Source organism: Momordica charantia (assembly GCF_013281855.1).
Source record: "Momordica charantia cultivar OHB3-1 chromosome 7 unlocalized genomic scaffold, Mcharantia_2.0 BLBB01000007.1, whole genome shotgun sequence".
NCBI lineage: Eukaryota > Viridiplantae > Streptophyta > Magnoliopsida > Cucurbitales > Cucurbitaceae > Momordica > Momordica charantia.
Window position 1 is genome coordinate 14,484,782 of NW_028275165.1, and position 72,089 is coordinate 14,556,870.

At 35.3% G+C, this 72,089-nt stretch overlaps 3 protein-coding genes, 2 long non-coding RNA genes and 1 other non-coding gene across 6 annotated transcripts; 3 read left to right on the plus strand and 3 right to left on the minus strand.

Annotated features, from left to right (window-relative positions):
* Positions 1 to 1,442: 1,442 nt before the first annotated feature.
* LOC148210423 (small nucleolar RNA R71) lies at positions 1,443 to 1,549 on the minus strand. Its single transcript, XR_015792466.1, has one exon. It is a non-coding gene; the product is annotated as a small nucleolar RNA R71 (small nucleolar RNA).
* A 799-nt stretch (positions 1,550 to 2,348) lies between these two features.
* On the plus strand, positions 2,349 to 3,667 carry LOC111024147 (uncharacterized). The gene is made up of 3 exons (XM_022301760.1): positions 2,349 to 3,006; positions 3,121 to 3,209; positions 3,341 to 3,667. The coding sequence occupies exons 1-3, from the start codon at positions 2,349 to 2,351 to the stop codon at positions 3,665 to 3,667; spliced, it is 1,074 nt and encodes a 357-aa protein (XP_022157452.1).
* Positions 3,668 to 17,344: 13,677 nt separating this feature from the next.
* LOC148210424 (uncharacterized) lies at positions 17,345 to 32,190 on the plus strand. The gene is made up of 3 exons (XR_015792390.1): positions 17,345 to 17,511; positions 31,000 to 31,110; positions 31,208 to 32,190. It is a non-coding gene; the product is annotated as an uncharacterized LOC148210424 (long non-coding RNA).
* Positions 32,191 to 40,760: 8,570 nt separating this feature from the next.
* Positions 40,761 to 41,839, minus strand: LOC111024155 (small ribosomal subunit protein uS4m). The gene is given in 4 exon segments (XM_022301769.2): positions 40,761 to 40,954; positions 40,957 to 41,760; positions 41,763 to 41,806; positions 41,808 to 41,839. Coding segments are annotated over 4 exon segments (1,074 nt in total).
* Positions 41,840 to 49,795: 7,956 nt separating this feature from the next.
* On the plus strand, positions 49,796 to 50,383 carry LOC111024153 (Bifunctional inhibitor/lipid-transfer protein/seed storage 2S albumin superfamily protein). Its single transcript, XM_022301767.2, has one exon. It carries the CDS (start codon positions 49,895 to 49,897, stop codon positions 50,300 to 50,302), a length of 408 nt encoding a protein of 135 aa, XP_022157459.1. The 5' UTR covers positions 49,796 to 49,894; the 3' UTR covers positions 50,303 to 50,383.
* A 259-nt stretch (positions 50,384 to 50,642) lies between these two features.
* Positions 50,643 to 54,021, minus strand: LOC148210425 (uncharacterized). Its single transcript, XR_015792338.1, has 2 exons — positions 53,042 to 54,021; positions 50,643 to 52,964 (listed from the first exon to the last, which is right to left on the minus strand). It is a non-coding gene; the product is annotated as an uncharacterized LOC148210425 (long non-coding RNA).
* Positions 54,022 to 72,089: the final 18,068 nt, after the last annotated feature.

Sequence of the window (72,089 nt, forward strand, 5' to 3'; positions counted from 1 at the left end):
TAATTTCTTTTTGGTAGCTCAAAGCAATTAACCATTTTCTGTATGCATGAATTCCCTGTAGAGACGACCTTGTTTGTAGTACAATTGACAAAATTAGTGTATACTTGCGCTATAATTCACACATTGTTAGAAAATACAACAAGTTTTTGGCGCTGTTGATGGGGAATTTTTGGAAAACTATATATTGTGGTTAGTTATGTTGAGGTACGGTACTTAAAGACCTTGTTGCTATTTCTCAAGAGTGTGGGAGCTGTGAATGAACGATTTTCCTGCATTTGAATTTGCTTTTTACCTAGAATCGGAAAGAACTTTTTGAAGAAGACTGGTTGAACATCTGAGGCGAAGAGAGGAGGAAGAAATGAATCGCAACGAGCAAAACCCACGTGAGAACGAAGTAGTAAGAATACCAGGGGAAGGAGTTGTAAATATAGTTGTTCACACGAAATTTCTGGAGAAATTATCTTTCGTGGAGTTGAACTTTTATATTGTTTGTATGGATTGTATAGTGGATTCAATCTCTAATCTTTATCTTCTGATTCTTTCTCTCGAACTTGATGTGAAGATCGAAATGCTTGTTCTTGAATTTGGATCGAAGTTATATGTTCTTCGAAAGTTTTCAAGTCTTCAAGTTGGTCTTCGAATCTTCAAGTCTTCAGAGAGTCTTCAATTTGGTGTGAATTCTCTCAATTCTGAAATTCTGAACCTCCAAAATGAATGAGGTCTCCTCTATTTATAGAGGTTCCATAGGTTTTGGTGGGCCATTGGGCTTGGGTAATTTTAGGCCAAGCCCAATTTTTTAAATGGATTTATTTAAATTTAAATATTAATCCATTTTATTTCATGGTAAATTGGGTTTTGGGCCAAGATTGTGAACCAAATCGATTCCAAGCCCAATACTCATATGACCCAATTACATATTTTAATTGTCAAATTATCTTTAATTTTAATTTAGGGTTAATATATAATTAATCCCTAAATAAAATAGATAATGACGTGGCCGTTTATGATTGACCCAAATTTTTTGGTTCTACAAGAGTACCTCCCCTAAACATTGTTCTGCTTGCCGATGACACAGAGCAGGAAATTAGAGCATATGCAGCTCCAGCGTTCTATGACTTTAACCCTGTCATTTCTGATCCAATCATTGAAGCAGGGAGATTTGAGCTGAAGCCTGCAACGTTTTAAATGTTGCAAACAGTGGGACCATTTTATAGACTGGCATCAAAAGCCCGCACAGACACTTAAGATATTTTATGCAAGTAGCTGATTCGTTTAAGGAAGCTGGAGTTAGTAAGGGAGTGATGATATTGAAGCTATTCCCTTACTTGTTGAGGGACTCTACTGGAGCATGGCTGGAATCCTTGCCCGCCGAATCAATTACTTCATGGAATGACTTAGCAAAATAATTTTTGATGCAGTATTTCCCACCTTCGAAGAATGCTGAACTCAGGAACAAGATTAACAACTTTTAGCAGTTGCCAGGAGAATCCTTAAGTGATTCTTGGAAAAGATTCAAAGGGTTGTTACAAAAATGCCCCCATCATGGAATACCCTGCTGCATTCATATTGAGACTTATTATAATGGGCTAAACGAGGCGACAGAATTGGTAATTGATGTCTCAGCCAATGGAGCTTTGTTGTCAAGACCGTATGCAGAAGCTTTTGACATATTGGAAATAATTCCAAGGAATAAGCATCAATGGTCGAAATCACGAGCTGCACAACAGCAAGTCCCACAGGGTTAGTAATAGAGGATGTAGTGGCGGACCTCAATTCCAAAACTTCGTGCTTGGCTGATATTTTCATGAAGAATGTCACTACAAATGAGGCCGTAAGGTCTAAGGCGAAGGTGGCAGCTGTACAGAACAGCCTGTGCCCATACTGTGAAGGGGAACATCATTTTGAAAACTGTCCAGGCAATCCCGCATCAGTATATTACTTGGGCAATCAGCAGCAAAATAGAAATAATGTGTATGGTAACACATATAACTCAAGTTAGAGGAACCACCCAAACTTCAGTTGGGGAGGGAACCAAGTAGGCAATAACGTCGGTTCAAGTAACACCCAAGGGTATACTAAAAACCACAGTATCCACCAGGTTTTTCCGAACAAAATCAGCAGAACACACAAAAGCAACTAGAATGAATAAGCTTAAAGGAGATGTTTAAAATCTACATGACTAAGAATGATGCCAACGTGCAAAGTCAAGCAGCTCTCTTGTAGAGTCAAGCAACATCATTGTGAAACATGGAATTCCAAATAATACAACTGGCGACAGAACTAAAGAAAAGACCAAAAGGTGTGCTGCCAAGTGATACAGAGCAACCTAGGTGAGATGGTAAAGAGCAATGCAAAGCATTGACACTACGAGTGACAAAGCTTTAACACCAATACCACAGCAAGAAAAAGATCACGAAGAAGCAGTTGCAGAGCCGAAGGCCAATGCAGAGGAGTTGACAGAACCAACTAAAGCACAAGCCCCAGAGACTGGTACACACTCAGAAGTTGAAAAGAAGAGGCATAGTGGAACGCAAACAATAAACATAGAGAGAGCTGAAGACTCCAAAAAGTCAAAACAGTCTAAGGTTCCAGCACCAATAGCTGACTACGTTCCAGCACTATCTTTTCCTAAGCGTTTACAGAAAAAGAATCAAGAGAGACAATTCAAAAGATTTCTTGAGGTGCTTAAACAAATACACATAAACATACCTCTAATGGAAGCCTTGGAGCATATGCCTACATATGTGAAATTTAAGGATGTCCTGACTAAGGAACGACGGTTAGGAGAATTTGAAACGGTCTGCTTAACGAAAGAGTGTAGAACCATTCTGACCAGCAAAATACCACAAAAAATGAAAGATTCGGGAAGCTTTACAATCCCCGTATCAATTGGTGGTCATAAGATTGGACAAGCACTTTGCGATCTCGGAGCAAGCATCAACTTAGTGCCCTTGACAGTATATCAGAAGTTGGGGATGGGAGCAGTTAAGCCAATGACGGTCACCCGCTAGCTAGCTGATAGATCCATTGCTAATTCAGAAGGAAAAATAGAGGATGTTTTGGTACAAGTGGGTAAATTTATATTCCCTGCTGACTTTATTGTTCTTGATTTTGATGCAGATGAGGAAGTACCTATCATTCTGGGAAGACCATTTCTGGCGAAAGGAAATGCTCTAGTGGATGTGCATAAGGGAGTAGTCACTATGAGGGTACAAGACCAAGAGATAATTTTTTGGTGTATGAATCTATGAAATATCCTGCAGAAGCTAAGGAGTGTTTTGCGCTCAGAGTGTTGGATGAAGTTGAGAGAAAGAATGGAAGTTCATAATTTCTGCTTTAGAACAAAAATTTGGAATTGGAAGCCATGTTGCAAAAAGCTGAAGATTTCTATTATGAAGTGTTTTCTATAGATGGAGGAAAAGAAATCACAAATTCATGGTCAAGGACGCACGAAGACTTAAAGCTAGAAGAAGTCAATCAGAAGCAATTGAAACCGTCAGTAGAAGAGCCACCAAAACTGGAATTGAAGGCTTTACCGCAACATCTTAAGTATGCGTACTTAGGAGTAGCCAACACCTTGCCAATAATTATTGCAGCCAATTTGCTTAAGAACAAAGAGGAGGAATTACTCGCAGTACTAAAGGAGCATCGAAGAGCTATAGGCTAGACCATAGCGGATATCAAAGGAATTAGTCCCAACTACTGCATGCACAAGATTGTCTTGGAGGAGAATTGCAAGAATTCTGGTGAGCATCAGAGAGTGTTAAACCCAGCGATGAAGAACAGTGGGTTAGCCCGATACAATGTGTACCAAAGAAAGGGGGAATGACAGTGGTAGAGAACGCAAAGAACGAGCTCATTCCTACAAAGACAGTGACTGGTTGGAGGATTTGCATGGACTACAGAAAGCTCAATAAGGCCACGAAGAAAGACCATTTCCCCTACCTTTTATTGACCAAATGTTGGACAGACTGACTGGTTAAGACTACTACTATTTCCTTGACGGTTATAGTGGGTATAATCAAATAACCCTTGCACCGCAAGATCAACACAAAATGACATTCACTTGTATGTACGAAATGTTCTCTTTCAGGAGGATGTTGTTCGGACTGTGCAATGCCCCAGCCATCTTCCAAAGATTCATGAAGGCTCTATTCTCTGACCTGGTTGAATCTATAGTGGAAGTCTTTATGGATGACTTTTCAGTATTCGGGGAAAATTTCACCGCTTGTTTAGGAAATCTGCAGAGAGTACTGAAACGTTGCGAGGAGACCAATTTGGTATTAAATTGGAAAAAATGTCATTTCATGGTACAAGAGGGGATTGTGCTAGGGCATCGAGTATTAAGAAACGGATTAGGAGTTGATCAAGCAAAAGTGGAAGTGATTGAACAATTACCACAGCCTACGAGTCAGAAGCTTCCTAGACCATGCTGGATTCTATAGACGGTTCATATTTCTAAATTGCTAAACCCCTTTATGCATTATTAGAGATTGATAGGGTGTTTAACTTTTTTCCTGAATGTGTGCAGGCTTTCTCGATGCTGAAACATGCTTTAAGTCATGCACCCATAATTCAAGCTCCTGACTGGAAGTTGTCGTTCGAACTGATGTGTGATGCAAGTAACTTCGCGGTTGGTGCCGTGTTAGTCTAGAGAAAGAATACGATGCTTCATCCGATCTATTATGCTAGCAAGACACTGGTGGAAGCGCAAATTAACTACGCAACCACGGAAAAGGGATTATTCGTAGTAGTCTTTGCGTTTGAAAAGTTCAGATCTTATTTAATGGGTGCCAAGGTCATAGTACACATGGACCACGCTGCGCTAAAGTACTTGCTTACAAAAAAGGATGCCAATCCAAGACTGATCAGATGGATAGTTCTTTTGCAAAAGTTTGATCTAGAAATTAGAGACAAGAAGGGATCTAAAAACCTTGTAGCATACCATTTATCTCGGATTGTGGAAACTGATAAGAAGTTGGATGCTGTGGAAATCAGAGATAGTTTTCCAGATGAGCAGCTCATGAAAGTCACTCACAAGAAAGCAAAGGAAGAAGAACCCTGGTTCGCAGACATAGTGAATTTTCTAGCTTGTGGAATCAAACCAGAGGGATGGCCGAGATAGCAAATGAAAGGTTTTTCCATAAATGCAACTTCTACTTTTAGGATGATCCTTACTTATATAGGGTGGGACATGACAACATAATTAGAAGATGCGTCACTGAAGTCGAAGCATCCCAAGTCTTGCAAGATTGTCACTCAGCCTCTTATAGAGGACACTTTGGTAGGCAGAGGACAGCAGCTAAGGTGCTACAAAGTGGATATTTTTGGCCATCAATTTTCAAGGATGCCCACAACTTAGTCAAAAGTTGTAATGAGTGCCAGAGCGTAGGAAATATTTCCAAGAAGTCTGAAATGCCGCTGACCTATATTTTGGAAATAGAACTATTTGATGTGTGGGCCATTGATTTCATGGGGCTGTTTCCACCATCCAAGCACTTGTTTATTTTGGTAGTTGTAGACTACGTATCCAAGTGGGTGGAAGCCATCTCATGCCCAACAAGTGACGCAAAAGTGGTCACTAAGTTCCTTTTGAAGAACATCTTCACTCATTTTGATACTCCAAGAGCCATTATCAGTGATAAAGGTACATATTTTGTGAATAAAGCTATAGCCACTCGTCTAGCAAAGTATAATGTGAAGCACAAGATTGCCACGACGTACCACCCACAAGCAAATGGTTAGGCTGAAATATCTAATAGGGAGCTGAGGAATATTCTAGAAAAGGTAGTGGGGGTCAGTCAGAAAGATTGGTCATCTAAGCTAGATGAAGCAATTTGGGCCTAAGGACAACTTTTAAAACACCCCTTGGAACATCCCCTACAAGTTGGTCTACGGAAAAGCTTGCCATCTGCCCCTGGAATTAGAGCATAAAGCATATTGGGCGTTGAAGAAATTGAGCTTCGATTACACAGCAGTAGCAGGAGTGAGGAGGTTGTAACTCCATGAACTCGAAGAATTTAGAAGGGATGCATATGAGAACGTGAAAATTTATAAAGAGAAGATGAAGAAATGGCACGATGCCCGGATCCACCCAAGAAAATTTGAAGAAGGTCAGCAAGTTCTTTCGTACAACTCTCGGCTGAAGTTATTTGCACGGAAATTAAAATCCAAATGGTCAGGGTCATTCTAGATAGTTAAAGTTTCTCCCCATGGTGCAGTCACAGTAAAGGAATTGAATTCAAAGAGGGAATTCATGGTGAATGGGCAACGCCTGAAGCACTATTGGGGCGAGATCATAAATAGGGATGTTGGGACATGCCAGCTTGCCCCGGAATAATAGAGAGAACAATGAATCACGAATAAAGGAGCATTGGATAAATCTGTTTTAATTTTATGAGTTCCAGTTTTAATCTGCTTTATTTATTTATTTATTTATTTTGCAATTGGTTTTCCTTAAATGCATCTAAAATTAATAAAATGATCTTGATTATGATGGTAGGTGCAGTCACCCAATAAGATTTTAAACTGCTGAGAATTTAAGTTAAAATACGGCAGCATGCAGGCGGGATTTAATGAAAGAATGGATTACAAAGGACAGCTGGCGCTTCAGGGACCTAAGCACGATATCAAGTGTGAAAGGAAGCTGAATTTGAAATGTTGGAGGGAGGTACACTTTTGAAATTCGATTTTGAAATCTCATTTTAAATGATGAGCATTAAAGGGGAGATCGTGGGAGATCCTGCTGGTTAATGGTTATTTAACCTCCCACCACTCGTCTTTATCCCACTATCACCTTCATTCTCACTTTGAAGCCCTAGAAATTCCTGTCTGCTTCATCTATGAAATTAGTCCCCAAGCTCTGCTTGCTTCCCATCCAAAAATGTCGAGGATCAAATCAAAGGCGATATAAAAGCTTCGCATGGACCTTGCCCTTTCAGAATCTTCATCTGAGAGCCTCACGGACGACGCCGAGCATTCGACGAAGGTTGAAGCTGATCTATCGCCGCGCTCCCTGAACCCGACTGTCGCGCCTCAGACATCTGGTTCTGAGAAAGTGGTTGAGCAGAAGGAGGTCGTTCTGCCACCCACCAGTACCTCACCTCCACCCGTCGCCGTTGAAGCTGACCTACCACTACCTAAAACCTCCAAGTCTTCCCAGAAACCGCTTTCTCCGACTGGACCTGTATCAAGGACGAGAAATACAAAGCGGCCCGCTGCATCAGTTACTGTACTACCGCCGGCGAAGAAGTCCAAAGCCACCCACTCACCTACTGTGACGAAATCCTTGCATGTGTCATCTGCCACTACTGCGCCCAAAATCACTTCTCCCAAGCCTTCTGCTATCTCCAAAGGGAAGCGCTCGACATTCACTTCCTCCTGGCCGTTGAAAGCCTAAGCTGGTCGTCCCTCAAGACGACACATTCAAGCGCTTCCAGTCTCATTCAACGATGGATGCATACAAGAAGCTGAGGAAGAAGGACTTCTTCTTAGAAAAGGGTTTCGAATTAAACCCCATGCCTACCTTCATCCAAGATGTGATTCAACGGAACCACTCGGAGTATTTTTGTGTATCTCTAGGTCTCATCATCCCACGACTAGTCAAGGAGTTTTATGCCAACCTCATTCCAGGCAATCTGGGCCACATGACTGTGAGAGAAGTAAAGGTTCTTTGACCCCAGAGCGCATCAACAAAGCACTTCACCTCCCGTCCATTCCCAACGATGGGGGGAACAAGATGTTGGAACAACTGTCATCCGCGCAGCTAGACCACGCTCCGTCTGTCGTGGTGCACCCTAGCGCATCCTGGAGCGTTGTTCCTCACGGAGCCAATTCCCTCTTCTCCAACTTCATCACCCCTTAGGCCAATGTCTGGTTATACTTCCTGAAGAGCCGCATCTTGCCAACAACGCACGATTCATCCGTCACAAAGGACAAGGTGCTTGTTTTGGCTTGTATAATGGAGGGCAAACCACTGGATTTGGGGCAACTTATTTTCCACGAGATAGCGCAGTGTGCCACAAAACGTCTAAGCAAACTCTTTTTCCCTAACTTGATCTAAAAGTTATGTATGCAAGCAAACGTCCCGATGGTACAGGATGAAGAGGTCGTAACAGAGAAAAGAGTGTTGGATAAGCCATTGATGGAGAGGCTAATGACTAACGAGACCAGGACCAAAAGTGGTGTGCCTATAGAAGCCATCAATGAAATGATGGCTTACCAAGCTCCCATCTCCAATGAGATTGGAGAATTGAAGGACATGGTTGCCAGTTTAACGCTGCAACTCGCTACCAGAGATGCGGAGCTGAAAGGTTTCCTTGACAAGCTTGCCCACACGAATGTTTCAGACCCATCCACACAAAATCGCACACTAGAATCATTGTTGGAGCATAGCTCCAATAAGACTGCCGAGGATGCTGGCTAGTCGGAGAGCTCTCAAGGGAATGGAAGCGGCAGCTACTCCTTCTGACTTGCTGAGAACTCAACTATCTTATTCTCGGAAACCATTTGACACCAACCACTCTTCGCAAATTAAGACTTTACCTTCTGCTTTTACATTCCGCTTTCACATTCTGTTTTTATTGTCATAGTTAATCTGTCATTTCCTATCTACAGTTTTATTTCATGCTTATTGTTATTATTTTATTTTGTTCTAGGATAGATTGTTAGTTTCAATTCCCGGTCCTTTGTTCTGAGAGAAAAATGAATCGAATTATGTTGTGTAATCTCTGTTGTGTCATGCTTCTTACTCTAGCTATGACTTCTTAAATAGTGTTGATATCTCGGCATAGGCGGTTTTGTGTCTGTTCTGAGCTAGCAGCTTCCGTTTGCGAGTGCCTTACTTAAGCTCTAACTTAGCCTAGTTTTTAATACGAAGGCCCTAGCAGCATCCTCTGAGTACTAATCTTAAATAGAGACTGCCATGATGTTGTGTTTCAGTAGCTTCCTATCCAATTTTGCTCGTTACCCTAGTATCACCTTAGCGTCAATCCTTTTATTTCACACCCTCTTTGATGTCCCTTTACACCATCTATTTATAACTTGCGAAAAATGCCCCTCCTGTAACTTCATTTTTCTTAGTTGTTAGTTTGGGGGTATGCGGGAGCATCCTATATCCTGCTGTCAGCTGCATTAGAGACAATGCTACATCTAGGTTTGGGGGTGTTGTGCGCGCTTGCTTTTTTTTAGGATAAGCTTGTAAGGTATAACTATGAATCTTTCTGACCTTGTAATTCAGCCAAAAAGAAAAAAAAAAATCTTCAAAGAGGCTGCAAGGTTAGGAAGGGCTAATAGCCCATAGTTGAAAAGCTAGATTGGTAATAAAAAAGCAGTGTCGTAGGTTAGTGAAAGGAAGTTGAGAAGTGCAACTCTAGGCGAGTCAATGGTTTTTAGGAGGAAATTAGAATGATGCTGGAGCTGGAGGAAGAAACTTTGCTAGGGCGAAGCTTGAGCTAGAAATTCTCTTCCGAACGCTGTTAGCTGAAGCTAGATCCTAAGCTTAGTATGTGCGAGCAATTAGTGCGAAAGCAGAGGTCAGCCCTTGTAGTAAGAAGCAGGTATGACAGAGGAATGCATCACCATAATTCTGGGGCGCTAGTGTAATCTTTCTTGAGGACAATCAAGGTTTCAAGTTTGGGAGTGTGATAGCTCTCAAATAGAGAGTGAATTATGGGCCAAGCTAAGGGTAATTGTGTGCCAAGAATGTGTGATACAAGCTAATTAAGCCACAAGAATGTGTGATACAAGCTAATTAAGCCACAAGAATGTGAGAAATTCCAGAGGGAACCTTCAATGCATAGATTCTTGTAGATTCAGTAAATTTTTGAGTGAATACTAAATTGTGGATGTTTAGTGCAGAGAGAAAAGTATGATGCATTCAGAGTAGGTGAAGCATTAGTGGAATAGATTGGTGCTGCTGAAGGCTAAGGGCAACTGGTTGAAGTCGGAAGCAGGATAGCGCTTTGGAAGCTATAAAGCAGAGGTTGGAGCAGTAACTTGATTTCACCCACACCGTTACCGTGTACGTACAGTGTCCATACATTGTCCAGACAGCATCCACGTGAGGTTCTTTGGTGCCTTAAGCTAAAGGCCTAGTACTTAAGGAAAAAAAAGCGACCCCAACCGGAGGAGAGAAAAAGGTGTACCTAACTTAGAAGCATCAATTGGAGGAAAACATTCTCTGAAAAGCGTGGGGTCTCCATTGACAACGGAAGAGAGAGAAACACTAATTTGGCTCAAGATCTTCACTAATCATCCGGGGAAGCTTCTGGGTTTTCTCTCTATGCCTTCTGAAATGGATTCTTCTTCCACCTTTGCATCTTCTGATTTCTGTTTCGTCATGAACTAATACCCCCTTCTTCGGGGAGGGGTTGAAACTTGCTGTAATAGACGTTGAGCTACTATTGAATGCATTTGAACTCTAATTTAATAGCAGTGAGTTTTATTTTTCCATCGTTCTAAACATGTTTGGCTAACAGGTTTAGTGTGCAAGCTCATAGGAAGCTTGGGCAAGCTCTTGTGTGTGGATTCGTTGCTGTTAGCCGTAGTTTCTGTGTTCTTTCTGAAACAGAGTAGTGAGTACCTAGGAATGGGTTCACTCTGCGGCGCCTATAGATTGATTTCGTGCTTGTTGTAACTACAACGGGAGTTGGGTTAGAACATTTGCTGGGTAACTCGGAAGAGAGCCGTGAGGGTCTGGGCTTTAAGAGTTTCATGTGTTTTTCTTCAGTAGGTGATGCTTGAAATCAGTAGGTGGATTTCCCCTCCCCGAATTCCTAAAAATCGATCTAAACCCTCTTATGTTCAATCCTTCGGTCGAAGCATTCTGGAAAAGTTTATTTGTCTTCTTATTCACTGCTTTATTTACATGTTATTTTTACAAGTTACTAGCAACATTGATAAACCAACTTCATTTTCTTTTATTAATTTTTTTTGGTAGCTCAAAGCAATTAACCATTTTCTGTATGCATGAATTCTGTGTGGAGACGACCTTGTTTGTACTACAATTGACAAAATTAGTGTATACTTGCGCTATAATTCACCAATTGCTAGAAAATACAAAAACCACATAGGAAATCATGAGGAGCTTGCTCCTGAATATTTAGGAGAGAAGTTTTGTCGTTGAAAATTTTAATTGCAAAATATGTTTTTTGGTTTTCGTGACGCTAATGAATAGTAAATAAATCTTTTGTGATGTTTTTTAATTGCAAAACATGTTTTTGTGATGTTTTTAAACGTCACAAAATTTATAGCCGTCACGAATTCTCTTTTTTTATGACGTTTTTTAAATGTCAGGGAATCCATTTTTCATGACGTTTTTTAACAATCACGAAATTTAAAACCATCACGGATTCGCTTTTTTTGTGACGTTTTTTAAACGTCGTGGAATCCATTTTCATGACAGTTTTTAATTGTCATGAAATCTTTTTAAGTGACGTTTTATAATCATGACCAAAACCTCTTTTTTCGTGACGTTTTTAAACTGTCATGAATTCTACTTTTCGTGACGTTTGAAATAAATGTCACGAATACCCTTTGTGATGGGATACAGGTGACGTCCGAAAGGGTTTCATTCTAAGTACATCATGTGTTATGTGTACTTTTGATACCAAAATTATACAAAATCGATAGCGAACAACACCACACATATTGACTTTCTGGTCTTAGTTTGTTCAACAAATAGTACCATATTAATCACATTGATTCATTTTATCTTGCAGGTTATTTAATATCACACACAGATTTTTCACATGTACACTAATAACAATATTCTAACCTACAACTTGGCTTTTTATTTTATTTTATTTTTCGAAAATTTCAACCTACAACTAGTTATTTCTAGACTTTTACACCACCACCCTCTTTTTTTTTTTTTTTTTTTTATCAGGTCACTAAGGAAAGTTTATAGGAATGTAGTGTGGATATTACTATTTTAATTGGAACCCTTTTTGAAAGCATCAATTTTTTTACTAATCAGTACATAAAATATAACTTTATGGCACCGTAACAAATCCAAATTTACTTTTAGCCGCAAGCTAGCTAGCTAGAATTATAGCAGACAACTAATAGAAAACATTATTATTTTTTTGTTAATTCATTAAAAGAAGTGCAGTAAATATTAGATAATACGATTTACTTGTAACATTCAATATGCAGTTGCTAAGACCAATATCAAGAGTATGACCTAGAAATATATTGGAAGGAAAAATACAACATGACACGTGGATAAACCAAGTCAACTCGGTATGACCAGATTCATCGAGTAAACTTAGCAGAGAAGGCTGACCTACTCTTGGGATTGAGCTGAAGACCATAAACTAATAAGAGAATCAACCAAGTTTTCCTTAACTAACCTGAGAGCTTCGACCTCATGCCCTACAATTGGTGCAGAGGTGTAGTACTAGACACGAGATAGTCTGTAACTGCCGGTTGGAGCGATTCCAACGACCTCGTCCCCCCCCCCCCCCCCCCCCCCCCCCCCCCGCCCCCCGCCCCCGCCTATATAGGGGACATTCCACCACTCATTTAGTTACCCAATTCTGGTTCGAGAATGACCTAACTAAGCTCGTGCCTATACTATTTGAGCATCAGAGTGTTTTCTTAATCTTTTTTGCAGGTTTTCGTACATGAGCTTGCATCTCATTAGCTAGACCAGTTGTCACGACCTCGATAGCTCGACAGAATCGTGGATGACAAAATATTTATAGTTTTTATGTACAAATATCCTATAGGTAATTAAAATATACAACTTTAAATTTTGTTTTAGTTCCGAAATTTTAAAAATTATTTTGTTGGAAATTTTGAACTTTCAAAATTTCTATTTCTTTTTTATTAAGATACTAAAAATGTCTATTTTAATTAATAAATTGTTAAGTTGGTTCAATTTTGGAATTTGAACTTTTTAAATTTTTATTTTAGTCTTTTAACTTTCAAGCTTATTTCCATGAGTTTTTAGAAGGTCTATATTAGTTTTTAAATTTTAAAAATTACTTATATTTGTTCTTACTATTTGGGCTTGGGTGTGGTTGATTGTTTAAACTACTTGATAAGTCGCTTCAACTGTGTATCAGATAAGTATTAAATGAATAAATATCAGAGGATGAAATAATGAAATAATAGCAATACCAAAATAGTTATTTTTGAAGTTCAAAAATGGATATTTTACAAGTCGAGGCCTCCAAATGGAAATATGCTTGAAGAAGGGTTGGCTCAATTTGAATGTTTTTTGTGTTAAAAACTTTCAGAAAAATAATCGACAACGATATCTTCAATCCCCTCCCTATACTGTACCCATGAACCAGTACCATCCTCAAGGCCAACCCTTTGTATTTTTGACCCCAGCCAAGCTAACTTCGTTTCCAATAAATCTCCTCCTCTAGAAGTAACTTTTTGAGATCAGATTCAACTGAAACACCGCTTCCTGTGAAACAGACATATCAGTAATCGATGTCTGTATCGCTCCATTCGATTTCGATCGTCCCCCACACTTTTTCCCGAGGAGAAAAGTTCGTTAAAATCTCCACCAATCAACCACAGAACATCGTCACTACCACATAGATGTTTTAGCATAGTCCAAGTATGAAGAGCGTAAATGATCAACCTGGTTCTCATAAAAACTAGAATAGTCCAATATTGTTAAGGATCACACATTGAGAAAAGAAGACATGGACTATTCCTCTCATTGTCAATTGGTTTTGAGATGGAACCCATGAATATTAATATAGTATTAATGCCCAAAAACGCTCAAATGAGCAACCAATCCAAAAATGGGATCCGGCCAAGATCGATGAGTCAAAAATAGTCACGATCTTGAGGAGCATGTTAAGGATCCCACATTGATAAAATAAGACATGAGCTACTCCACATTTTATCTTGCCTAGTTTAATAATTATATTTTACTCGAATGTGTTTTCTTTGATTGGGTTGGTTTTAAATTTAAGCATGTGAAATATATGTTTTCAAATTTAAATATTTTCAATTTTGTAGTCTTGAAAATTCCTCCAATGTCATTAGTAGTTTTTAGATGGAAAGTATTAGTTTCCATTCCTATGGGTGTTGATGTTGGGCCATCTCCCGAGCTCCATTGGATTTTTAAAACAAAGTTCCCAGCACAGTGACATGGAAACGCTCTGCTCCTGAGCTGCACTGTTCCATCTGAAACTAAGGCATTGGTTAAGCAGTGAATTCGGTTCTGTCCCTTACTACATGTAAAAAATCTCGGACTGGGGAGTTGGTAATTCGTGCACCTTTAATAGATCATAATACAGATGATAACTTTTTAGTAGCACCGCTCATTATGATCGACTTATTTTGAAATGTTCGTCGGGTGGGATCCCCTCGAGCATTCTGTAAGTTGTACAGGATATGGTACAGTTGAAAAAATTCCAGTTTGTGTTCCTCTTTGAAAACTCGAAGGAAAGAATTGTACAGCATTCTGTAAACGGCAGCTTGATTTCTATAGCTGTTTTTCTGTTGACTGTGAAGGAAAGAGTGGTGTCCTATTGTACAACTCACTAACAAACAATACAGAATATTAACCAACTTACTAGAATGTTCACTAACTATTAAAAATCTAACTAATCTCAATAGGTCCCCTCAAGATCGACGGTGAATATCCATAACGCCCATCTTAGATAATAAGGAGAACATTAGAATAGCTGGGAAAGGCTTCGTGAAAATATTAGCTAGCTGAAAAGTGGAATGAACGGGCAAAAGCTAAGCTTGATAGTACAATCAAGGAGTTTATCTTGAACAAAATGACAATCCAAGTCAATATACTTGTTCATTCATGAAAACAGGATTAGAGGCAATATGAACTGCAGACAGCTGATTATCAAAAAAATAACAGAGCATGAAGATAAAATACAACTTTTATATCCTGCAATACACTAGTCAACCAAACAATCTTACAAGTTGCCACATCAATAGCCTATACTCAGCCTCTGCTGAAGAACGATTGTTTCTTGGATTTCTAAGATACCAAGGACTCGCCAAGAAATACACAGAATCCAGAGACAGAACGTCAGGTATCCAAGCACAGACCTTGATCAGCATCAACAAAAGCACGCATTTGAAAATTCTTGAGAATTGGAAGAAAAATACCCTGACCAGGAGAATACTTCAAATAGCGTAATAAGTCATAAAGTGCTACAAGATGCATTTTACTAGGCTTCAACATGGCTAGCTCAGTTTATGGACAGCAAAAGTGATATCAAATGGTCAAATATGAAAGACAACCAACAAGACGATGATAAAGAGAAGGATCATCTAACAAATCATCATCAAAGGAAGATATAAACACAAACGTAGATCCATAGGAATAGAAGAAGACCGACAACTAAGAAAACCAGTATCTTCCAATTATTGTAGAGTATATAATGTCATTGAGAAAGAAAAATGCTAGAAGAAAATCGAGCTAGTTCAAGACGAAGAAAATACTTAAAGAACCAAGGTCTTTTCGCTTGAAACAATCATTAAGATCAAGCTTCAAGTTTTGAATAGCAGAAATAGAGCTATCAGTGATTATAATGTCGTCAACGTAGACAAGAAAAGCAATAAAAGAGTCTTCATTACTTTTAATGAACAAAGAATAACGTGCTTTAGATTGACAAAAACTAAGAGAAAGAAGAAATGTTAAGAACTTAGCGAACCATTGCGGAGAAGCCTGATTAAGACCATAAATGGATTTATTTAACTTGCAAACCAAGTGCTCCCCTTGATTTTGAACAAGTTTTATATCCGAGAGGCAAATCCATATAGACTTCTTCAAATAAATCCTCATGTAAAAAGAAGTTATTAACATCTAACTGAGCCAAAAGGCCAATTTTTAGAAACATCAACGATATGGAGGGTTTTAACAGTGACTTGATGAGATTTTAATCCCGAGCGGAAGCGGTAGAACGTGTTTATGAATTTTTCTTTGAAATTTGAAACACAGAACAATAAAAACAAGGGAAAAGACTTTTTACCTTTGAAGCTTTTCTTTTCATATGTAACACCAAAGAATACCTCCACGTGATCTTCCTTGCTATGCTCCGACGAGTACTCCGATTTGTGGGAACCAAATAGGATGTAGGGAAAATGAGAGTGGTAGAGAGATTAACTTTGTTCTGTTTTCTTTTTGTAGGGAGGAAGAAGAAGAAAACAATGCAGAACCCTTATGCATTTTAACAAAGAATTACATGGGGGCATTACTCGAAATGTGAGCTTCTATGACAATTATGAACATTAAAAAAGTTTGGAAAGAAAAAAAACTGTCACAAATTGTGGGGCACATATTTTGCGGGAAAAAACCCAACTTTTTGGAGTTTTCAAATTTTATGACAATTTACGAAAAGATGATATATATTTTTTTATTCAATGACAGTGAAAAATTGTCACGAAATGGTAGAGGCGCGATTTTGGTAGGAAAAAACGGACATTTATGAACTTTGTCATATTTTATGACATTTTATAAGTGTCACGAAAAATTAAATAAAATACAGTATTCTATGACAATTAGTTTGATCATCCTGAGAATTAATGACAAGAAAAAATGTCACAAATGGTTGCGGATGAATGTTTTAAATGTCAATGTCTCAATTCATGAAAATGTTGATAAAATGTCGATATCGATGGTTACTTAAAATTGTTAGGAAAGGTATACATCTCCGAACTATTTTAAAAAACTGTCGGACAATATTGTTCTTTAATATTTTTTTAAATGATATAATCCCTGACTATCTTTAAAAATAGCCGGGAGAAGTTACTCTTACCGACGCTTATAAATAATATTCGGGTAAAATTGACTTTGCCCGAGTATTCTTTCAAACCGTTGGTCTATATTGCGCTTTTTGTTTTTATATATAACAACTTCTTGTTTAGAAATAATCGGAAGAGGTTAATCTTCTATACTATTGTAATATACAGTCAAACAATATTGTTTTTAATTTGGTTTTAAATATTACAACTCCCGACTACTTTTATAAATAGTCGAGAGAATTTAATATGCCCGATGTTTTTTAATAAGAGTGGGGAAAAGTGAACTTTACCCGATTATATTAATAAATTGTCGGACAATATTGTTTTTTTTTAAATATTACTAACTCCCAACTATTTTGAGCAATAATCGAGACTTCTCCAGACATAATAAATAAGAGTCGGGAGATATATTATTTAAAAAATATTAAAAATGTTTTGTAGCTTTATTTGGGATAAATTATGTTTTGGTGAGGAAAATTTTTTATTTTTTTAAATAATAACTAAACTAAAGGATCCTAAATTATTTTTTAAAATAATAACTAAACTACATCCCCCTTTGTTTTTAAATTAAAACAGTGGTGGGAGATGAGATTTTAAAATCCCTGATTCCCTTTTCTTCTCCCGCGTTCCAACTCTCTTCCTCTCTCTCTTTCTCTCTCTCTTTCGAAGCAGTGCCACCGCGGTGCCCACCTCGCCTCCTACCCAACCAAATCGAACCTCTAAACCGAGTCCCACTGACCATCGTCCAGGCTCCTCCTTTCCGATTTTGAGGTATTTTCTTACTCAATAGTTTTTTTTTTTAAATTTATTGAATCCATATAGTTTAGAGATGAAATTAAATGGTTGTTCGATATGGTTTCTTCATATCTGTGTTTGGTAGACTACTTTGAATAATCAATTTTGTTTGCTCGTTCTATGTTCTATGTGGATTACAATTGAACTGTCAATTTTGATTTTGCCCCAACGCTTGAAGGAGTTTGGGAGTCGGAGTTGTATTTTGGGGGAAAATAGTGAGAAAATCAATTATAGTCTTGTGTCATCACTGAACTGTTGATGATTTTTCAGAGGAGAGAGGCCATTAAACACTGATCTGGAAAAAAATAGAAAAAGGTACACACTTCACCGTGGGAGAGAAAGTATAATTGGTACACACTTCGCAGTGTTGGATCGGTATGACAACCCTAGAGGGGGGGTGAATAGGGTTTAATAATGAAACTGTAAACTTTTTACCATGGTGGACCCAAATTAAACAAATAAGTAAACTTTTTACAAACACAAAATTAATCAATAAATTAAAGATAACATTTCAAGCACCCAAATTAATTTCAATGTAAATAATGCACATAAACATGAATAACAAATTATAGCAATTAATTTCGTGCAATTTATAATAAAGAAAATTAATTGCAAAAATTAAATAGAGAAGGGTTAGAGAAAATAACACCGGAAATTTATAGTGGTTCGGCAACAATTGACCTACTCCACTTCCCAAGCTCCTCTTAGGTGTTCAATTGAAGAACTTGACTCTTTCCACGGCTTAGAGTCCAACTGGTACAAAGTTTTTTTTACAGGAGCAAGAACAAACTCGATCCTTTCCACGGTTCAGGATCAAACCATTACAAATGCTCTTTTTCGAGCTCAAGAACAACCCTTACAAAGAATTGGAAATTTGAAGAACAAACTTACGAACTCTCTTAAAGAGTAGATATACAAATTTTTGCTCACAAATTTTGTAAGAAAAATTCTTACAAAATAAAGCCCTCAAATTGGCTAAAAGAAAATAAAATTATAAGCTAAAGATCTCTCAAATAAAATCTCTCACAACAAATTTAAAGGAACATTGAAGTTTTTGGAGAGATGAACAATGGATGAATTGGAGAGAAAATTGAAGAGAAAGTGTTGTTGAAATTTAAGAGAATGAGAGGTTTAAATAGATGAGAAAAAGTTGGGAAGAAATTTGAAATCCGAATTAAATTTGAACCATTGGATTTGAAATGATTAAAAATCAAATGTTGTTATTTAATTGAATAAATAATAATAATAATAAAATATTATATATGGATGTGTCAAACGACTATATATATAATATAATATAATTTTTTTAAAATAAATATACATTTAATGTGATGTGACATATATATATTTATTTTTTTCCTTTCTTTTAAATTACTTTGTTTTTTTTTATTTTTTTAACACCATGCCACATGTCAACATTTCGTTGATCCGCTTAGTTGATTCAGCCGCCACGTTATTCCACTTTGGGTAATTTTTCTTCCAATTTCTTTTGATCATAATTTCTTCATTTAAACTTCGATTTGGGTAATTCAAAATTTGTTGGAATCATCGTATCGAGCTCTACGTTGTGGACACTTTAAAACACTAAAATTATCAATAAACAAAATATTTATTATCAATAAATCATATAATATTATTGAAGCTCATAATAAATTTATGTTTTATAACAATAATTCTTACACACTAAAAACAATTAATACTAAGTGTGTTTATTATCATCAAAACATTACTTAATTAAATTAATTAACCGAGATTAAGGGTCAAAAAAGTCAACAATCTCCCCCTTTTTGATGATGACAAACCACTTAAGAAAAATGTAATCAAAGTGGTGTGTGAGATAACATGAAGCACAATTAAGACAAGCATAAATTTAATTGTAACACAATTTCTCATAAAATTATTCATTTTTCTTAATACCTCTCCCCCTTTTGGAAACAATAAAAAATGACAACTAAGACAAAATAAATAAGAAAGCTCCATTTTTTTAAGCAATTTAACACTCCCTCGTAATAAGGGACAAAAAGACATTTAACAAGTTTTTATAAAACTCCCCCTATCAAGATGCTTTATAAATAAATTAGCAAGAAAAATAAGAGACATCAATTATAAGCAATTCTAAATAATGTTACTTCGAAAAGAATTGCTCCCTTTAAATAGATAAACAATATACATAAGAGAAGTAAAGTTTCAACGTACCTTAATAAGATTTAACATCAATACATTTAGTGTTTAATCCTTGTCAAAACTTAGTAGAGGTTTGCTCATGGGAGTTTTTGCAAATTTAGCTTTAATAAACTTGAACATTTTCAGCAAATTCTCCCAACATACTCAATATTAAAATTACTATAAATACTCTTAAAAAAAATCACATAAACAATAAAAAGCAATATATAGAAACAATTTCACCAAATTCATAAATGAAATATTATAACTCCCCCTAAAGATATGCATTCTCCTCTTAAAAAGACATATCAATAAATATCAAGGAGATAAAAGTAATACAAGAAAAACCATGTCAATAAATTTCATAAGATAACTATATATAAAAAAAATTCATGGTAGATCAATCTATCTCAAACAAATATTTAATATTCCACAAAATTTTCATTGAAGAAAATATGGCATAAGACAAGTATAATTCCAATAAAGCAATTTTAATTCTCATGGTTATGCACAAAAACAAATTTTCAAAACAAATGATAGTCTAAGCAAATTAATCTCAAGGAATGAATTTATCAAATCCATGCAAGCTATAAAACACTATCATAATACCAAAATATTAAATGTTAGAGAATAAATATCAATTGATAAACAAAAACCAAAATTGATATCAATTTGTCAAAATAACAATATCACCATTTATGCCACCAAAACAAATTAAATATAAGTAAATGACATCATAAAAATATTAATCAAACAAACACTGATACCAAATGTAATTGATCATAGGTCTAATTTGACTTATATAACCACAAAAGAATTTGATCAAAGATAGACAAAGAAAACCACAAAAATCAGTTACTTTTGAGCAACATGCTAATGAAATTTTAAAATTAAATCCATTCTTAGTAACTATCCCTATAAAAAAAATTTAACAACTCTTTTCAAACAAAATTTCAAAACAAACAATTTTCAACAATGAGCAAAATTTTGAAATTAATTTTCATAGAGAAACTCATAGTTTATGGCCAAAAAGCATTTAAACAATTTGTTCTAATAGAACAAATATCAACCATCAACAATAATAGTTCTCAAAACACAATCTTGATAATATCATAATTTAATATTTAACGAATCACAAATCAATCAATTAGATAAACATCAATATTAAAAAAACCAATAATCCAATATTCAAGCAATATTAGACAAGTGCCAAAAAAAATATTCAATAATTTCTCAAGGCTTATAACTTGATATTTCAAATAATAAACAATAAAGATTATGGCCAATTCAAAAAAAAATCTAGGACAATATTCCGAAGAGCATTAATCCACTAATCCATAAATAATCAAGCAATAAAATTAATGTCATAAATATTCTCAATATACTCAAAGAAAATTAATCTAATAAACAATAAAATTCAAGAGACCAATTCAAACTTCTCTAACCTACTAAGAAAATATAATTTTCATAAAATATCAATAGAACAAATTAATCTATAAAAAAAATTAAAGATACCGAATGTCAATTTTTTTTATTGGATTCAAGCAAGTCATAATAGTTTCTCCATTTGAATTAATTTCTCATTTGAAGTCCAAACAACCATTAACTTCTTGAAACATACCTATAAAAAGAAAGCTCAACCAAAAGATCTTGGTACTCATTTATTGGGTCCTTCGTTGTTAGGAAGCATATATTTCGGAACCCATCTCAAATGAGTTCCAATATCGTTAGCATCCATTTTTGGCAACGAAGTATCCAATTTATAACTAATTTTGCCATATGACACAACATTAGACAAGAATTTCTTTTTAACAAAATTATTTTGCACACTATTTTTCTTTAAGAAATTCTTCATAGGATAATTTTTCAATTTAAAACAATTAGGTCTAGAATGACTTTTAACTCCACAAAAATGACATATAGGCACAAATTTTGATTTTACAAGCATATCTATAGTCTTTTCATGTCTAGGTATAAATTTAGTACTATGCATACATTTATATTTGGCTTGAACATGCTTAGACACAAATTTAGCATTAGACATATAACTCTACTTCTACCACAAGCATGATTAGGCACAAAGTTTGATTTTGTATGCATATTTCTATCATTTTTATGTTTATGCATAAATTTAACATTTGTATTGACATTTAAGGCATTGGATTTAAACAAGTAACAGGAATTAAGCATTATGTCCATACTTGCCACATGAGGAACAAATAATATTATGCAAAGATTTATTCCTTTTAACAAATTTATGCACTCTGCTTTTCTTTGAAAAAATTTTTTTAAGAGCCTTGTGAAACTTTGCTTTTTGAGAAACATTTATTCTTGAAGAAGTAGTAGGAGCATATTTCAATTTAAAGCACTTAGGTATAATATGACCTTCAACACCACAATGATGACATATAGGTATAAAGCTAGTTTTAGAATTCTTAGACACAACCTTAGGTATATTAAGCTTAGGCACAATAGGAGATGCTTTAATAAAGATAGTTTTAGAACTTGAAGGATTAGAGCATTCATCAACATAGCCTAAACCTCTTTTATCACCATAAGGTTTGTTACTTCAATTATTTTATCTAACCTTTGAGCACTTATTGTCAACTTTTTAATGAACTCTTTTGCAATTTCAAGCTCTTTAATAGCAAGCATTTCTTTTTCTTTAAGGACATGCAAAAGATCATTTTTCTCACAAACATCAAGCTCAAGAAATTTAATTTTGTCAATACAAGAAACTTTCTCTTTTTCTAAAGATATATTGCTAGTTTCCAAAATAAAAATTTCACATTTCAAACTAGCAATTTTATCTTTTAATTCCAAAGAAAAAGATTCAATTTTCTCACTTTTATTTCTCAAATCATTTAATTCAATTTTTAATTCACATTCTAAAGATTTGAGATCTCCATTTTCTTTTTCGAGAAATTTAATCCTCTCACTGTTCAAAGCATGTTTTTCATCACAACAATCATCATGCAACATATTATTAGTAGCTCTATTTTTCAAGTAATTATTTTCATCTATCAAAGATGTATTTTCACTAGTTAAGGCATGATATTTCTTTCTAAGCACAACATATTTGGAACCAAGTTTTTCTAAGTCATTTTGCATATTTTCAAATGCTTCAAACAATTCATCATAAGAAGGAGGTGTATGATTTACCTCATCTTCATCACTTTCAACATCGTTCCCATCATTTGAATGAGCCATCAAGCACAATGAGGATCCATCACGTTTTTCTTTTTCCACTTCATGAAATTTTTCTTGATTTTGAGAATTATAATTCTCCTTCACATCAAATAAATCATTAGTAGTAAAAGGAGAATTTTCAATACTATAAGCATCATCAAAAAAATTTCAAATATCATATGCATATGTAAAATGTGAAATTTTATCATATATATTTTTATCTAAAGCACAACATATGATATTTATGGCTTTGGCATTAAAAGAAAGCATTTCATTACTCAAATCTAATTTTGACAAATTATTTTCACAAACATACAAAATATCAAAATCAATAGATAGCAAAAAAGTTTTCATTCGATGTCTCCAAATATCATATTTTCTACCATCAAATAAAGGAGGTCTATCAATGCAATCACTTACAAGAAAATCTAAAGTTGTCGTAACTCTACAATTAAGCTTTTCAAATAATTTTTCAAAAATTAACAAAACACTTAGTATCGAGATAAAATTTGAAATAGTTTATGTAGAAGAGCGCAATCTCGCTCTGATACCAATTGTTGGATCGGTATGACAACCCTAGAGGGGGTGAATAGGGTTTAATAATGAAACTTTTTAAACTTTTTACCACGGTGGACCCAAATTAAACAAATAAGTAAACTTTTTATCAACAAATAATTTTAATCAATAAATTAAAGATAATATTTCAAGCACCCAAATTAATTTCAATGTAAATATTGCACATAAACATGAATAACAAATTATAGCAATTAATTTCGGGTAATTTATAATAAAGAAAATTAATTGCAAAAATTAAATAGAGAAGGGTTAGAGAAAATGGCATATAGTGGTTTGGCAACAATCGGCCTACTCCACTTCCCAATGTCCTCTTGGGTATTCAATTGAAGAACTTGACTCTTTCCACGGCTTAGAGTCCAACCGGTACAAAGTTCTTTTTAGAGGAGCAAGAACGAACCCGATCCTTTCCACAGTTTAGGATCAAACTGTTACAAATGCTCTTTTTCAGGCTCAATAGCAACCCTTACAAAGAATTGGAAATTTGAAGAACAAACTTACGAACTCTCTTAAAGAGTGGATATACAAATTTTTTCTCACAAATTTTGTAAGAAAAATTCTTACAAAATAGAACCCTCAAATTGGCTAAAAGAAAATAAAAATTATAAGCTCAAGATCTCTCAAATAAAATCTCTCGCAACAGAGATGAACAATGGATAAATTGGAGAGAAAATTGAAGAGAAAGTGTTGTTGAAATTTGAGAGAATGAGAGGTTTAAATAGAAGAGAAAAAATTGGGAATAAATTTGAAATCCAAATTAAATTTGAACAATTGGATTTGAAATGATTAAAAATCAAATGTTGTTATTTAATTGAATAAAATAATAATAATAATAATAAAATATTATATATGGATGTGTCAAACGGCTATATATATATAATATAATATAATTTTATTTGAAACAAATATACGTGATATATATATATATTTTTTTTTTTCTTTCTTTTAAGTTACCTTCAACGGTAACTTTGTTTTTTTTTTCTTTTTTTTTTCTTTTTTTAACACCATGCCACATGTCAACATTTCGTTGGTTCGCATAGTTGATTCAGCCGCCACGTCATTCCACCTCGGGTAATTTTTCTTCCAACTTCTTTCGATCATAATTTCTTCGTTTGAACTTCGATTTGGGTAGTTCAAAATTTGTTGGAATCATCGTATCGAGCTCTACGCTGTGGACACTTTAAAACACTAAAATTATCAATAAACAAAATATGTATTATCAGTAAATCATATAATATTATTGAAGCTCATAATAAATTTATGTTTTATAACAATAATTCTTACACACCAAAAACAATTAATACTAAGTGTGTTTGTTATCATCAAAATATTAATTAATTAAATTAATTAATTGAGATTAAGGACCAAAAAGCCAACACACAAATCGTCATGGTGGAAGGGAGGGAATAGAGGAGACGAGGGGTATGTGTGGGTTGGTGTAGGATTTAGGCTTATTGGTAATTAGGTGAATGTGTGGGGTACAAAAATTTACTTAGAATTTTTTCCTCCCTATACTTGTAGCGATGGAGACAGTGGAAAACCTTCTGATGGAATAAAAGTTAATCATCTGTTTCCCATATCTTGTTGCAGTATTTGGTTTGTTCTTCCTTGATTAAATTTGTGTTGTAGTTTTGATCACAGTAGATGGTGACTCATCTCACATCTCTATCTATGCAAGACAAGTCACGCCATACCCACACTTCATTAAATTAAGGATAACCATCAGTTATTTTTTGGTTTGAATTATATATATTGGCATGTTTATGGTAATTATTATTTTGTAAATTTTATACCAATTGATTGCCACCAATGGAATACCAAGGAAATTTATATCTCAGCGACATAGTTAGGAATTATTACCTTGAAGAGCTTTTTTCTAATTTTTTTTTTGGATTGAACTTCTTGTTAATTATATCTAATACGAAGGATTTTAAATGTCTTGACTTTAAATTAGGAGTTGTTTTGTTCGTGCAGTTAGGATTATTTACCAGTTTTTAGTTGGATGCTTTTGTTGGGATAAACACTTAACTTTATGGACCAATTATCCCCTTTTGTGTGAACCTAATAGAAAATAGCAAGTAAAAATAATAATTTCAAACAAACACGGGACACAACCAATTTTAACATGGAAAAATCCCCTCAATATGAAGAGTAAAAAATCACGGACCGAAGTCAAAATCTCCACTAATAATCAATAATGGGCTACACCAAGTTCTCCCTAGTAACAACTAGAGACATACAATAATAATATCTCGAGATAATAAATGTTGGCAAACAAGGGAATAAACTAGAGAAGAAAATTAGAAAGATCTCACTAGAAAGTGGCACAAACTCCCCACTGTATCTGACTGTAGGTAGCTCCAAAAGAAATCTCCATCGTCCAGATTGAAGAACCTCGTGTTATAAACACGCTATCAAAATTTGACCTTGATCGGACCACGGATCAACCTCCGATCATGCAAAAAACCGTTATGTACGGAAGCTTTTCTTTTAATTTTCTCTCCTCGAACTACATGCACTCACTTTTCCCTTCTCTCTCCTAATTAACATAGGCTGCACATATAGGTTAATATATATAGATATATATAAAAACCCAAAAAGTAATAGCCCATTTGGGCCTAAAATTGTTAGGTTTTCACACATGTGAAAATACCCAACAAATCTCCTCATTTTCACTGTGTGAAAGAATTTGCCATCCCAGCAACAAAACGACAAAACTCAATCTTTTCTTGTGGTAGATTCTTTGTCAACATATCGGATCCATTATGATCAGTATGTATCTTCTCAAGTTCAAACAGTCCATCATTGAGAGCATTTCTAATCCAGTGGTACCTCACATCTATGTCTCATTCTCGAATGAAATTTTGAATTCTTACCAAGATGAATAACACTCTGATTATCGCAGAATATCACATACTGTTGTTGCTTGAAGCCGAGCTCCTGTATAAATCGCTTCATCCACAACATCTCCTTGCACGCCTCTGCTACTGCAATATATTCTTCCTGAGTCGTAGAAAGTGCAACACACTTTTGTAATCTTGACTGCCATGGCACTGCACCACCTGTGAATGTCATCAAGTAGCCGGAAGTAGACTTTCGGTTATCTAAATCTCCGGCCATATCTGAATCAGTGTAACCGGGAAGTATTGGTTTTCCACGTCCAAAAGTGAGCTTCAGATTGAAAGTACCCCGCAAATATCTTATAATCCATTTTAGTGCCTCCTAATGTTGTTTTCCAAGATTGGACATAAGCCGACTAACAACACAAACACCATAGGCAATATTCGGTCTAGTACATACCATGGTGTACATCAAACTCCCAACAAAGCATACGGAACTCTGTTCATCTCTTCCTTCTCTTTATCTGTAGAAGGACTCTGCTTGCTACTCAATTTAAAGTGATTGGATAGAGAACTTACTACTTTAGCCTTGTTCATGTTGAATCTTTCAAGTAGTTTCTCTATGTAATGCTCCTGAGACATATACAGTTTCTTAGATGCTCTGTCTCGTGCTATTCGAATTCCAAGAATCTTCTTCGCTAGCCCCAAATCCTTCATGGCAAAGGATTTGCTCAACTGTTTCTTCAGCGTGTCAATTCTTGAAATATTCCTACAAACAATCAAGATATCATCAACAGAAAGCAACAGTATAATAAAGTCATTATCAGAAAACTTTTGCACAAATACGCAATGATCGAAAGTAGTATTTTTGAAGCCTACTCCTCCATAACTGACTCAAACTTCTTGTACCACTGTCTCGATGTCTGTTTCAACCCATAAAGACTTTTATTTAATCGCACACAAGATTCTCCTTGCCTTTCTCCCCAAATCCCTCTGGTTGTTCCATATAAATTTCTTTATCTAAATCACCATGCAAAAATGCAGTCTTGACATCCATCTGCTCAACCTCCAAGTCAATGCTCGCTGCCAAACCCATAACTACACGTATAGAAGACATCTTCACAACAGGACCAAAATTTTCATCAAAGTCAACACCTTTCTTCTGACTGAACCCTTTGACAACTAGTCTCGCTTTGTAACGCGGTCGTGAGGTGTGTTCTTGTTTCACTCAATAAACCCACTTATTTTTCAGTGCGGTTTTTCTTTTAGGTAACCTAACAAGATCAAAAGTGTGATATTCATGCAATGATTTCATTTCATCTTTCATTGCATCAATCCACTCTCTTTTGTACTCATCTTCCATGGCCTTCTCATAACTCTCAGGCTCTCTCCCATCAGTTAGTAACACATACTCATCAACTGGATACCGTGTGGAAGAATGCTAATTTCTAGTAGATATTCTAAGTGAAATCTCTGTAGAAATCTCTGTAGGAACTTCTGTTTCCGACAGTTGTTTATGAACATCATCTTCTACCTCAACCTATTATGGACTCTCTACTGTACCATCAAATTGATCATTCTGAACCTCATTCTCAGTTTACATAGAAGGTTGTGTTAAAGGAACTGTGTCCAAGTCAATCAAATCATCACTATGCTGAAACTTTGTTTTATCTGTCTTTTTAATATCTTCTATGGTCTAGTCTTCAACAAATACAACATCCAAACTTCTTATAAGCTTCTTCTGTACTGGATCATATATACAGTTTATAATTAGAACTCATCTTGGTCGTAGCCAAGGAACACACATGATTTTGCCTTTGCATCAAGCTTCGATCTCTCATCTTTAGGAACATGTACGAAAGCTTTACACCCAAAGACACGTAGGTGATTATAGGATATCTTCTTATTTGACCAAATTCTATCTAGTACTTCAAAATTCAAAGGAACACATGGTGTAAGATTCAAAACATGCACAACTGTGCTTAATGCTTCACCCTAAAACGATCTCGGCAACTGTGACTGTGAAAGCAAACATCTCACCCGCTCAACTAGTGTTCTGTTCACTCTCTCAGCTAGCCCATTCAACTGAGAAGTCTTCGGAGGTATCTTTTGATGTCGAGTATCATGGCTTCTACAATAGTCATCAAAAGGTCCACAATACTCACCTCCATTATCGGTCCTGATGCACTTCAACTTCTTATCAGTTTCTTTCTCAACAAGGGCATGAAACTGTTTAAACACTTGCAACACTTGATCTTTAGTCTTCAACGTATAGACCCAAGTTTTTCTCGAATGATCGTCTATAAATGTCACAAAATATGAGGAAGCTTCAAGTGTTTTTGTCTTCATAGGACCACATACATCAGAATATACTAAGTCAAGTATATTTGGCTTCCTTGAGTGTTGAGACGCCTTAAAGGAAACTCTAGTTTGTTTCCCTGCTAAGCAATGAACACAGCTTTTCAAAGGCGCATTCTTTATACTAGAAAGATGATTCCTCTTGGCCAAAATCATCAATCCCTTCTCGCTAATATGATTGAGTCTCTTATGTCATAATTCAACACTCTTTTCATCATCCACTGTATTTATTGCAGAATCAATAACCATTGTTTGCATCAAATACAATGAGTAACAGTTCTCCCTCTTAGCTACAATCATTAAGCCTCTAGTAAGCTTCCATTTGCCATTGTAAAAGGTATTGCAGAAACTTTCGTCCTCAAGCTTACATATGGAAATTAAATTCATGCGAATATCAGGGATATGTTTCACATTCTTCAAAACCAGCGTAATATCATTCTTGGTCTCCAAGTGCACATCACCAATACCAATAGCTTTTGCTGATCAATCATTACTCATCCTAACACTGCCGAAATCACCAGATGTGTTGGATGCAAAGAAATCTCTATTGGATGTAGCATGAATTGACGCGCCATCAATCACAAAATTGTTCTGCTGTGTAGCTAGATTGATAACATCACCATCAAATAAAATAAGGAAATCCTTGGTAGGTGCAGCAACTCTATCTGCGTCATTACCATTATCATTCTTCTTTTCCTTACCTTTATCATTTTTATTTTTCCTCTTCAGTTGTCAACAATATTTCTTTATATGCCCTTTCATGCCACAATGATAACACTCAACATTGGAAAATCGGCCGCTCTTACTTTTGCTTCTATCTCTACCCCTCGGACCATTACTCTTACTCTTCCCCCTTCTTTCAGTAACAAGAACCTCTGACTGTGATGAAGAGCCCTGTGATTTTCTTCTCATCTCTTCATTTAAAACATTGTTTTTCACCATGTCCATACTTATTACTCCATTTGGGGCTGAGTTCGATAACGAAGTTCTAAAAGTCTCCCACGAGTATAGAAATGTACCAAGAAGCCATAACCTTTGTATCTCATCCTTAAACTTGATTTTCATTCCAGCAAGCTGATTAATGATACCTTGGAATGTATTCAAGTGATCTGACATAGGTGTTCCATCTTGATACTTCAAAGTCGTCATTTGCTTTATCAGAAACATTTTATTATTACCAGTTTTCTGGGCATATAACGATTGAAGATTGTTCCACATAGTCCGTGCATATGTTTCTTCTCCAATATGATTTAAAATATTTTCTTCTACTCAATATCTAATAAAGCCACAAACTTTTCTATGACGTATTTCCCATTCTAAATCAGTTTTATCTTCAGGCTTCTCAAGTAAAAAAACAGGAAGATAAAAATCCTTCACATATAAAACATCTTCCATTTTCTTTTTCCAAACTTGATAATTTGAGTCATTCAAGGTCACCATTCTACTTGTACTAGTTTCCATTGTTCAACACAAAGTCAAATTAATTTTTAACCTTGCTCTGATACCACTTTGTTAGGATAAACACTTAACTTTCTGGACCAATTATCCCCTTTTGTGTTAACCTAATGGCAAATAGCAAGTAAAAATAATAATTCAAACAAGTATGGGACACAAGCAATTTTAATGTGAAAACCCTCTCAATGTGAGGAGTAAAAACTACGGACCAAAGTCAAAATCTCCACTATAATCAATAATGGGCTACACCAAGTTCTCCCTAGTAACAACTAGAGGCATAAAATAATAATGTCTCGAGATAATAAATCTCGGCAAACAAGGGAATAAACTGAAGAAGAAAATTAGAAAGATTTCAGTCGAAAGTGGCACCAACTTCCCACTATATCTGGCTGTAAGCAGCTCCAAAAGAAATCTCCACCGTTGAGATTGAAGACCCTTGTGTTATGAACACACTGTCAAAATTTCACCTTGATCGGACCACGGATCGACCTCTTATCGTGCAAAAAACAATTATGTATGGAAGCTTTTCTTTTCTCTTTTTCTTTTATGTTTTTCTCTCGTTGAACTGCGTGCACTCACTTTTCCCTTCTCTCCCCTAATTAACATAGGCTCCATATATAGGTCAATATATATATATATATATAACCCTAAAAGTAATGACACATTTGGGCCTAAAATTGTTGGGCTTTCACACATGTGAAAATACCCAACAGCTTTGAATGCATCTGGTTTACTATGTCATGATCCAATTATAGGGTTGCCATTCGGGATGTAAGCTTGATGGATGTTTGGATCTATTGAAGCTAAATAAGGGAGTTAGATATTTCTGCTTCAATTTAAACTTTCATTGTCTCTGACTTTACCTTTTTTCTACCTAATGTTTTAGGTAGCATAATATCATGGGTTGTTACACTAGAAGCCTTAGAGCCTTTTATATGTGATGCTCCAAAGCATGTACCATTCATATGCTTCCTTAGTTGCGGATGAGCAATCAAAGGTAGTAAATATAATTTTCATTACTTTAGCTAGTTAGTTTTTAATTATGTAAAACCTTGAACCTATCATATCCTTCTTTATATCAGTTTTTCCTATAGTGGCAGGACAACAGACTTTTTGTATCATGGAAGCACTAGCTAGAATGAGATGTTGATCTTGGTTATGTGGTTATTTTATCCAGCGAGAGGTCGTCATGCCTTCTTTTCTATTTTTCTTTTGAATTTACTAACCATATAAGTTATGTGCTCCAATTTACGTAGCATCTAATATACAATTAGAAACTTATTGCAGTAGCTTGTAGATATTATTGTCTTAGACGTAACCACCTTTTCATCCAAGTCTTAGACAATTCAACCAATCCTAAAATTAAGGTACACGGTTTCTTTGTTTTCTTTCTTTTTTTTTTCTCAATAAGCTATGATAATATTTTATTTATGCTTGATAGTTAAACTTAAAACATAGCTATTTTAATAAGGGGAAGAATCCACTTGCATTGGTGATTTTTGGAACCGTAGGAATGTTAGCTCTAAAACTAAACAGAGTCCATTTCTTGATTATCAATTTACTTGATTTTCATGTTTTGACATTTTTGTTTTCTTTAAGTTAAGTTAGGTTATTATTGTTGCTATGACATCAACACTTGATTAAGGTTATTATTCTGACTGGAAATGAAATTTAGATTGACATTGAGCTAACTAACACAATTGATTGTATCGGGGAGAATCTTGAAGAGGAAGAGGAGATTCCCCTATATAGCAAATATATTCATTGACCATCTTTAATTTCTTCTACTAAAATGACCAAGCCTTTCTATAGGCATGTGTATTATTGTGGATTATTCAATGTGTATGAGCCATCATATCTTATTCCAAACACCTCATCCCCCAATTAATATGTAAGATCAACCTATGTTAATAATGTGTTACACCTCCCTCCCCCACCCTTTAGAATATGTTAGTTGACCCTTCTCAATTAGTGTTAGTGTGTTGTGGATTGATATTTAATATATTGTTTTATTGATTAGGTCTTCTAAGAACCGTCATGAAGAAGCTTGATTGAAACTATGTGATTTATTGGCATTTTTGTTGGGTTAGTGGTTTATGTATATGGAACTTATGTAAATATGAATACTTTGTGAATACTTGATTTATGTATATGTGAATATTGGGTTTATGTATATGTCACTTTTGTGATTTGTATATGTTTATATATATGCCTTTATATGTGTAATACGATAATTGACAGGTACTAGGTACAATCAATGTTTTAAATATCCAACGACACGTCGACATGTCCCTCTAGTATATCGACATCGATATGGAAGGGGAATCTTTTTCCCCTCCTATCGAAGATATTTCGACTTCTCTTCGACATGTCTAGGTATCGTGGACATTTCGATCTCCTTCTAACTTCAAACTCTACAATACTCTAGTTGCTCTGCCACTTTGTATCATCGTTTTGAATTCTTCTCGATGGCAAAGAAATCGCCCACCGCATCAGATCTGAAATCGTGGAGGAAGTCAACAAATTCTTTGAGAAATAGGGAAAGATTTTTTTCTCTCTCTTTCTTTTATTTTTATTGTTTTTTATCAATCCCAATATGCTATTGTGATCCATCTAAGTGTGGAAGAAAGGGATTCAGATAATTCATGGCCAAATAAGCTTCTCGAGTGTGACTATTATTACTGAAGAGGAGGAGTGAAGAGATTTTGCGATTCCTCAACGAATTGGTGAAATTGACTCATCGATTAGAGAAAAGCAACAATGAATTGATGAAATTGACAAAGAAAATCAGAGAAAAAAATTTCTGCTTGGAGGATGAAGATGATTGACGGGAAAATTTATTTGGGGGATTTGGGAAATTATGTGGGTGATAAGAGTAGGAGAATGACCTGTTGGTAGTTTTGAGGAAATTGGGGTGCAATAGAGGGTATTTGAGAGTTGGGAACTTGGGGGAGAGACTTTGGAGACACAGAGGGAAAGCCAAGATCAAAATAGTTCTAAAACAGAGGAAGAAGAGAAAGTATAAAAAGAGAGAGAGCCATAGTTTTTTTTTCTTTTTTAAAATTTTAATTTATGAGTTTCATTTTTAAAATTGAAAATTGTAAGATTATCATTTTCTAATTTATGTATAGCGTTATTTCAAATTTTCTATGATTAGTTCATCCTTTACATATATCAATAGTTCACATATCTTATTCAAAAGATTAGTTAGGTTAGAAATTAACAATAAAACATATTTAAGTAATAATTAACTTTAACTTACTAATTCAATTAATTGCCATCTATATATACATAATTTTATTTCGACATTTTCATTGGAACGAGATTTTCATAAGTATATTACGTATATATTTAGATATGACGATTAAAAGTGATCAATTATGAGCTAATTAAGTTACCATTGAAGTCTTATATACTCATTCAAAAAAATTGCATCAATATCCACAATTTTAAGGATTGTTCTCGAAATATCCATCAACATCGACATATCCATCGACATGTCCATAAAATCGAGATCTCGACATTTCCATCGACATCGATATTTCGAACCATTGGTACAATTATAGTAAAAAACTTATTGAAAATATTTCATCACAAGTTTATTTCACTATTTAAAGAGTATCAATATGTCATGTTTTAAAAGTGTCACTATTTCAATAATTATGACAGTTATTGTGAACATCAATCATTGTAGTTGTCAACAAAATATATTTTATGACACTAGAACAATGTCATTGAAAACCTTTTTGTGACAAATAAAAAGTGTCACTATAAAGGTATTCATGACTATTAAAAACTGTCAATATAAAATTTTTTATGACAATTAAACTGCCAATATTGACCGTTAAAACTATCCCTATAAAAGTGTTTTTGATAGCTATAAACAACCATTATCACGTTTTTCTTGACATTTATAAACAGTTGTTAAAAGATATTCATGACAATTATAAACCGTCTTTAAAAAATATTTTGTGACAATTATAAACTGTCGCTATTAAATTTTTGTCGACAGTAGAACAAAATTTGTAATTGTTTCGATGACAATTATAAATTGTCATCAAATGTGTAATTTTTGACATTTTTAAATTGTGGTGGATGATCAATTCATGACAACTTATATTTATCATTATAATTGTATTAACAACAGTTTTTAATAACGGTCACGTTTTCCTTTTCCTTGATACCTTAATCCGTGACAGTTATATAACTGTCACGAATGATGTTAGTGACAGTTTTAAATTGTCACTGAAGCCCGAATTTCTAGTAGTGGGGAGCTACCCCACTTCACCACTCTCCTGCAATTGTGTAAGAGAATTGATTTTTCTTTTTAATTTAATTAATAACAAAATTAATAATAAATCAATCTAATTAATTTAATAAATGTAATAATAATTAATTAATTAAATTCAAATATTAATTAAGTAAATAATTAACGATTAACTATTTAACTTTTAATTAAATATCACATATTTAATTAAAACTTATATCCAAAAGCATCTCTGGTATAACCTATAGTTTTAATTTAATTAAAATTTAATGTTTGACTTATCTAAAAGCATCTCTTGAATATCTTATAGTTTTAATGTACATTTTCTGTACATTAATTTTAACCTATAGTTCTAATATGAATTAAATTCATATTAATTATTATTTGAATTTTATTCAAATATTTCTCACATAATATGTAGTATGAATTTTTAATCTTTATCCAAAATTAATAATTATATAATGTGTCAATATATATTATATACATTCTCTATTTTGAACATTTTCAAATGCTTTCAAAATCTTGATTCTCGTTTTACCCGTTGTGAGCTAGTAAAGGGATCTAATGGACCTACAGATCAGAAGCTGCAACGATATGATATTAATTGATTAAACTCATTAACCATATTAATCAGCATTCGATAAATGTGAGTCACTCCACTAAAGACCCACAACTGCACTCTTCTCATTGTAAAATATTTTGTATCCATGGAAATTGACCATTGACAGCAAATCAATCCTTCACGAGTGTTCGTAACTTCAACTAGGTCAAATTACCATTTTACCCATGAGTTACATCTTGCACCTTAAGTATCACTACTCCTCTAATGAACAGCCTGTTTATGGTCTAACCATTAAACAGAAGTCCCTCTCGGGCTAGTGAGAGGGTGGGGCCCATTGTTCAAGTCTCAGAGTCAGTATTTAAGGGAACACTCATCTACTTACCCTAAAGTCGAGAAGAAGTGAATTTCATCTTACGTAGTTATGTTCCCAGCTCCTTACTCTGTCTCGTCCCCAAAATAGTAGGATTATTGAATCGGCAACCCGAGCCATTCTCACCCATACAAATCAAAGGACGATCCCTTTAGCTCGCTCAGGATTAAGATCGAGTTACCTGATCATCCTATGAAATATTAATCTAGTTAGTTTACGGTGTTATAACTCAAGATCAATTATTTCGTGGTCCGGTCTTATACAAAGTCATTATATATGATACCTTTACTTGTATGTCTCCACATGAACGACATGGATAGAGTCGTTTCCTAATATTACAAAGCGCGTCGTATCCATAGTGTTACCACGATAAGGTACCCAACCTTATCCATGTAGTATAGACCATTTAGGTTATTACTGAAACATTATCCACTTGTATATCGAATATATACTGTATATCACATATATACATCATATATTAAATATATATCGTATATCAATTATATACTGTTTCAGTTGCATTAAATAACCTTGGATCTTAGTTTATTGGAATATGAATAATGCAAAGAAATAACTCATTATTGAAATAAAATGTTTATTAATTAGAAATACACTAGCTAAGGGCAAAAAACCCAAAATGACTAACTTAGCAACCAGAGAAAAAGTTTTCAAAAAATCTAGACCCTTTTGTTAAGTATATCCCTTAACCATGAATCTAGCCTTATAACGCTCAATAGAACCACCCGCCTTATACTTAACTTTATAAACTCATTTACAACCAATAATGTGCTTACCGATAGGAAGAGGAACGACATTCCAAGTCTTGTTATCCTCCATGGCCGCAAGCTCAATATTCATTACACTACGCCAACGCTCAAAATAAACTACCTGATGATAATATTGTGGCTCAAAATGAGCTGAAACATTAAGGACAAAACTACGATGAGCAGTAGAAAGGCGTGAGTATGAAAGATATTGGTGTAAAGGATAGCGAGAGAAAGATGGAGGTAAGGTAACGCAGAGGCAATCAGACTATAATGGAAAGCTTTCAAATAAGATGGGGCCTTAGAAACACGGGAAGATCAGTGCCGAAGATGTTGTTGGGATTTATGTCCTAAAGCCTCATTATTAATAAATATTTTATTATTTATTTGAAAAATAACTATTTAATTATTTTGATTATATGCAATATTTATTATCCATTTTTATTAAAATCCAAGGTCACAAATGTAATCTTGAATAGTATGTAGTTGACATACAAGAGGATCGTGTTCAAGTTATAACCTAAAGAGTCTATAGTATATAGATATGGTTGGGTGCCTTATTCTGGTAACACTATTGATACTTCCCACATTATAAATGTTACAGATGATTTAATCCAAATCATTCATGTGGAGATATGTGAGTGGGGGTATTATATACAATAAGTTTGTATAAAGCTAGGCCGCGAAACATTTAATCTTTCTTTGTAAATCAGTTAAAAAAGAAAAGGTAAGTATTTCACAGGATGATCATATGCAACTTAATCTTAATCTTGAGGGGCCGTTCAAGCGACAAACTTGCAAGAAGTGGAGTTGAGTAAGAAACTTCACTCCTTGTTTAAGTGAAGAATTTAAAAACTCCAAATTTGAATAGTAAATTCACTATTCAACTCCCCAAATTACTATTCAACTCCTTACTTTATTTTATTTTATCTATTTTCTCTTTCTTGAAATGAGTTCCGCATCAAATCATACATTTTTTCCGTTATCTCTCTTCTCACAATGTGGCCACATGATCTCAAATTTATTGGGTCCCACCATTTTTTTTATTTTGATGGGTTAGACCATTTCTCTTTCTTATATTTTTTTACTACCCTTCTTTCTCCCAATTCTCTTCTAATTTTCAATTATTCAATTTTATTTTTAATTGTTTCGGCTTTACTTCCCTTCATATTCACAATTATAAAATTTTCTAAATGTAATCCAAATATATTTTTTAATTCATAGATGTACATAGTTTTCAATTATTATAGATTATATGAATTATAAATCAATTTTATGTATACGTAGTTTTTTTTTAAAGATATGTATATCCAGTTATGTCTTGATATAAAAGAAATTTTAAAATGTCAAACTTAAATAATTAAATTGAAATATTTGATGAAATCAAATTAATCAAGTCCTTAAATAATCTTAATTCTTGTTCTCTCTTATACATGTTTAATAATTATAGTATGTAAAAATATACAATTTTAAACGAGGGCCTTAAAATAAGAATAATAATTTATTTTGAATTTATAAAGATAAAGATACTTAATTTCAAGTAAAGAAATATTAAAATAAAATAATATATATATTTTTTAAATGGATCATTTTCAAAATAACAAAATAAATTGTATTGTATTTTGAACTTATTAAAATAAAATCTATATTAAAAAATGTTTAATTTTTAATTTAAACACAATCAAAATAACAAATATAGATGTATGATTTATTCTTTTTGAGTTTAGTCAATTAAAATAATATAAATATGTATGATTTTATTTTTAATATAGTGAATTTAAAAGAGCAAGAAAATCTCTTTTAATTTTAAGGTAATCAAATTAAAATAACAAAAAGTATTAAAAAAAATAATGTAATTTTTAAACTTGTTTTAATAAATTTTTAAGATTAGGCCATAGAAATAATTGAAATATATAATATATAATTGTAATCATCACCCATTTAATTAAAAAAATTATCATAAAATAATATAACTTAACATTTAAATTTTAGAATTGACATAAACAAATTTAAATCAAAATTTATTAGAATCTAACACTAATTGTAATTTTAATAAAAAAGAAAAAAAACTAACATAAATCTAATTTACACAACTACAGACTTAATACCTCTCCAACTTTGTTTCAAAAAATAAAAAAACTATGCAGCTTGAACACAACACAGACTTCAAAACTCCAGATTATGAAACTCTGCCATTGAACACAGATTAAACAACTCCAGACTAATTAACTCCCCAGATTTAACAACTGCACTATGCGGCTTGAACGACTTTTGATATGATGTCCTTTGATTTGTGGCTCTGGTTCGTAGAACTCATCGAAGAGCCCAATATCGTAGTGGTTGTGGGCCCTCACAAAATTCTTTCTTCTTGAACATGCAAAATCAATTTTTAGTACTTTTAATAGGAAGTTAAAAATGAGTGTCTTCTGCGTGCTTTGTTCCCCATAAAGGAATAACAACTTTGTCTTGATTGACCTCTCAAAACAAAGTTGGCAGTCAACCCAATCTATGAGTAGGTACTTCTCACCTAGTTCCTCAATGTCGTACTCATTGGGGTCACCATGCTCCTTCAGATATTTTTGTATCCTTTCGGGTACAGTGCTTTCTATATCACGCAATATCTTGAAAGACTCAAAAACCTCTTTTATCCTCCAGTTAAGATCCTCGTTTTCACAAGGTCATCCCTATACACTTGGTACCAATCTTCTAACCCCTCGAGACTTTCTAAGACTAAACTTTGGTTTGCCCTATTCCGTGCTAAGGCAATTTCCAACAATTGATATATATTATATTGCCTCCATATGGCAAGGTTATTCATCTTTCTTCATAATGTAAGCACACACAGTTCCCCACCCTTTGTGGAATTTCACATACCTCATTCTCCCCTCCTGCTCTGGGAATCCTGCCCTTATCTTTTTCGTGGTCGTATGCTTTAAGGCATCTTTTGCTATGAGTCCCGCATGAAAATGGTCTCCACTCTCCTCGTGTGATTTCTTTACTACCACAATAACGCGACTCTCGAAGACGCCTCTTATCCTATCTGCAACATGATGCTTCTATATCTCTGGTCTCATATCAGCATGAGTCAAGGTTAGAAGCACATATTTCCTTGTTGTACTAGTTCTTGCTTTCATTTCGATTTTGATTCCTTTTTAAAACCCCCATTTTGTTTTCCTTTTTACTACTAGATCTTTCAATGCACGATTATATCCTTTCTCGTCCTGATACCCGAGTGAGGGGCCCCTGCGACAACTGGGGGCCTGAACGTTCCTTTATACACTGAGAGTTTTTTAAGGGACTCTGACTTATTGTTTGCACAGGGATCATCAATCTCCATAATGACCAGACCAAGCCAAAGCCATGCCAACCTACGCCTTTTCCCACCGTCACTGCCATCTCACAACTTGGATTCGAACCAATCAAGCGACTTGCCCTTTAGTAGATAATGAGTGGGTCTGTCGTCCTCCTCATTATAGGCCTCCTAAAATCAATAGAATTTTGTCGGAATACATCTTGTCTTTTCACCTTAGTATTCCTATGCATAGTTAGTACTATAGCCCCAATCATGGCTACTAATAAAATCAGACTAGAAACCAAAAACTAGACGGAATAGTAGGTATAAAGTAAATTGCTCAATGTTTCCAAATTAGTCCAACTTCATACCATTCCGGCATAAACCGTATATCTAAGAGAGGTCGTATTTATTTGGGTTGGTAGTAATGGAATTGTTTCATTATCTAAAATGAAGAACATTTCCCACCAAAAGATCAGTCCAATAATACCACACACTGGTAAATAGCGAAAGACTTCTTTGTGAATCTCCGCTATTTGAATATGGAACATCATAACAACGAATAGGAATGAAACGGCTATAGCTCTTATACGAACTACTACGAAGATCATAGCGAAGAAGTCGAGACCTAACAAAAGAAGTAAACCTGAAGTGTTGCGAAAGACTGGGATGAGAAACAAAACAGAATGTACCTGATTTTTAGCACGTACAACCATCAAACCAGAGACCAAAGCTGGGCTCGACAAAACAGAAAGTATCATGGTACGTCGTCCTTCCCTAAAATGAAACATTCATGCTGGAGCAAGAACTAGCATGAAAGTCGATCTATTACGACCAGTGCGGTTGTTCGTATTTCATTTCCTTCTTAGAAGCACTCGCTGAGTTACTTACGGAATCTAAAATCTCTCTCGACGCCGAGAATTTGTGATGTTTCCAAGTCGATCAGAGGTTCGGCTTGCTTCTCCCCTACCTTTTAGCGTTCTAGGCCCCTGAAAAAAGAAAGAAACCCGAAATCAAAAATAAAGAAGAGAAATTAGGCCATGTTTCCTGAGAGAAGTCGTCTTCTCCCAAGCCAACCGTCTTCTACTTTTAGTCGACTGCTCTATGATGGGCTTCCCCGTTCCCTGGGCTCTGCTTGCTCGTCTACGCTCCGACCCTGCAAGAATAATAGAAAAATTCTCTTTCCTTGCCTGCATTAATATTTCAAACTTGTTGCAAAAAAAAGGCAATCAATCAAAAAAACGGAAATAGTGAATCAACATCTATATGGATCCTTATCTTTGTCTCTATCCACAGAGATACCGAGACATATGGATAGAAATCGATCTATGAATCGATCTAGACGAGACTCGAGACGGATAGAGATGTCCCTGTGAGTGACTATGTCGATCTTTATATGTTTTGGCCACGTCTGTTTCCGCTCCGAAGAGGAGGGTTTTGATCTTTCAATCTTATGTCGTGAGGGATGTGACCTATGTTAGGTCCATAAGATACCACAACTTTTAGTGTTCTATGATTCACCTCCGAATAATGAGTAGGTAGTTCGATCCTTTTGATTTTGCTCTTCATAGTAAACTAATGGGGGATGCGGAGCAATAGGTTGAATTACTATATAAAGAAGAGTTGTAAACTATAGGACTTCTTGTTCGAGTAAGAAGATTTCAGTTTTTCTCGTTCCTTCTATTCGATAAGAATATGGATTTAAAATGATACAAATTCCTCTTCATTCAGTTGTGCTCAGCGAAGGAACTGCCTAAAGATACTTTTTCCGATCCAAACTTCTTTGTTATTTCTAAGTCTTCTTTTTGCATAGAAGAATGCAACTGTTGCAAAAACCGAGATTTTAGTAGTAGGCGGCATCCCCTCTTAGTTTTGAGTAGGTGGAACCATTCTGTTTTAGTTCTTCTCCACATTCTTACCGGGTGATCCAAGAATTTTCCTATGATTTTTTCAACTGATATTTCGATATAGAAAGATCTTCTTATTTCTTCACCGCGGACTCTCGTGTCATTTTCTTGAAAAGATATTAGATCACCGTGGGACACTTTAAAATGAGTAATGCTTACCATTCCTTTATTCACACAAACCCTTCGATGACTTATCGGTTGCCTTGCTTGAGGAATAGTTCCACTAAAATGGAGATTAATCGGAATAACGTCCGATCTTGTTTCTGGATTGAGTGGAAAAGGGATATAAGAAGTTCGTTATGTTCCTCTGTGCATCTCTATGATGGGTAAATCCCCATGAAAAAGGGGCAACTTTGGTGTAGTTTGTGATTGGATGTAACTATTAAGATTTTCTCTCAGATAAATCTTTCTCTTAATAGATATCTTCTTGTTTCTCAATTTTCGAAGAATGCAGCGTTGTATTATTGTAAGTTCTCTGTTTTGAAATTTCCTAAAAGTAGACTACAGGTTTGAAATCTTAATGAGGCAAGGCATATCTTGTTGAATCAGTCTTTTTCGCCACATCGCGTATAATGGGAATCGAACCCCCTCTACAGCTGGCAAGCGGATGGAGAATGTTCGAGATACTTCGATCCAGCCACTTTTTAGGAGTTGGTTTTGGCTTACCCCTTTCTCTAATAAGAAGGTAAGTTTCTAAAGCTCCTTCCTTCAGCTGGTACGCAGGAGCGCACTTCCGTTTTCCCTAACCTATATAAGGGGGTGTAATGAATAGAGATCTCCCGCCAGCTGTCTTCTCTTCTTATCACTTCACTTCGTTCGAGAGATCTGATCTCATCGGATCTCGCCAGGTCGGACGAAGGGGAAGGAAGGGATGGGTGATCCAGGAACAGCAACGAGAGAGGGATCGTAGCCCCCTTTTCCCTCTTCCTCACGCCTATTTGTTCTCCCGGCCTCGAAAAGATGTGGAACTCTTTTTTTTTAAATAAAAGATGAATAGATAGGGCCATCATACATTCCAGAATATTGTAAAGAAATAGACTCTTTTCGTCCCCGCCTGCCTAAGGACTTATGTGTATGTTTTGGAATAGGGATGTTTGCCTTTTGTAACAAGTGGACCCATGATACGGACTAATAGATGTTCATACTCTTACCCGAAAGTAAGATATATTCATAGTTGGCCAATCCCCCACGGCTTCTTGCTTTTCATGAATGTGTCTCCCCCTTTGCTTATCTGAGTTTGACCCGCTTTTGACTCTGCTTGATTCTGACTCCCTATGAGCCATTTGACGACCTTACTTTTTCGAAGGGTCGACGGGACGTGGGAGCCTCAGCTCATGCATCAGTTTACCGAAATCACCTCCGCTATCCCACTTCCTTCTATTCAAAAAGGCGAGCTGCCCTTAATTAAACAAAAAGGCCAAATTCGGGAGCTCCTCTTGATATATTACATAAGCCCTCAAGTAGGTAACCCCTAAAGGCGAACTCTGCCACTTTTTAGGACTTGGTTTTGGCTTGCCTCTTTCTATGTTATTAGTAAAGCGCTAACGAGCAAGAAAACGAATGTACTAACGCCTTTACACCGTCGACGATAATACTCTAATAAGGTCGTCGTATTAGAGTCGACGGCTTTCGTGCAGCTCAATCACTTGCTTTGTTCGAGAGTAAGGGGCCCTTTCAATAAGGCTCGCATAAGGGCGCTCAAGTTTTTTGGCTTTCTTCACTCTACTAGCCTTGATTGGCGCATGAAAGTACCAAGGTGCGTCTGCTGGTATCGTATATAAGAGAAAGGCTGCATTTAGGAGTGATCTTTCCCTCTTCTTTAAGCCAATTGTGATCTCACTTTTGAAAGAGAGTATCGACGTGCTTAGTAGCACGTAAACAGAACACGTAGCTCCATAGCGGAACTAGTCACTGGCTACAGGATTCTTTCTTACCGGACCGGAGGTAGCCGAGAATGTTATGTCAAAAGGACCAATGATAATGAAGGAGAAGAAAGAAGGAATATGAGCTAGCCTGCCCTTTTTAGTCGAGTATGGACGGAATCGAATGATTACGATCTTGACAATGAGACAAAGCCAAGAGGGGAGAGCACTTAGACAATTCACTTTTAGTACAGGAAAGTCTACTGGTAATAATTCCTCAAGGCATATTACGGCTTTCACCGAGGGGGTGGATCGAAGCGATTGCAGCGAAGAATTGATCTGAAACGAAGCACTTCATTTATGGGCATTGTAGAAAGAATAGAATATGACCCTAATCGTTCTTCTCGGATCGCTTTATGAGACCTCTTTTTCTTCCTCCTCATACTGCATTTCGGGAGCGGACTGTTGGGGAGTTTCGAGGGAACCCCAGGTCTCATTAGGCTGGCGGGCGGAAGCGAGTCTTCTTCAGCCCTGCAAGTACTGCTCGACTTGTTTCGAAACGAGGAAGGTGAAAATCAAGTAAATACCTTTCGAGTTTCGCCTTCACCCTTCTGTGCACCCGCCTTAGGCGAGGCCGATCCCACGGCTAATTGTTGCTACAAAGGTCGTGTAGCAGCTTCCGGCTTTACCCACGGATCCTGCCAGTTCTTGGGGCCGTCCAACCCCTATCAAAACCACAATCAACAACCGAGGGCGGCTCAAGAGGCGTTGCCGGAGGTGCAGCACCGCCGGAAGTTCCACACCCCGATCCCCTGAGGCACTTCGAAGGAAAATTCATACGTTAGTAACGCAGCAACTACGTGAAGAGTGTGAAAGAGGGCGAGTGCGGCCCTCACTTTCCAGAAATGAGAAATATGTATTCGAAAATAGCCAATAACATTCTTTCTCATGATCTGGAAATATCTGTGGAGATGGATTTCGAACCCCTCCATGAATGGATGGAGCAGATTAGGGATAATCCTAAAATCTACTAAAAAGTCTTTTGGCAGAATACGGCTACAAAAAAAAAAAAAAGGTTTCCTCTCCTCGAGGAGTCGAGCTGCCTATCTTCTTCTCGCCTTTTTTTCTTGATTCTTTTCAGTATGCCGCTCTGCGGGAAAGAAAACCAAGTGGGCTGTAGTGATGTCAGAAGTGCTATATGAGGACTTTTAATCTCATTATGACTTGGACGTTCAGAATCGATTTTTTCTCAATCAGAATAGTAGAAAGCATTACAAGAGATATATACCCCTTTTGAAATCGCCACGCAAAGACGGACGTTCAGAAAGCTTATCGAGAAAGTCAATCGATCTTTTTAGTGGGGAGGAATAGTGCGGGAAAAGAGTGAGACCAAGCCGAGGAGAGTAAGCCCTTCCCACATGTAAAGTTGAATAAATGAATGCAGCCTCAACCTGCGCCTTTCATTTTAGGCCGCCGATGGTGCAGAACGCACTAATCCGTGACCAACAAGTTTTCCGAAACCAAACTGAAGAGAATTGTTACTTTACAAAAATGCCTGGTGAAAATAAATGAAAGAAGAAAGGTCCATTTTCCCACGTAGTTCGTCGGTCAAACCAACGAGATTATCCTCTCAAAGTAATAGAGAGATCTTTTTCTAGTTAGACTTCTATCAATGCAATGAAAGAATCATCCCTTCCTATTTTTTTGTCCTGTCAGATAGAAAGAAAATGAGACCCCAAAGAGCCCTTCTTTACCAGTTTAGTGGGTAGGGGTGAAGGGGGGTTTACATACAACCGAGGCAAAGTGGTTTATGAATGAATCTTAGAGGCATTCTTATCATTTGGTATATCCAAGTCCATGGCCTATTTCGGGTTCACTCGAAGCTTTGGCAACCACCGTAGGAGGTGTGATGTACATGCACTCATTTCAAGGGGGTGCAACACTTCTAAGTTTGGGCCTCATATTTATCCTATATACCATGTTTGTATGGTAGCGCGATGTTCTACGTGGGTAAAACGGACTTTTGACCCAGTTGTAATTTTCGAACAACTTGTGAAGTGTGCAACTTCGGATTTATAGTGAAGTAACCTTGGGTTAGTGAATGAAAATTAATTAATTAATGAGTTTCATTAATTAATTTTGTACTATTGGAGCTTATAAACTATAGGTTCATAAGGTAGCAAATTCTGGTATGATATTGTTCGTTTTGGGCATAGCTCTCACGGCTTTGCTTTTGGTTCCATCCAAAAGGCTTCATACCAATTGAGATAATTGTCCTATCTTATATACCCATGATCATTCATTTCTCTAGCCAATGTGGGACTTTGTTTGCAACCATCTTACAAACCCAACAATCTTCCCCTCGAACAAAGTACCACCGAGCCTCTCCACAAGTAATCACTTATCGGTCTACTCTCGGAGACCAGAACAAGAGCTTGCTCTTCTCCAAAGCTCCAGGCATACCTTGATAGAGCACACCCACGGATTACACCATGACCACACCTTCCGAGGCTCACCACTTCTTTGTTCGACACTCGAGAATTCATCGATACAGCTAGGTTTAGACCATGGCTCTGATATCACTTGTTAAGGACAATGGTACCTCTCGTACCCCACGTATCTCCACAATGGTATGATATTGTCTGCTTGGGCATAGCCCTCACAATGGGATCTGGCCAAGATCGATGAGCCAAAAGTGTCACGATCTTGAGGGGCATGTTATGGATCTCAAATTTAAAAGAAATGTGACCTTAAAATAGTTTATAATAGACATGAGCTACTCCTCTCATAGCCAATTCGTTTTGAGATTGAACCCATGAATATTGATATGGTATCAGAGCCCAAAATGCTCAAACGAGCAACTAGTCTAAAAATGGGATTCGGCCAAGATCGATGAGTCAAAAGAGCCACGATCTTGAGACGGCATGTTAAGGATCTCACATTGAAAAGAGAGAGGATCTAACAATAGGTTTATAATAGACATGAGCTACTCCTCTAATTGCCAATTGGTTTTAAGATGGAACCTCATGAATATTGATATATAGTAACAAGATTAGCATGTGCAATTTGGACGATACGAAATTAATTCCACCCACAAAGAGTTAATCTTAGTAAAATACATACCTACAAATTCCTGATTCTGAGTGCAATTTGTATGTGGCTAAAGAGGTATTTCAGCGACAATAAATATTAGGCATGTCGCTGAAACAAAGTTTTAGAGACGTTTTCCTTAAACTGTCGCTAAAAAAACGCTGCAAAAACCCCAATTTCTTGTAGTGGCTCGTTTAATCTGAAAATTTTGTAGAACATTTTTGCTTTGAAATGATCTTGAAGGTCCAACCAAATTTCATGAGCAGAGTTCGAAAAAATAATACTAGCAGTTTGCTTTCGAAACATAATTTAATATCCAAGAAATAACAACGTTATTATTTCTGATCCAAGCAAGAAGAGTGAACCAGTAGGTCATGGAAGAGAACCATCAATCAAACTGAGTTTGTTCTTTACGGATAATCCAATGATCACAAGACGACTCCAAAACATGTAATTGCCTTCTGTAAGGAGCTAAGTAACTAAAGCCAAGCTCGTATTATTGTGATGCAAGAAATATGGATTGGTGTAAGCCTATGTAAGAACCGAAGTAGCCGAAGAAGAAGATGCAGCTGGAATTGGAGTAATCAGAATTGGCATTGAATCATATGGAATGATCCGCTGTTGAACAAAATGAATAATATCTTTCAAAGTCATGATTATGATGGACAGAGTGCGCAAAACAAGCACCCAAGAAATTTTCTAAAAAGCTCTGATACATATTAGAATAAAAAAGATAAAATGTGGTAACGAACCAAAGAAAAATGGCTCAATATGGAATATTAATCAACTGATTTGAATATTAACCAACTAATTACAAATCTAACTAATGTCAATAATAATCAAAACAAAATCTGAAAAAGTATTTACAACTTTTTAAATCTTAAAATATAAAAATATATAAGATTTTATATAAAATCAAAACAAAATAAAAATAAAAATGTAATAGATAAGATTCTATTTGTATATACAATTAATTGCATTTCACATTATAAATAAAATTGCTCAGATTTTTTATTTTTTATTTTTTTATTTTTTGCAAAGGAATTGCTCAGATTTTAATTGTGCAACTTTGTATCTGTCAATAGTCAATAAGTAGTAATTTATCATATTATTTTGCTAAAAAAAACAATTATCATATTTATATATTGTTATGTATAAAAATAATACTATTATCTTCCACGGTGAAAGGGGTCAATATTGAATATATTATATGACATGTTAAATGTTACAACTATAAATTATGAAAAATGAGTTACAACTATGCATGTTGTTAAAAAAAAAAAAATGAATATATGCATAGTTAATATTAATCAAATAAGAAATATTAAGTTATTTGTTCCGATAATATTTACCGTATATGAAAAACTATTTACATGTAAGTATTTTTATTAACACAGTCAACATTTGGTTTTACTCAAAAAACCCATCATATCTTGGTTTTACTCAAAAACCTTATATCGATATTGTCCGCTTTATACATAAGTCTCACGATTTTACTTTTTGTTTCACTTAAAATGTCTTATACCAATAGAAATCATAGATCACTACCTTTACTAACCAATGTGAGACTTTGTTTGCATTTTCCTTACAAATTCAAGAGTACGCAGTTCGATCACTCTCGAGGGATTGCTAGCTTCTTCCAAAACTCTACACAAATAGAGATTGCACATACCTAAAAAGAGAATAACATCGATAAGAATTTGAAAATACATCTTCATTGTAAAGAGTAGTGAAGTTCACGACATGTATATACTTACCTTTACCAGTCCATCTATGTTTAGATGTAATAGCTTCTTCTCTTATTTTAGGAAATAAAGAAGAAAACAACTTAACATAAAACAAGTTCCGAAAAAACTAGATTGTCCAGCCACGAGGGAGTTCGACAACTCCATTCTTCCCTCAAATCGTTTTCTATTGCTCGCCTGGCTAAACCATGAGCCAACTTATTTGCCTCTCGACCGATATGTCTTATTGAAACTATTTCCATACCTTCCATCATCTGTCAAATTTCTTTTAAGAGTCAAATAATTTCAGTTTGATCTTGACACTGTCTATGAAGTAGATGAAACGCTTTGAGGGAGTCGGATTCCAAGTGAATTGATCGACGGTGTTTTTGTCGAATCGCATACAATCCCTCACAAATAGCCATCACCTCTAGGTAAGTAATATTTCTTTCCTCTCTTTTAATTTTACAGCATGCTCTAATGACTTCTCCCTTCTCGTCTCTTAAAATCCAGTCAATCCCCCTGGTGTTTGTATCTGCTCACCATGCTGCATCTGTATTTAATTTCCATGAATTTGACGTGGGAGATTTCCATCAGGCTCCTATATTGTCTCCAATTCGCCTTGTCAGGTCCATGTTTGTTGACTTTCCTTCTGGATTTGTGTTTCGATTTGCACTGTTGATTATGTATATGTCAATCGCCAATTGAATGTCTCTAGTTTCTGAATGAACACCTTTGAAAATTGATTTGTTACTCATTTCCCAAATCTGCCAAGCTATGATCATGCTTCTTTTACATTCTTCTTCACCAGCCTTATCTATTAACCACTCCCAATACTCTTTTGTGGTCCAGTTTGTCTTGTCAATGTAGAAAAAATTTGCTTCAACAGTAGTGCAATTTACCCATATATCTTTAATTACCTTACATCATTTCCATAGGATATGTTGAGTAGTCTCTTCTTTTTTCCTGAATTCCAACTCGTTGAAATTGCAGTTTGCTCTAGGTTCCTCCAACATTACCATAGACTTGTCAAAAAACCACGATCCATTGTTGATGATCTTGCTAAGAAAATTTTGGCTTGGGGATGATAGATCTAGTGTACATTAGATGAAAATGGAGTGAAGTGGTTGTGTTTTTGTCATTAAAAAAATACTCATCCTCAGCTTTTAGAAATCAATTATGCTAAGTTGTTGTTTTAGATTTTTTTTTTCTTTTTGACAAATTTAGATACTCTATATTTAGATTTATATTCTTAATCACCAATAGAATAGTAGTTTTATTTAGATTTATATTCTTAATCACCAATAGTGGTTTGTGTAAAAATGAAGAGTATATAATGAAAAGATAATATGAAATATGTCATGGATGGATGAGTCAATATTTCCATAGTGCGCAAAAAAAAAAATCAACAAAATATAAATAAAAAAATCAACATAATATCACTAATATATATACAATACGTTAATGTCAATGTTAATATTTTTTTTAACTTATTTTAAAAAGTGCAAATGATTGAAATATTTCTTAAAAATTATTTATTTTTATAACTTTTAAAAGTATGAATCGACATCCATATTTTATCAACATTTTTATAAAATTGAGACATCTATTTAAGAAGTGAAAAAACAAAATTAAGGTTATAAAGAAAAGGCATAATTCATACACTACCCAATTCAGCGTACAAAAGTCCAACAAAGATAAGGTTCTTCTGTTCAATTCTCACATACATTGGGAATTATCCGCAGCCACATATTTGGTGTCTCTGCCAGTGGAGAAAAAAAGCCTCTGGCAATTTGCATTAATGGATGCCATTCACTCATTGCTCCAAAATATCATCTCAACAAAGAACTCAGCCTAACTATGAGCCACAAACTTCACATGGAGAAAAGACTCATATTTATCCATAAATACACCAAACAAAATAACAATTGCTACACACATTGATGCATGAAATGATGGGGCTTAGAGTTTCATGTGCCTTGGCTCTTGCAGTCTTGTTAACCATCCTAGGTTTGGCTTGTGTCTCGTCGGCTAAATCGGGTTGCCCTCCGAAGGTTCGGCCATCGCCTGCTGGTGTCCCTGTGGTGCAGGCCAAGTGCCCAAAAGATACTCTGAAGTTTGGAGTGTGCGGGAGTTGGTTGGGGCTGATAAACGAGCAGATCGGGGCCAAACCAAGCAAGAAATGTTGTAGTTTGTTGACGGGGTTGGCCGATCTCGAGGCTGCATTGTGTTTGTGCACTGCATTGAAGGCGAATGTGTTGGGTGTTGTCAACCTTGATGTGCCTATTGCTCTTAGTTTGCTTGTAAATTCATGTGGGAAAAGTATCCCACAAGGATTTGTTTGTCCCTAGAGAAGTTCTTTTGTTTGCTATTCAAGTTGTGTTTGATGCTTGTGTTCTTTGATTGAATCAAAGTGAATGGAATTTCAAGGATTTTTTTTTTTTTTTTTTTTTTTAAGATTTTAACACAACGAAGGTTATATGTATTAACCAACTGAACTATAACAATTTTAAAAACTCTTAGGGAGTGTTTGGATGGGGACAAGGAGTTATTAGGTTGGAAGTTCTTTAACATGAAGTTGTTTATTATGAGAGTTAATTAGTCTGGAGTTGTTTAATTTGTGTTTAGGTTGCAAATGTATCAATTGAAACGTTTAATTTGTAAAATTTTGTATTAAATGATGCAATAACGTATATCAGCAGGAAGTTTTATTTATTTTATTTTATTTTTGAGAAAAGGAATGTATTAAAACTCTACATTGTTTTGGAAGTCAGTTTTAACACACTGACAGAGAAAAGGGGGAAATAAAGCAAACCACACTCGAGCTCGCCCCAAACCGAAACTTTCCTTTGCAAGTCTATGAGTCACCGAATTCGACTCTCTATAAATATAGTCGAATGAGATTTCCATGAAATTTTCTGCCAAAGCTCGAATATTCGAAACCAATTCATTTGATTCGAGGTAACAGACTTCTCAAGTTTCTCAGCCTCTCACGCTCCTTCGGCTTTAACTCTTGAAAGTAATTTAGGATCCAAAAAACTTTTGCTAAAATATCAGAGACTCCTTGTTTGTATATCATAGCATTTTGTATCATTTCAAATCGCTCAACAAGTAATACTTACTAAAATTGTTTCAGCTTTGGAGAAAGAATGCTGCCACTCTGCCCACCAATCAATAAAGCAATTATTGAAGCAATCTCCACTGACCCTGTTTGGGAACAAACAATTCCGAATCTGTTGTGCCCTTTACACCTCACAAGGGCATGATCTACCGTCTCCACCTTCTTCAAACAAATCGGGCATAAACGTAACACTTCAACACCTTTTCCAAAGAAACAATTTGATTTTTGAAGGCACTTGGATTTTCCATAAATTTTTCCACGAATCCATACTGTTATTGTTGCTTATGGATTGGGCTAGCAACCTCTGATTCGTAGCTAATTTGTAGTTACTTGTGACTGTGTAAAGACCATTTTTAGAATAGTGCAAAGCCCACATATATGCCATATTAATCAAACTAATAGAACTTTCCAGGATTGCTTCCACGTCTGCCTCACACACAACTTGTCTTAATTTGGGCACATCCCACTGATAATATGGAGTTATGAACTCCATCACTTTGGGCATCCACACCGGATCCAAATTCCTAGAAATAAGCTTAAACGTTGATTTCCTCGGAATCTAGGGATCTTCATAGTAGTCAATAGTTGTTTCTGTGCCCACGGCCTTTCTTAGACCACTTGTAAGCAACTCCCTACTCCAAACCATTCCTTGTCAAAAATACGACCAATTAGCTCCACCTTCCGCTGCCAACAAAGAGCTTTCTTGAGCATAAACACCCCGGATTACCTTGGCCACCAAAAGATTTGAAAATTGAATGTACCTCCAAAGTTGCTTAGCAAGGAGTGCCTTATTAAAGAGTTTAAGATCACGAAAGTTCAGGCCACCGAACTCCTTTGGCCAGCACATTTTATCTCAGCTCACCCAATGAATCCATTTCTTAACTTTAGTAGTACCCCACCAAAATCTTGGTATAGTCTTAGAAAGCTCCGAACAAAAAGAAGAGGGCAATTTAAAACAACTCATAACATAAGTAGGTATCGTTTGGGCTACACTTTTTATGAGTACCTCTTTTCCGCCTATTGAAAACAAATTAGATTTCCAGCCCTGCACCAGCTTCCATAATCTATCTTTGACCTTTGCAAAATCCTTGCTCTTGCTTCTCGTGAGGCTCGATGGGATGTCCATGTAGTCTCCCAAAGAAGGAACCAACGACATCCCCATGAATGATTGCCCATATTTCTGAAAATCCAGCTTCACATTTGGAGAGAACCAAATGGCAGATTTATTAAAATTAACGTTTTGGCCTGAAGCTTTTTCATGGTCAAGCAAAATCCTTTTAATGACATATAACTAGGAATCGTTGCCTTACAGAAAGTGAGGCTATCATCTACAAAGAACAAATGAGAGATAGCAGGACAAGACGAGGATAGAGAAATACCTGAATGTGATTCAACTCATGAGCCCTTTGAAAGGCTGCAAAAAGGGCTTCCGCGCAAATAATAAAAGGGTAAGGAGATAGGAGATCCTTTTGTCTTTCCCTGGGATAAACGTAGATTGAGTCTCCGAGATAACATTTTTTAGGACATTTTTCAACCTGTTTGCAATGACCTTCGAATTAATTTTATAGGAAACATTGCAAAGACTGATTGGCCTATAAGCTATCAACCTCCTAGGATGTTTAGTCTTTGGAATAAGAGCAATAAGAGTAGAGTTCTAGTCCTTTATCGAGCAATGACCATTTAAGATATCAAGGCAATTTGCTACTGTCTTACTCCCCAGTGTCGTCCAGTAACGCTGATAGAAAAGAGCGGGAAATCCATCTGGACCAGGAGCCTTTGTGGGGTGCATCTGCTTCAAAGCTCTCTCAATTTCACTACTCTCAAAAGACGCCAACAACTTCCCATTCATCTCCTCAATCACTATGCAAGGAAAATTCTGTTCAAAGATTCTTCTGTAGGATATGAAGAAGTGAAAATATTATGAAAATAAGAGATAAACCTTTTTTCCACCAAAGACGTATCTTCTTACCATTGGTTATCATCAAGCTCCACTCATCGAATGAAATTCTTCTGCCTTCTCAGAGAAGCCCACTTATGAAACCATTTGGTGTTCCTATCCCCCCCACTTTAATCAGTTTTCTCTTGACCTTTGCTTCCAATAGATTTCTTCTGTTTCAAGTAACACATCCAGCTCCCACTCCCATTCATGAATAAGCTTGAAATACCAGGGAGGGGGCTTTGAGTACACTCGGGCGAAGGAAGAACGCAGATAGGAAATCTGGTTCTTGAACTCTTTGTTGAAATTTCTTCCCCACTCCTCCAAAGCTGCAACACACTTCTTCAAACATACATCCAAATGTTGATTGCCTTGAGACGCCTCCCAACTTCTTGCCTCAGTAATAATGTTTCCACATCTTGTGTCACTAGTCCAAGCTTCCTCAAATTTGAAAGCAGCCTTCCTCCACGGGCCTATAAACTGTTTCGAACAAAGTTAACATAATGGGCCTATGGTCAGACTTGGCCCAATCATGATGAAACACTCTTAAAGTTTTCGAGAGACAACTGAACGCCTCATTGCCTAGAAAACGATCCAATCTTTCACAGATCTGTTCCTGCTGACGTCTCCGGTTGCACCACGTAAAACTAGAGTCCTGGAAGCCCAAGTCCTGAAGACAACAATCATCGAGAGCTTCACGAAAATGGTTCATTTGAGATTGATATTTGTCGTTGCCACCCACTTTCTCCTCTGTTGGTAAAATCTCATTCAAGTCGCCTCCCACAACCCAAGCAAAATGATCCGAATTATAAAGCCGTCTGATTAGCTCCCAAGTAGCATGCCGATTATGTCTCTTCGGGCTGCCATAAATCCCCGAGAAGCAGAACTGTTTATTGTTCCAGCTGATGTTTGAGTCATTATGTCTCTCGGCGAGGCTGCATTGCAGCCTCTGCCGTTGCTTTATTTTCTTTGTCAGTTCGTTAACTATCCGCTTCAACTTCTTTGGGCTGCTATTGTAATCCTCTCCTGCCTCTTCTCTTTTTTTCTCACTCTTTTTGCTAGAGCCCACTATGGGGGAAAATTAGGCCGGCGCCATTCTTTTCCCTTGCCTCACTGACTTCGGCCTGCTCCCTGTTGTTGCAAACGGGTTTGGAATCGCCACCAACCAACCATCCGCGATGTGTGATTCTAAAAATAAAAAAGGTCTGCGAAAGGAGTCGGTTGAGTGTACGGAAGGTAAGGGCAAGCAAAGAATCGAACATGGGTCATAAAAATTTATCTTGAAACATCTAACCATTGTGCAATACACTGACATACAAACTTTAATTACTTTTTAATACAACAAAACGTTTAATTTATTTTTTAAAACAAAAAAAAACTTTAAACCAAATCTTTTACTTTAAAAATCAAACATTTTTTACCACTTTGCCATTTGAAAATCATAGGTTAAAAAATATGTTTAGTCCCTGTACTTTTGTTAAAATAACAATTTAGTCCCTGAACTTTAGTTTGTAACGATTTAGTCCCTATACTTTCAAATTGGTAACGATGTAGTCCTTGAACTTTAATATGTAACAATTTAGTCTTGTAATTTAAAATTGGTGACAATTAAGTCCATTTTGTGAAATTTTTTTTTGTTAAGTTTATTGTATGTATAGATTGATAAACTAAAGAGGGACCAAATATGTTTATGAATTAGAAAGATAAATTGTTATATAATAAAATTTGACACTTGATTTTAATAAAAAATTTTACGATAGGGACTAAATTGTTATAAATTTTAAATTACAGGAACTAAATCGTTACAAGTTAAAGTTCGGGGACTAAATTGTTACTTTAGAAAACTTACAAGGACTAAATCGTTACAAATTAAAGTTTAGGGACTAAATTGTTAATTTAGTGAAAGTACAGGGACCAAATATGTTTTTTAACCAAAATGATATTATCTTAAAACAAAATTTATTTTTTTTTTAAAAAAAACACCTTTTGATTTTTTATATTTTAAAACAACGTCTTATTTTGTTTTAAAATTTTTCCTTTGCTTTTCTAAAAAGAAATAAAACATTAAGTCTTTCCTTGGAAAAAAACTTTTTCTTTAAGCTGCCTAGATTTTATTCTTACACCAAAGGAAGTCAAATAAATTTTGAAATAAACCATTTACAAAATCTTTTATTCCCTTTTAAAATAAACTTATTTGAAAACAAAACAAATTCTTTTATTTTATGATAAAACCTTTTATTTAAAACATAAAACAAAATCGTAAAACGTTTACGGGAAGAATAAAACAAAATCTTTTCCTTCTTTAACAAAAAAAAAGTTTTGTTTATTTTTTGGAATAAGATTTATCAAAATCGGAAAAAAAAACTTTTTTAAAAGGTATACTTTTTATTTTAAACAAGAAAAAGGTAGTTAGAGAGAGAAAATGAAAGGGAAAGAGGATGAGAAGGAAAAAAAAAAAGAAAAAGAAAAAGAAAATGAGGCTTGGAAGAGAGAGAGATAGTTATGTCTTGAGAAACAAATCAAAACCCAAATACTCTTGACTCTGTATTGGTTTCCTCCCCCCAATCTGTGTGCTCCTTCCTCCTCTATATACGTAAAATACCAACGGTAACAAAGAGAGAGTCAAAAAAAGAGGAGAGAAAAAAAATAATGAAGAAGACGTAGGAAATGCCCGTGCTGGAGGTTTGACGAGGGAGAAGACTGGAAAAAAACAAGATTTTTTTTATTTAAAAAACGAAATCCTTTTAAAAAATCAAATTTCATTTAAACAAAATCTAAACGAAATCATTTTTTAATTTTTAATCTTATTAATAAAAATCTTTAAATAAATCTAACAATTTTTTTTTAAAAAATGAGTCGGACCAATTACGATGTCTACAGCTTGCCTCCTTTGTGTATTGTTGAAGAACTGAAAGGGTAGACAAAGGGAAAAAAGACAAAGTATTTAGGAGGCTAAAATTTTATTCTCAGAAGGCAACATACGGACCCAACTTGACACTAAGCGGCACCTTAACAAAGACTTGTACTTGACACAGGCTTTAACCTCGACCGTGGATCGGTTCTATTTAACCAACATGATAAGATGCAATGGACCTGACTTTAACACAAGCTTCGACCTCGACTTGGATCGGGTTCAATTTAACCAGATGATAAAATGCATTAGACCTGGCTTTAACACAGGCTTCGACCTCGACTTTGATCGGGTTCGATTTAACTGAATGATAAAATGCAACAGACCTGGTTTTAACACAGACTTCGACCTCGACTTGGATCGGGTTCGATTTAACAAGATGGTAAAATGCAATGGACCTAGCTTTAACACAAGCTTGGACATCGACTTGGATCGAGTTCAATTTAACCGGATGGTAAAATGCAACGGACCTGGCTTAACATAGGTTTCGACCTCGACTTGGATCAAGTTCGATTTAACTGGATGGTAAAATGCAACGGACTTGACTTAACACAGGCTTCGACCTTGACTTGGATCAGGTTCGATTTAACCGAATGATAAAATACAACGGACCTGACTTTAACACAGGCTTCGACCTCGACTTGGATCGGGTTTGATTTAACCAAATGATAAAATGCAACGAACCTGGCTTTAACATAGGCTGCTTTAACATAGGCTTCAACCTTGACTTGGATTGGGTTGGATTTAACCGGATGATAAAATGGAACGGACCTGGCTTTCACACAGACTTTGACCTCGACTTGGATCGGGTTCGATTTAACTAGATGATAAAATGCAACGGCTTGACTTTAACACAGACTTCGACCTCGATTTGGATGGGGTTCGATTTAACTGAAAGAGAAAATGCAACGGACATGGATTTAACAGTAGGCTTCGACCTCAACTTAGATCGGGTTCGATTTAACTGAAAGAGAAAATGCAACGGACCTTACTTTAACAACAGGCTTCGACCTCAACTTGGATCGGCTTCGATTTAACCGAATGATAAAATGCAATGGATCTGGCTTTAACACAGGCTTCAACCTCGAATTGGATCGGGTTCGATTTAACCGAATGATAAAATTTAACGGACCTAGCTTTAACACAAGCTTCGACCTCGACTTGGATCGGGTTCGATTTAACCGAATGATAAAATACAATGGACTTGGCTTTAACATAGGCTTCAACCTCGACTTGGATCGGGTTTGATTTAATCGAATGATAAAATGCAATGGACCTGGCTTTAACACAGGCTTGACATCGACTTAGATCGGGTTCGATTTAACGAAAGAATAAAATGCAACGGATCTGGCTTTAACACAGGCTTCGACATCGACTAAGATCGGGTTCGATTTAACGAAAGAATAAAATGCAACGGATCTGGCTTTAACACAGGTTTCGACCTTGACTTGGATCGGGTTCGATTTAACCGATTGATAAAATGTTTGATCACAAAAAATACCAAGCTTGCAAGCTCGGCTCGGATGGAAGGACAACCTTAAGGATGTGTCGAAATGTGCTGAGCAAGAGACTTGCAAGAGAAAACACTCTGACGCCCGAGTTGTACTCGAGAGAAAAGACAGTGTTCGCGTATCTGGAATGGAGGCAAATGGTTTCTATATATAGGCAAGGTCTCTGACAGGATTCTCGATAAGGCCCTAATGACTCTTTAAGGTAAGCGTGAATCACGGCGTTCTATTGTGGAGTTTGTCAGAATATATGGCTGAGCAAGGCACATCTAGGTTGGTTTAAACTGGGAACGGGACCAAAGGAGATCTTGGTCGGCTCGACCATAACGGGCATCGGCTCGGTAGATGGTCGAAATACCGAGGTGATAAAACTTGGCTTCACAGACTTAAAGCTAATCATGCTTTTCCTTTCCAATAAGGACGTGTCATGTGTAAATCCAACAGATAATGCAACTCCCGAAAAAGATGAAGTTATTTGATTTACTCGGAAGTTCTTGACCTGTGTTCAGGGTTTAGAAATCCTCTTAAACTTGCCTAAATGCGTGAGAGGCGCACTTGACGCATGACGATAAGATTAATGCAAACCACGTGTCCTTGCAAATGGAAACTTCTAATGGCAGTATGCATTACTTATCGTAGCGGGAGTCTGATATCCGAGCGAAAGGTCAGACCAAACCAATTCATCCTGGCAACTGACACTACACTACGTACGTACCTGTGCAAGTGAGGTGTCGGTTGGTCCTAGAAATAGCCGTAGCGGCATGAGGAGTTAACGACTAGAATGCCTAGAGATAATAGAGGATATGATAGGAATGAAGGTGGTCGAAAGTTGTACTCATATTAAATTACATCACCTTGTAAACTAAAGAGCTTCTGCCAAAAATAGCTAATGAAGATCAGGTACCCTGTCTCTAACAATTTAGTGTGTTCTATCAACTAGCTCTAACTCTAAAGACCGAGGAAAAGCTAAAGAGATTTGCATGAGGCTCTATGGGAAGCTGCTGCACGACCTCTAACACAACTACCTTATGATGGACGAGTGCATCTACAAATGTGTGTTGCCCTAATTTCATGAATGATGCTCTATTTTATTTTGCATTTATTTTTATCACTTGATAATGTGTGACAACATATGATCTGTTTTATATTTAGCTTAACCAATGAATTTGATCTTCAATGCATGATGCAATAATGTATATGCTTACTGAAAGCTAGAATGCAACATGTATGCATGACACTAATTTTTGTTTTGACTCAAATAATAGAATGTGACTATGAATGCTCACTTGCATACATGATATTTAAATTTTCATAATCTAACTATTATATGAAAAATATTTATTTTTTTGAAGAATATGTATGCAAGTGATGTAAATGCATGATTTGTGAAAATATGGTTGAAAGAACAAGAAATTTTTCCATATTTTGCAAAAATATTATCTTTTGTCTACTCTCATCTCTCTTATTAGCAATTATTTAGCAAAGAAAAACAATAATGTCGACTTTGGAGGAAACTTGTCAACTTTTTTTATTTCTTTTCTTTTGCTTTTATTTTTTATTTTTTATTTTTTAATGAATGCCTTCACTTCATAAGAGATATACACATCAAGGTAATTTCTCAACCATATCAAGTTTGGTGGGTTTCTTTAGTAGAGGTAACTCATGCGCCAGTTTAGAGAACAATCAAAGGTAACTCATAGCATTATATGTCTTGATTGATTAAACTGCTTCATAACCTCGACTTTATAACCGACAAGAAGGTCGGATACAAGAAAATGAATTGGACATTAGGAGCAATGGAGGATGGAAATCGTGAGTTTGCAATAAAAGTTAATCATGATAAAAGTCGGCGAACTTCCTTTTTAAAGAAAAGGAAAATAAGGGTTTAGGGATATTTTTGTCAAATCTCTTTAACAATAAGAGATTAGAATTTTTTTTTTTGAAGCTTCGGTAAGAGATTATGATCAAATAAGTAGAAGAGTAGAAATGATCAAATTTCTTTGGATAAATAACCTTGAGAATTAGTTGCGTAACTCTCTGAAGAATTCATCTCATGTACCTCACTCCTTCTTTGAGCTTACATAGAGACATTTGATAAAATCATTTTTCTAGCCACATGTTATTCTTCACCGAAATGTTGTTGTGGTCTACTTTTGAATTTAAAAGACTGACTTTTTAGCCTTTACTCTGAAGTGTAGTTCTTCATGGGAATTCACTTCTTGAATGTAAATGACCGCTCCTTTTAGCCTTCAATTTCAAAATGAAGTTCTTTATAGAATGTCGTCTAACAGCCCACTTTATGCAGTGAAGGACCCTCGAAATTGAAAGATTTCTTGAGAGAGAAATGAGATCTTCTTAGTCTGAAGACGACATTTGTTTCAAAGTTTTGTATAATGCAGTTACAATTTTGCCCCCAATGTAGCATTGCTCGACTTTGCCCCAGTTTGAGAATTTGTAAAAAGGATCTTGAAGCCTTTGGCACATTGATCTATGTTAATTGCCCCAATCATTAAACTAAAGCACTAATCACAGCCTTAGACAAACCTTTTTTTTCCTTATGTTATCTTTCTTTTTCCTTTTTTTTTTTTGTGTGGCTAGACACAACCTTTTTACAAATAAAATATGGTGCAATCACATATAAAAAAGTTGATCATGAGTAGTCGCCTTTTGCAACTCTAACCGCTGCTCCAAATTATGTCTTTGCTGCTACTCTAGTAAAAACTGTTCTCAAACGAAACTCATCAAAAGAGACTGAGATCTTGAGAATATTTGTCAGGTCACTGACTTCCCAATTCGCAAAATCATTATCATTGGTCTTGGAATCACTTTTTACTCAAAAAAAAAAAAAAGAACAGACGAATGATTAAGCTTGAAGAACAAGACGAAAGAGAGTTGGGAAGAAAATTTTAGATATGAATAAAAGGCGGTTAAAATAGGGAGATGTTGGTGCAACTATAAGTACTAATTCATGAAGTAGTAAGTCAGAAGAGCCCAATGTTATTTTATTACCTTAAACGTTCTCAGGGTAACACTAGGTGGATAATTTGGACGTTTACCACACAATTAGATGTGACAGGCTTGGTAAAAGGCTTTTGTGGTAAGTAGGCCAATATTGATATTCATCATAAAATTTGTATGTGATGAACTGAGCAAAAGATTTTTGCAATAAATGGTCAACTCTCAATGTTGACCATATTTACCATATATCGGTAGGCTAGGCTCAAGGTAGAGGTTTAAAGCAGGCTAAGCTCAAGGTTTTATAGGGAGTGAGTAATTTTGATTGCTCACCTAAAAAAGTCATCATTCCCTCAATATGAAAATTTAATGGTTTACTCATTTGCACATGAGAATAAATAGGGAGACCAACATAAAGCTACTTTAAGTTAGGGATTTAGCCCGACAACAAAGCTTGGAGAAATATCTTTTAAAGAAGGAGGTAAAATGGTTGAGTTTTGAGAAAGATTATATCTCATTGAGGACCTTGAAGGCATTCAAAATTTTCATTTTTTTCATTTTTCATTTCTTTTTGCACAACTCTTTTTCACTTTTTTTTTTTTACATTGTTTTCCTTTTTTCACATTTTTCATTTTTTCACAATTTCATTTTTTTGGCAACTTTTTCATTTTTTCCACTTTTTTTTCTAAGTAACTTATTGTAGATGCTTTATGATTATTGCTAAGGTCTTAACTAACAAGAGTGATAAAGGTAGACCTTATTAAAATTATTATTGAGAAATTCCAAAAAATGTAATTTTCTTTTTATCAAGAGCATATGTTGTAGACACCGTATTTGGTCCGGCTTATTTTATTTTATATTTTATATTTTTTTTGTTATTATTATTATTTAATTAAGCTTGATTTTAATGGTTTTGGTTAAAAATAACATCATTTTATTTTATTATTAGTTTTAAGATAAAGTTTAAATTAACTTAAATTAAAAAAGAGGGTTAGATTTTATAGGAATTTTAAAAATGTTTGTTTAAATAAAATTTGATTTATTAAAAGGATTTTGTTAAAGAAGAGAAAGATTTTATTTAACAGATTTTTCTTCTTTGATTTTTTCTTGGCCAAATGCTTCATAGATATCATTCCCTACGTTTTCCTTTACTTTTTTTTCTCTTTGGTTTTACTTGACTCATGTCATATTACCGTTATCAATTTTTGGTATTTAAGAGGGATGTGCACAGAACAGACCATGACACCAAGAGATAAAGGAAGATAGAAGCATGAGGAGGAAGAAAGATTTCTCTTTGTTTTCATATATTTTAGGACACCCTCCTCTCTCTTCAAGCACCCACTTTCTTTTTTACTTTCCTTTTTCTTTCCTTTCTTTCTCTCTCCACTATTCATCTTCTTCCCCATCTCTTCTTCCTCCATCTTTCTCCTTTCAAACACCCACTTTCTCTTTTTCTTTTTATTTTCTTTTATGTTTCTTTTTTCTCTCTCTACCATTCATCTTCTTCCTCCTCTTTTCTTCTTCCCTCTTTCCCACTCTCAAAGTCCTCTCCCAAACTCACCCACTATCCTCACACTTCCAACAACCTCCAGCGATCTGACTCCCACCAACGCAACAACCTCCGACTGATGACCAGACTCCGACTACGACATTGCAGATTCCGACCGGTGACAGTTCATGTTCGTGGCAGCAACATTACTCGAGTTTATTATTTTTTCTTTTTAAATAAAAATTTACATGAGTTTTTTTTTAGTTTTTAAAAATAATTTAAAAGATTTGTTTCTTAAGAGAATGTGTTGTTTACAACTTTGGTTGTTGGCATAGTGGTAAGAAGTGTGAGTACCAACATTTATGTCTCAAGTTCAAAACTCAACGTTCCTTTAAAATTAATATTATTTTTTATTTATAATTTTTTTTTGCTAAATAATTATTTCAAAAACTCCAATGACGAGAATTGGAACATTCCAGTATTCTCGAGGTGTTAAAATTTTTCTAATGGCCTTCGTGCCACTCATATCTATTAATTCATATCTTAGTACAAAATGTGAATTAATATAATCTGAGACATTTAAAATAAAATAAAAACATTTCTTTTTTTTTACCAAATAAAACAATAGGATAATTTTTGACAAAATGTGGTACCATTTTCGAACGGGTGTCTAGGATGCTAACACCTTCCCTACGTTCAGTCGACTCCCGAACTAACAATCTGTTTTCGCAGACCTTGTCTTTATTTTTAGGTGACTAATCACACCTAGTAGATGATTGGTGGCGATTCCAAACCCTTATCTCGAAAGAGACCCTTCAGGGGATGATGTCGGCCGCTCTACGTCGCGATGACGTTACGACAGCTTGGCGACTTCGTTGGGGACATTTGAGAGTCAAGTCATTTATTTTGTCATTTATTATCCTATTGTAATATTTTTTTGGGTTCATTTTTTAGTTAGTTTTTTTTCATTATTATTTTATTTTGCATCATCATGCATCTCACACACATTCACAAGCCTCCTACCCGGGCTTTACCTTTTAGGATTAGATCGGAGACTGAGTAGTGTGACCTTCATGGAATTTCGGTTCCCGTGCAGGTGCATGAAATTCTTCACTCAAGTCGACTATACTGCCAAAGCATATGAAAAATTTGGGGGCCATTATCGTTTAGTATGCATTAGTAAAAAACTTCATGACATATTCATATTGCATTTTATGTGGGTTGTTATGTCGTTCATGACATATTGTTTTTTAAATAAAAATTAGGGTTGATTTGAAGATTTAATCATAAGGTTTTAAAATTAACCATTTTTTTTAATAAAAAAGGAAAATAAAAAATCATTTACTTTTTATTCACTCCCATTTGTTTCATTACTTAGTTGCTTTCAACATGCACTAGTACATCACATTTTACTTCTAAGTGAATTTAGAAGTGTTGTCTTTCAAAGGGATTATAAATGTCACTATGTAGGCATGCCAAAGACTTTCAAATTTATTCACTTCTATCAAAAACTTAGGAGTTCGGCTTCATAACCCTAGAGTTTATGTACATATTCACGTTTCTCCCTTTTAGGTTGAGTCTAGAGTCTAACATTTCATTTACATGCGCTTGGAGTGTATTCATGATTGTATCAAGTGTATATCATATCACTTGGGGTAATGTGTAGCATATTTGTTACACCTTTCCCATACATCATTTTCCATGTGTCGATGGCATAAATTAAAAAAAAATATCTATCTTTTTGCATACATCATTTTACATGTCCACAACATAAATTAAAAAAAAAAACTATATTTCCCATGCATCATTCTGAATGTCCATAGCATAAATTAAAAAAAAAAAATCATCTTATGCATGCATCATTTCACATGTTCATAATCATTTAAAATTTGCCTTAATTTGTGATCCAAAATCTGCATAACATTATCTCATGCATATCAATTTCTATCTCAAAAAATCAAAATATATGCATTCTCCATTATGTCATAATTAACACGAACTCTTAGAAAAATAGCTCAAGAACCACATATTTACTATTCTTTATATACAAGGTACATAACGTAGCATAACATGGGAGAACTTGATGCTGAGCTAAAGAAAATTAGAGATGAAATCCACGAATGGGTCATGGAAGAATTGAATGCTAAGTTAAAGAAAATAAGAGACGAGATTGAGGAATAGGTCATGGAAGTGCATAATGTAGAGCTAAGGAAGATGAGACAAGACATCGACAAGATTCAGGGGCAAGTCACAGAAATTTTTAATGTCTGAAAGAGTATTGTTACAGTTGGGGACATTTCTCAACCTAATAATTTAGTTGAACCTCATAATAGTTCCTCACCAAAGATAGACCCACCTATTTATCAATCAACAGAGGGCTTCCCCCAGCATAATTCATCACATGAAGCTCAGCTTTCCAATTAATGCCAACAAGCTCCTACCAATTGTGAGGTTGAATTCACATTCCAAGATGAACAAACATCAAAGTCCAAATACTCAGAGAATTTAAAAGGTAAAGGAAATGTTACCAATGGAAATGCTGAAGAAACTGGGGAAGTTTCTTTTCTAAATCAATACAAGCATGAAATAGGTATGACCCATGCTGAGTAGGGAATAGAAAAAGAAACTGCAGGAAAAGAAAGTGCACGGAGATAGAGAGAGGCAAACGAACAACTGCCACTGCCTTTAATTGATAAAGAGCCACAGAGTAAAAGCTCTATTAAAAGGAAAAATAAAGTCCAGGCAATAATCTCGAAGCGCAAATGGAGGCACCAAGAAGGATCTATGGTATACAATTCGTCTACAGTACTCATAAACTCATTGGCTCTGCAGAATGGCCCACATCCAAGTTTGCCAGCATTACCTGACAATCATAATAATCGGAGGCAACTAAAGCAAGAGAGCTTTCATCCGATCTCAATATCCTATACCGAGTTGTTATCCCAATTGTTTCAGTCATTTATTAGCTCTGGTACCCGTAGAACCATTGCAACCACCTTATCCAAAGTAGTACAACCTGTAAGTCCACTGTGATTACCATGCAGAAGTTGTAGGTCATTCAACTGAGAATTGTACTTCACTAAAGCATAAAGTGCAAGTTCTAATAAAGGCAAGATGACTTAAGTTTTCAAAGGATGATGACCCACACATAAAGCTCTAGAATCATGAGTGTACAAGACTATGGAAATCAATGTGGATCTAATATTTTTCCATTATCAATAAAGTTCATTTCTTATTTGAATTCATCTTTGAGATTGTTAAGATTAAAAGATAGTGAACGACTCATAGCTGAATAATGTTAAAATGGCAATGAAGCTTTAGTCACCCATGATTTAGCTAAGTACTTGTAAAAATAATGCGAGTATGTAGAAATTGAGCTACTTTTCCTAAAGAAGAAAAAAAAAATCAAAGTCATACATTCATTCATGTATCACTCATATCATATCATTGGTTGAAAAAAAAAACAACAAAAAAATGTTTTCTTTGAAAAGGGTCTCGATAAAAAAGGAAATTACATCGAGTTTTTTTTAATAATTTAATGTGATCTACTCTTATCATTCTTGTTAGTTGAGATTTTGGCAAAAATCATAAACTTATTATAATAAGTCACTTGGAGAAAACAAAAAAAAAAAGTGAAGAAAGTTATGAAAAAAATGAAAATGAAAAGGTGAAAAAAGGAAACAACCTAAAAAATTGTGAAAAAGAAATGAATGCCTTCGATGTTCTAAATAAAATAGAAAGATTATCAACTCTCAACCACTTTGCTTCCCTCTTTTACAGGATTTTTCCTCCAAGCTTTTTTGTCGGGCTAAGTCTGTAACTCAACGTAGCTTTATGTTGGCCTCCTTATTTCTTCTCATATGCGAACCAGTAAACCATTAAATTTTCATTCTGGGGCAAGATTCCCTATAAAACCTCGAGCCTAGCCCGCTTTTAGTCTAATCTACCTTGAGCCTAGCCTACCGATATATGGTAAATATGGCCAATGTTGAGAGTTTACCATGTACTGCAAGAGAAAAAAAATCCTTTGCTCAGTCCTTCACAGACAATTTTTGTGATGAATATCCATACTTACCATAAAAGCTTTTTGCTAAGCCTGCCAGATCTAATTGTGTGGTAAACGTCCAAAATTATCAACCTAGTGTTACCCTGTGATCTTTGAATGTAATGAAATAATGTTGGGCTCTTATGATTTACTGTTTCATGAATTAGTACTTGTAGTCGCACAAGCATCTCCCTATTTTGACTGCCTTTTATTCATATCTAAATTTTTCTTCCTTACTCTCTTCCGTCTTGTTCTTCAAGCTTAATCCTTTGTCTGTTCTTTTTCTTCTTAGTAAAAAGTGATTCTAAGATCAAGGATAATGATTTTGAGAATTGGGAAGTTAGCGACCTGACAAATAGTCTCAAGATCTCAATCTTCTTTAATGAGCTTTGTTTGAGAGTAGTTTCATCATGTTATTGGAGCAACGACAAAGAAATTATTTGGAACAGCAGTCAGAGTTGCAAAAGGCGACTATGCAGGATCAAAATTTTCTTTTATATGTGATTGCACCCTATTTTGTTTATAAAAAGAAAAAAAGAAAAAGAAAGATAAAAAGGTCATGACAATCCTTCAGTTTAATAACGGGGCAATCAATGTAGATCAACGACATCAGTTTCAAAGGCTTCAAGGTCCTTTTTACAAATCTCCAAACTGGGGCAAAGTCAAGTAGTGCTACATCGGGGCAAAATTGTAACTGCATTATACAAAACTTTAAAACAAAGGTCGTCTTCAAACTGAGAAGGTCCCGTTTCTCTCGCAGGAAATCTTTCAATTTCGAGGGTTCTTCACTACACAAAGTGGGTTGTTATACAACATTCCATAAAGAACTTCATTTTGAAATTGAAAGCTAAAAGGAGCGGTCATTTACATTCAATAAGTAGACTGCAACAATATTCCCGTGAAGAACGACACTTCAGAGCTAAGGCTAAAAAGGTCTTTACCTTCAAAGTGGACCACAACAACATTTCCGTGAATAATAACATGTGGTTAGAAAGATGATTTCATCAAATTTCTTCAACTAACCTGAAAGAAAAAGTGAGGTACATGAGATAAACTTTTGGGGAGTTACGCAACCAATTTTCAAAGTTATTTGTCTAAATTGGGTCATTTCTACTCTTCTATTCATTTGATCCTACTCTAATCTCTTACAAAGCTTTTAAAAATATATTCCAGTCTCTTTTTGTTCAAGAGATTTGACAAAATATCCATGAACTCTTGGTTTTCTATTGTTTAAAAAGGAAGCTCGCTGATTTTTCTCATCATTAAGCTTGATGGAAAATCATGATTTCCATCCTCGTTTGTTCATAAAGCCAAATCTATTTTCTTGTATCCAACATTCTTGTCAATTACAAGGTTGAGTTTATGAAGCAGTTTAATCAAGCAAGATGTAAAATGCTATGAATTACTTTTGATAGTTCTCTAAACTGGAACATGAGTTACCTCTACAAAAGAATTCTCTGCCAAACCTGATATAGTTGAGAAGTTGCCTTGTATATCTCCTATCGAGTGAAGACATTCATTAAAAAAAAGCAAAAGGAAAAAAAGAACAATTGATGTGTTTCTTCCAATGTCGGCATTACCTTTTCTTATTTGATTCTTTGCTAAATAATTGCTAATAAGAAGGATGAGAGTAAGCAAAAAAAGTAATATCTTTGCAAAATATGGAAAAACTTCTTGTTCTCTCAACCATATTTTCACAAATTATGTATTCACATCACTTACATACATATTCTTAAAAAAAAAAAAAAGTTTTCATATCATGGTTAGATTATGAAATTTTAAGTATCATGCATTGTGCATTCATAATCACATTCCATTGTCAAAACAAAAATTAGTATCATGCATACATGTTGCATTATAGCTTTCAGTAAGCATATACATTATTGCATCATGCATTGAAGATCAAATTTATTGGTTAAGCTAAACAAAAAACAGATCATATGCTGTCACACATTTTTCAAGTGATAAAAATAAATACAAAATAAAATGGAGCATCATTTGTCATTCATGACATTGGGGCAATACACATTTGTAGATGCACCAATCCATCATAAGATAGTTGCATTAGAGGTCGCGTATCAGCTTCCCATGGAGCCTCCTACGGATCTCTTTAGTTTTTCCTCGGCCTTTAGAGTTAGAGCTAGTTGATAGGCCACACTCAATTGTTAGGGACAGGGTACCCGATCTTCATTAGCTATTTATGGCAAGAGCTCTTTCGTTTATAAGGGGACGCAATTTAATATGAGTACAACTTTCCACTACCTTTATTCTTATCCCATCCTTTGTGATCGCTGGGCATTCCAGTTGTTAACTGTTCACGCTGTTGCAGCCGTTTAATGACCGATCGACGTCTCACCTACACAGGTACCTACGTAGTGTAGTGTCTGTTGCAAAGATAAATAGAATTGGTCTGATCTTTCGCTCGAATGTCAGACTCCCGCTATGATAAGTACTGCATACTAATATTGGAAGTTCCAGTTAGCATGAACATGTAGTTTTTCTTAGTCTTATCGTCATGCGTCAAGTGCATATCTCATGCACTTAGCAAATTTAAAAGAATCTTTTACACTTAGGTAAAGAGTTTTCAAGTAAACCAAATCACTTTCAGCTTACCTTAAAGAGCCGTTGAGGTCTTTTCAGGTCATGTCGGAGACCTTGCCTATATATAGAACCATTTGCTTCTATCTTAGGTACGCGAACACTGTATTTTCTCTCAGATACAATTCGGATTCATTCAAACTTGGGCGTCAGAGTGCTATCTTGCAGGTGTCCTGCTCAGCACGTTTCAGTTCAACCTCAAGTTCATCATTCTGTCAGAGCCGAGCTCGCAAGCTTGGTCATTTTATAATCAACATTTATCTTTGGTTAAATCGAACCTGATCCAAGTCGAGGTCGAAGTCTGTGTTAAAGCCAGGTCCATTGCATATCATTTGGTTAAATCAAACCCCATCCAAGTCAAGGTCGAAGCTTGTTGTTAAAACCAGGTCCGTTGCATTATATCATTCGGTTAAATCGAACCCGATCCAAGTCAAGGTTGAAGCCTGTTGTTAAAGCCAGGTCCGTTGCATTTCCTCATTCGGTTAAATCGAAACCGATCCAAGTTGAGGTCGAAGCCTGTTCTTAAAGCCAGGACCGTTGCATTTTCTCATTCGGTTAAATCGAACCCGATCCAAGTCGAGGTCGAAGCCTGTGTTAAAGCCAGGTCCGTTGCACACACACACACACACACACACACACACACACACACACACACACACACACACACACACACACCGTGGAGAGGATCGTTTTTGCTCTTGTGAAAAGCAGTGTACCGGTTTGACTCCTACCGTGGAAAGAGTCAGAATTTCAATTTACAACCTAAGAGGTGCTTGGGAAGTGGAGTAGGACAGTTGTGCCGAACTACTATAAAAATTCCCGGTGTCAAATTTCTCTAACCCTCTCTCTTATTTATTTTTTGCAATTAATCTTAGAATTTGATTGTTTGCTTTAAATTTCTCTTGTTTGCCTTAGAATTGATTTTATCTTACTTTGTTAAAATTACATATCTCAAAAAGTATATTATTTTTGTTTAAATTGGGCCAATTTATTAAAAAGTTTATATTTTGTTAATTAAACCCTATTCACCCCCTCTAGGGTTGCCATACCGATCCAACAAACCCGATCCAAGTCGAGGTCGAAACCTGTTGTTAAAGTCAGGTTCGTTGCACTTCCTCATTCGGTGAAATCAAACCTGATCCAAGTCGAGGTCAAAGCCTGTTGTTAAAGCCAGGTCTGTTGCATTTTATCATTCGGTTAAATCGAACCTGATCCAAGTCGAGGTCGAAGCCTGTGTTAAAGCTAGGTCCGTTGCATTTTCTCTTCCAGTTAAATCGAACCCAATCCAAGTCGAGGTCAAAGCCTATTGTTAAAGCCAGATCTGTTGCATTTCCTCGTTCCATTAAATCGAAACCATCCAAGTCGACGTCGAAGCCTGTTGTTAAAGCCAGGTCCGTTGCACTTCCTCATTCGGTTAAATCGAACCCGATCTAAGTCGACGTCAAAGCCTGTTGTTAAAGTCAGGTCCGTTGCATTTTATCATTCGGTTAAATCGAACCCGATCCAAGATTGAGGTCGAAGCCTGTGTCAAGCCAGGTCCATCGTACTTATCATTCGGTTAAATCGAACGCAATCCAAGATCGAGGTTGAAGCCTGTGTCAAGTACAGGTCCTTTGCATGTTGAGATCCCCGCTAGTGTCCAGTTGGGTCCATCCTCATTTTGGTGTGTTTTAATAAAATATATGCCTCCCAAATACTTCGTCTTTTGCCTTTGTCTACCCTTTTAGTTCTGCAAGCATACATAAAATGGGGCAAGTTGTAGACACCGTATTTAGTCTGACTTATTTTATTTTATATTTTATATTTTATTTTGTTATTATTATTATTTAATTAAGTTTGATTTTAATGGTCTTAGTTAAAAATAACCTCATTTTACTTTATTATTAGTTTTAAGATAAAGTTTAAATTAACTTTAAATTAAAAATGAGGGTTAGATTTTATAGGAATTTTAAAAATATTTGTTTAAATAAAATTTGATTTTATTAAAAGGATTTTGTTAAAAAAGAGAATTTGATTTTATTTAACAGATTTTTCTTCTTTGATTTTTTCTTGGTCAAACGCTTCATAGGTGTCATTCCCTACGTTTTCCTTTCATTTTTTTCTCTTTAGTTTTACTTGACTCACACCATATTACCGTTATCAATTTTGGGTATTTAGAGGCATGTGCATAGAGCATACCATGCACCAAGAGATAAAGGAAAATAGAGAGCATGAAGAGGAAGAAAGATTTCTCTTTGTTTTCATATATTTTAGGACACCCTCCTCTCTCTTCAAACACCCACTTTCTTTTTTATTTTCCTTTTTCTTTCCTTTTTTTCTCTCTCCACTGTTCATCTTCTTCCTCTATCTTTCTTTTTTCAAACACCCACTTCCTCTTTTTCTTTTTATTTTCTTTTATGTTTCATTTCTCTCTCTCTACCATTCATCTTCTTCCCTTTTTCCCACTCTCAAAGTCCTTTCCCAAACTCACCTACTATCATCACACTTCCAACAACCTCCACGAACGGCGCCTATAGCAACAACATCAGGTGATCTGACTCCCACCAGCGCAGCAACCTCCGACCGACGCCCAGATTCCGGCGACGACATTGTAGATTCCAACAGGTGACAGTTCATGTCCGTGGCAGCAACATTACAGTGACATTCTGACACAACCTACTCCGGCGAGTTCAGATCTACAATGGCAGACACCAACGACTTCCGGCGAAGTTAATGACGGTTCCTCCGGCAATCCATGCCTCCAGTTACTTTTACTGTTTTGGTGTGTTAGGAAAGAAAAGGAAAGTTTTTTTTTTCTTTTCCTCCTCCTTTTAAAGAAATGAAAACATTTTAAAAAAGAATAAAATTTTTTGAATTTATCACTTCTAACTCTTTTTTCGAAGTCCGGCCACGAGGTCTGATAAGTATGAATCATAGTTCTAATATTTTTTTCTTCGAAGAATTATTATAAGTCTCAACTGATTCAACAATTAGATCATTGGAGTTATCGTATAATTAGTCTAGGGTTTATCTTTTTAAGCATAAGTGATCGGAGATTCCTCCGGCAATCCATGACTCCAGTTACTTTTACTGTTTTGGTGTGTTAGGAAAGAAAAGGAAAGTTTTTTTTTTTCTTTTCCTCCTTTTAAAGAAATGAAAACATTTTAATTTATCTTATTTGTTTAAAATAAGTGAAAGTTTTTAAAATGTAGGTAAATAAAAGATGTTTTAAAAACAAAGGTTTTATTTTAAGTTTTAAATATTGTTTGAGATTTAAATAAAATAAAAAAAATTTCTTTAATAAAGGATTTCTAAAGAAATTTCTTTAAAGGAACAAGAGTAAAAGATTTTTGAAAATAAATCTTGTTTTAAATTTCAAAATGGTAAAAAGTTGAATTTTAAAATAAAAGATTTTTTAAAAGCTTCACTTTTTAAAGTTTATTTCTCAATAAAAATTTTGTTTTGGGTTTAGATCTTAGAAGTAAAGTATTTAAAAAAGAAAATAAGACTTTGTTTTAAAATAAAGAAAATTATTATTTTTTAAATAAGTTTTATTTTAAGTTAAAATGAATCTCAAATTACAAATTAAGTAAAGT

What these genes read in the sequence shown, in the direction of transcription:
- LOC111024147 (XM_022301760.1), top strand. Translation starts at nt 2,349, where the DNA reads ATGCAAAGCATTGACACTACGAGTGACAAAGCTTTAACACCAATACCA. An exon ending in TAAGCCAATGACGGTCACCC is followed by an intron (nt 3,007 to 3,120) that starts GCTAGCTAGCTG and finishes ATTTTGATGCAG; the next exon opens with ATGAGGAAGTACCTATCATT. An exon ending in AGGGAGTAGTCACTATGAGG is followed by an intron (nt 3,210 to 3,340) that starts GTACAAGACCAA and finishes TTTCTGCTTTAG; the next exon opens with AACAAAAATTTGGAATTGGA.
- LOC111024153 (XM_022301767.2), top strand. Translation starts at nt 49,895, where the DNA reads ATGCATGAAATGATGGGGCTTAGAGTTTCATGTGCCTTGGCTCTTGCA.